Source organism: Brienomyrus brachyistius, chromosome 14 (assembly GCF_023856365.1).
Source record: "Brienomyrus brachyistius isolate T26 chromosome 14, BBRACH_0.4, whole genome shotgun sequence".
Taxonomy (NCBI): Eukaryota; Metazoa; Chordata; class Actinopteri; order Osteoglossiformes; family Mormyridae; genus Brienomyrus; species Brienomyrus brachyistius.
In genome coordinates, this window is record NC_064546.1 from 22,933,237 (window position 1) to 23,004,234 (window position 70,998).

Sequence of the window (70,998 nt, forward strand, 5' to 3'; positions counted from 1 at the left end):
AGGTGTGCCATTAATATAGTTACTGCTTTCTAAGCTGACACTTTTTGGCAGAGATGTCTGGCAGTTGGCAGGGTGGGGCCCAGCTGTCTACAGTGTTCCAAGTGCCCTGAGGGGGTGCAACAAAAGAGCACATTTAACGTGAGAGAGCCTTGTGGGAAGACGCAAATGCCGTTTAGGCAAACCTCCAGGCCAGCAGAAGGCGCTGTCTGGTTGGAGGAAGAACTGAATCTGCACCACAGGTGTTATGGCTCATTTAAGAATTCTCATGTATATGTATGTATGATTATCCATATACATCTAATTATGGCTGCAACTGTAATATTTTCTGGATATCTCCATACCTGCTGTCTGACCAAACAAATCCCCCCCCCAAGAGGATTGATAAAGTCAAGTCTGAAAGGCAGGTATATGCTGTGGAATTGTTGGCTGCCCCAGACAAAAGATCATCAACACGAAAGAATCATTACGATATCTTTGGTCGAGGCTCCAAAACGCTGGTCTGCGAGTGAAGGTTCAGAGATCAACGTTGTCATGGTCTTCTGACTAAAGACAGGCTGGGAGAAATTTCTGACAATGCCAGGAAATTTAGTATGACCATCTGACAATGTGACTGCTGCTATAACCTACATCTACTAACCAACCAACACCGATGTCCTTTCATTCCTGCATATCGACTTGCGTTGTGCGTACATCAGGGTGTGGCGTTAACCTATTGCTGAAATCACAGAGTCTGAGGGAGGCTTAAGTCTACTTCTGTGTCTGTGTCTAAAAGCTTCAACCCCCATTGATTATGTAAGGTACAAATGCACAAATGCAATTCTGTATTAAATAAGAATGTCTCATGTGAGCTCTACTTCAAAATAAATGTTTTAGTTATAAGACGTATTGCAGACCATGGTCATGGTGAAGTTATGCGTAATAAAATAATGTGCAGCTTCCATTACAGAAACATCTCACCTGAGACTAGCGCTAATTTAATTTCCTCTCCAGCACGAGGGCAGCACACAGGTGCTTTTAAATACTGCATTCTTGATTTTATTGACCATCTTGTTCCACATAAACTTGCACTACAGGCATTTTTGGAGTCCTTCGGGTGCGTCTGTTTAGCTTAGATGTTACTAGGCGAGTCGGCCGCCCAAACCTTCTGAGTGTGTGGGGATGTGTAAGGTGAGGCCAGGATCGGCTGGGATTTGGATGCAGATGCTGCTGATTGCAGAGTCATTACCAAAAACCAGGATTGAGATCCCAGTTCCATCCTACACATGAGCCCATTACAGCGCTCTCCCCGAAATGCACAGCCCCATGTAAAATGCGACAGGTCCAAGTGCCTCACCCCGCTGTCCCCACAGCCATGGCCACCTGCCCCTCTCACGTCTGACTCTAGGCTGACGTTCTACCGCTGATTTCTCAGAGGAGCGGCCCGACTGCGAAACATACAGCACTCCCATTAAACCTTATGGCTACTTTGATTTTGATGTGGGCAATTTAACAAGCTCCCCATAAACATGTCTTTTTGCTTTCACTCAGCTCAGAGCTTGTACTTAATCATTTCTTTTAATTACTTGGAAAGTACTTAAAGCAAAACTCCAGGAACACATGGGAAGCAGCTGCCAGGAGTCGCAGGGAACCATTCGCTTTGGGTCCTTGACGGCATGATGACGAACAATCAAGCGCTTTAACGTGGACGTGTGGATGCACAGCTCGGGGTCCATTAACGGGGGGGGGTGGGGGAACACAACACACATGTAACACGCTCCCGGTTCAACTGTCTTACTGAAAACCTACGACTAGGCAGAGATTTACGCTATCAAATGCAATATTAGCAAATCCGTAATGGCCACCTGATTTTCACGTGCAGATTCCTGTGTGTCTGTCACATAATTGCGGTGGTGGGTGAACATCCATCAAAATCATCACCTGAAATGATGGTTTCCCAAAGTGCTGTGTTACGTATCAGAAGGCGTCTTGCCACTAGGTGACAGAAATGTCTGGGGGTCTCTCCTCACAACCAGCGAGTGTTCACATCTGTGGGAGGTACCTGCCGCGCCAAGCTGCTGCGGTTGGGTCTGCGAGACAGACACCGCATTCTTCGTCTCTTTAACCCCTGGGGGTTTACGAATCACCTTCGAGCAGTAAACCATGTTTTTGTTTATTCCTGCTTTTGTTGTTCTCCCTGGATCTCGGCCTCTAAAATATTAATTGCCGTTTTGATCACAAACACAGTGTGGGCTTTTGTCCAAGCTGGAGTGTGGACCACCACATGCTGTCTGAGAGAAGCAGGGCCTGAGGAACAGACAGGGCCAACAGCAAGTATAAAATATATAGCTAGCAGGACATATGGTTTTATTCAGGCTAATGGAAATAGTTTCAGTGATCAAATCAATTACACCATTTCAAAGCCCTGGCCAAGAAGTTAAGAGGCAAACAGGCTGCTGTGAATCATGAAGGAGGCCAGTAACTATTCAGCCTGCACTGGGGACAGAGAGAGACTGATCAGGACAATACTGACCTGAGCTCCTTACATTCACACAGCCCCAAGGCACTCATTCTCCCTGCATTTGTAAACAAGACAGAAATTGGACACTGGGGTCAGAAAAGGGAGATATAAAGAACATTTCCACAGCCTTTTTCCAATGTCCAATGACTTAAATCTTACTCAAATTAAAACCGACTCTAAATACTGGTTTGCGATTGTTGCTTTATAGGGGAAGTGTCTCGGCTCACTACAGTTACAAAGCACTGCCATGAAAACAACGTAACATTTCACAGCCTAAACCAACATCCCACATGGCTCCTAAAAGGTGACTGAACACACATTTTAGAAAAGTTAACTGGTCTTCCAAGACTACCGAAGTTAGGACTGTGTCAAATATATAAAACAAACGACTTTATGCGTCACTGAAGATGACACTCTTTAAACAGATCAACTCCAGACCCCATTCAGTTAATAACGAGTTGAGTTTCATGCGTTTTCAAATGGAAATGTTCATAAAGACTGAATTAAAAGGCATGCAAGCCTCAGATCTCAACACTATAATAGGATATCATCGCCGGCCAAAGAACATAAGCAACTTCACCACAAGAACGTGGACTTTTACCCCTGTTTACTACTAGCAGTTGTGTGCAGTTTTGCGCCCAATTTAATTAACTGACAAATATAAAAGCATGTATATATCACTGGGTAAGCCGCCATACTATTAGAGGTGCATACAGATGTCTGTGAAATCTACTGGACAAGAAATGACAGATTTGCTGTATTAACTAATTTTGATACCATGTGAACGATATGACATTATTTCCCAAGAATCTTCAAAACACAGCAAAATAAAATTTCCAAGAGAGACAAAAAATAATTTCTTCTTTCAACTGTAACAAATGCACCACGTTTTCTAGCAGGTCATCATGAAGGTAACCTGGTAGCGTGTCATGGTAAATGTCTACAACGAAGCATTTTAATCTAGAAGGGCGGCTTATTTTCTACAATGCTGATACTTATGGATCAAATCGACAAAGAACACAAATGTCGTATAGTCATACACCCCATTTACTTCCCATTTTAAAATGCTGAGAAACAGGAGACAATGTACGCTAGTAATTAAGTTATTACTGCCACGGTTATACATATAATGGCGACATACAGAGAAAATAACAAACAGAGCTGGATATGACGTGGGGTTAAATGCTTGGGCAAAGTAATTAGCCCAAACCTGGGCTGCGCACCACACCAGCTGCGCATTGCTCAGCTACGCATTGCTCAGCTACGCGTTTCCTACTTTGTTTGCTTAATATAACTAGTGTGTTACCGCAATAACTAACATCCGACGCGGTTTTTTTCCCTGACAAATTAGCCAGGTCCTCGAGGGATCCAACTTTTTGGTCCTTCATTTTTAAAAGGTGATTCACGTAAACGCTAAATTCGGGGCAAAGCTTTATTTAAAATATAGTGCGATAATAATGAAAATGACACCTCACGTCTATACTCCTGAAACCTTAGCACGTAAATGTTACATATTTTAAAAAGGTGATTATAAACCACCGCGGTAATCAATATAAAACTTGTATGTAGCTCGTTTTCCATGCGCATGGAGTCTCCCCGGAGAGCAAAGGGGGAACCCCAAGGCACAACCCCTCTACTTTCTTTACGAGTACCCCCTGCCCTGCACAGAACCTCCCAGACACCTATTTTCTTACTGGCTCGTTTCTTTTCTTGCTACATTTCAAGGCCCCTGGCACAGGGAGGGCCTTCTAGTCCTATTCCTCCTCTGTAAGGGTGCCTCATTCCATAGGGTTAAAAACTGATATTTTTATGTCAGTCTAAGAGATTATACGTCATCTTACAAAAAGTACTGATCGCTATTGCGATACCTACATGATTTTGCAGGCTCACATATTATATTATATGAGCATGGAGGGAAACTAGTTAAGTGAAACAAAGGTTAAACCCATATTGGGCCTCTCCACACGGCCGCTCAAAGTTCACATTTTCGACCCCTCCCAGCCGGGAGAGCAGTTCTGTGCTGTCTGCTCACATACTAGGAGTGATTCCCTTTACCTCAAAACACTGCAAATTCACCGCGCATTGACAACTATCCCTAATTCCACGGGGGTACCGGACTTTCCTAAACTTCGCCTCTACACCTCTCAATAAAGCTGTTATGAACCAACAAAAACAAATGTAGTGCTTTGCTTATTTGTCGATCAGCAGTTATTCGTGTCCTTTTCTGGACGTTTTTGTCACATGCACGCAAATATATGGCATAAATATAAATTTAAATATATATATATTTATCAGTCGAATTGTTTGTAAGACTCCAACCCTAACAGTCTACCTTCCATAAAGCTCTACTAACAGAGACTTCCGCGTTGTCGCTTAAATATGACGTAGGACGGAATCTTGATTATTATTGGTCAACATCACAACAGATTCCGGTACCGCGTCCCATGCTGTTGCACGTGTGGATTTGTTGTAAAGATGGGGAAGAGACGGAAAAACCAGGCTTTCCATAATTTAACCAAAAAGCAGAAAAAGCATCTGAAGGAATTTGGAGAGCAGCACCCTTTTGATGACACGTAAATATACGAATACTGTCCGTATAGTACAAAACTGCATATGGTTTATGACAAAATATTAAACATAGCTATTTTACCTATGTTTTACAGTATCCAGGAACGTGAAGAGAAAACACAGATACTGAACCTGGTAAGTGTTAAATACATGTAGCATGCTTGTTAACGATCACTCTCCTTAACTAGTTAGCAGTGTGACTATGTGCATATTCCTGGGAGTCGCTTTTCTGAGCGTTTTTTTAGCGCATCAGAACGTGGTGTTGGGCTACCAAGTTCGCGTCGTCTTTGTTTAATATGTTGTACTTCGTTTGTGAAATAGCAACCAGACAGTCCGGAACATCACGCGGCAAGGAGTGACGATGAGAGTGAGACGGATCCCGAACCGGAATCCGCCTATCAAAAACTGCTATCGACCCTGAGTCAACCTGCTGATGAGGAGGAGGAGAGTCAGGATGAAGAATCGGAGAGTGAAAACGACGAAGAGGAGGAAGACCAGTGTGATGATGGTGCGCTAAATGTCGGGGTGTTTCTGATTATCTAGACAGTTAAGTGCTTGATGTACTTCGTGCTTGTGTGTTTAGAAAAAATTAGGTCTTGACAGGGAATGTTTATGCAGTGATTGAGGACGCCGTCATTATATAAAGCTGTACATCTGTGTCCTGTGCCTTACCTGCAGACATAGATCCTGGTGATGGGAATGAGGAAGACGTGAAAGAAGATAAAGATGAGGAGGGTGATGAAGGTCAGGAATGTCCAAGTGAGGAAGAGGAGAGTGCCCTCGGTGAGGAGGCAGCAACGGGTGAGGAGTTTACAGACAAGGAGCATGAGTCCCAGTTCAGCCTGGAGACTAACTTCCTCGGGGAAGGAGATGGAGAGTCGCAGGAGGACCGTGACGGTAGGTGGGGCAGCCATTTCCAACACGCTCAGGAGAACATGGTTATTGTCCCTCGCATGTATCGGTTACTTAAAAGTGGTACTGCTTGCTCTGTGCAGAGCCATTGATGCAGCACCTGGACACTGAGCTCAGTGAAGAGAAAGTGCAGAAGATCGCATCCGGCAGCAGGAACAAGACCCTGATGAAGGTGCTTGTGAGGATGCTGGCCTAAAGAGGCTGAGCTGCACTACCAGAGGGCAGCCTTTGTATTTGAGGAGATCAGTAGCTATGTGAAGCTGCTCTGACTTGAAGGTCTCAATGTTGCTGTAACTATGGCCCTTGCTATCTGGCTTGCAGTGGCCAAGACTGGGGACCCTGCTTTACAACTCCGCCTTGGAGGAATTCATCTCCATCAGTCCAGAGATGAGCACCAGAACACCCCATCTCCACAAGGTCCTAGAGGCCAATTGGGTGTCCGTGAACCAGGCTGTCCTCCCCCAGGGGCCGGCCCAGGACACCAGCCCACTGCAGCAGGAGCTGCTGGGCCTCATGAGCTCCTACTGTGATGTCTACTTCCCCGAGAGCTTGCCCCTGGTGGATGCTCGTCAGGTGCGCAGTGCTTACTGCCTGCATGTGCTCAACCACGTGCTGAAGGCCAATGCACGCGTCCTGGCCAACAACGCCCTGCTTAGAGAGCGCAAGCCTCGGGACGAACCCCTGGACGAGCCTCGGGATCAGGCCCTGACCAGGCCCAAGGTGAACCAAAGCTGCCCATATTTTGAGTAGGCCCTGCCCTATACATCTTAAACCGCACAACCTTTAAGAGCCAAGGTTGGGTGCATCGTGTCAATCAGGAATAGGCCCTGAGTACCTCAGTTTTTGAACTTATGTACCCTGGACCCCTTTCCTGTTCTAGGTTCTGATTCTGGTGCCCTTCCGGGACTACGCACTGCAAGTGGTCCAGACCATCATCAGCCTACTGGAACCCAAGGGGAAGAAGATGGACGTCAGCCACAAGAAGAGGTTCAAAGATGAATTTGGGGAAGACCCCGGAGACAGACCACCCAGCCTATCCCGGCCTGAGGACTACCTGGCCGTGTTCTCCGGCAATATCGACGACCACTTCCGGATTGGTATGGTCGGTCTTCTCACTTTACTCTTTTGAGTTTTATGGAACCGTAGACATTTAACCACATTTGCTTGTCCCATGGAGGCCTGTCCATCCTGCGCCGCAGCCTGCGCCTCTACGCCCCCTTTTACTCCTCTGACATCATCATTGCATCCCCTTTGGGCCTGCGAACCATCCTGGGAGTGGAGGGCGAGTCCAAGCGGGATTTTGACTTCCTATCTTCCATCGAGGTCCTCGTGGTGGACCAGGCTGATGTTTTCCTCATGCAGAACTGGGAGCATGTGCTGGTAGGATCTGGTCTCGTGTCTATGCTTGTCCATCGTTGTCCTAAAGATCTAAACTTCTGATGAACATAGGTTGGACTTCATGGACAGATTTTCATCCAGTGGCAGTTCTTGTGACGTGAGAGCATTGTACAGGCCTTTCTCAATACCCACAATCCCCCTCACCTCCCAAAACACGTTTATTTCAGCACGTGATGAAACATCTAAACCTGCAGCCGCTGGATTCCCACGGCGTTGACTTCTCAAGGGTGCGCATGTGGAACCTGAATAACTGGGCCCAGTATTACCGCCAGACGCTGGTCTTCAGTGCTGTCCAGGACCCCCAGATCAACAGTATCATGTCCAAGCATTGCTTCAACTACCGGGGCCAGGTGGGTTTGTGTGCGGCAACAATGGGTTGTGTGGGTCACGGAGAAGAGAAGCCGCTATGGAATCCTGATTGATGTCGCATCTTCCATAAAAATGCCTTTTTTAGGTTTCTGTGAAGAATTTACCGAAAACCGGCTCGATCTGTCAGGTTCTGGTGCAGCTGCCCCACGTCTTCCAGAGATTTACCTCGGACAGTCACATGGACCAGGACAACAGGTCTGGGTGTTATACTCGGAATTGGGCACCAGAGGGTGCCATTGACTCGAATTTGTTAAGCTGTGCAAAAAACATGTAGTGGGCCACTTTTTTAATTGTGTTGCCCTGACTCTCTCACTAATGTTCATTGGGCTTTAACACTTAACTGCCAGTCACTATGAAGATCAGCACAGCATACCTGTGGATGGCTGTGGGCGGGGTTTGCATCCAGCCAATTGGGTGGCAACGTAAGCTCTCCTTCCTCCAGGTTCCAGTTCTTTGTGGACCAAGTTCTGCCCCAGTACCGGGATGCGGTCATGTCGCACACCCTCATCTATCTGCCCTCATACTTCGACTACGTCCGCCTGCGTAACTACATGAAGAAGGAGGAGATGAAGTTCGCCAGCATCTGCGAGTACTCATCCAGGTCGGAGGTGTCCCGCGCACGCCACTATTTCCAGAAGGGCGACATTCACTTCCTGCTCTTCACTGAACGCTTCCATTTCTACAAGAGGTGAGGGGAAAATGGCCGCCACGAAACACCAGTATCTGATAGGTGGCATAGTGGCTAAGGACGTGCGTGAATTTCACACAGGTTAGCATGCTGTGGAGATAAGACATAAATAAGATATGAATCTACACCAAATGAAGCATTTTCCTGTATCATTACAGAGGCTGTTTAATCGACCATCTGCATGTTTTCCTATTTCCAAAGAAAAAAATAATTGTCCCTCTTGTGAGTTTAACGTTGGGTATAATTTAACGCCTTCTGCCATGTATGATTTGTACAGACTGAGCATTCTGGGAAGAGATCTATGAAAATGTGCCTGATTAAAATGAATAATGAATTAAAGTATAAATCATTCTGTTCTCAGATACACTATCAAGGGGATCCACAACCTGATCTTCTACGCGCTGCCCACCTACGCGCACTTCTACAGCGAGCTGTGCAACGCACTGCGGGCAGGCGGCGACGAGGGGGCAGCCAGCTGGACCTGTACGACCCTTTACTCCCGCTTTGACCTGCAGCGGCTGGCCGCGGTGACAGGCGCTGAGCGCGCCGGACAGATGCTGCGCTCCCAGAAGTCCGTGCACCTGTTTGTGACGGGGGAGGAGTCCCTCTCAGTGTAGCCTCGGGAAGGGGGGGGGGTGTACAGGCTTATAAACTTGGGGTGTCATTACCTCATATCAGGGCGTTTTCCCATGACATCATTTTTCTGTTTGGCATTTGTCAGTTCTCTTAATTGCTGTACATTCAGATTCATTCTGTCATGTTATATATAACATAAATAAAGGGTAACTTCTGTGTGTTCATGAGAACAGTCCCCCTTTTCACACGACTAGATCAGGGACCGGACATTTTTCAGCATCCCTGAATGTGGCAGTTTCCCATAATGCCAAGCCAGTGTGGCTTTACATAAAGCCCTTGCCTTGCTTTAAATATTCTAATCAATGTAAGAACAAGCTGCGTTTTAACAGAGGCGTCTGGCACAGTGGTCTGTTCACAGGTACGTGTGGCGCGGCCAGATTTCCCCGTTAGTCTCAGATTTGAGCTGAGCCGCCTATTTGCGGTTGGTCCTCCTTGCCTCTATTCACTTCCCATAATGCATTTGGTCAGATTACTCACTGGAACTGCATCCATTCGCCGTCTTTCTACAAGCTCCAGGCCTCGTCATGTTCCCAGTCCCACTGAGAGCAAGTTTCAGAGTCTTTGTGAGAGCAGGAAGAACGTAAACGTAACATTCTCAGGTCAAGTTCTAAAGAAACCGCCTTCCTTTTCGAGACTCATCTTGATGGGAAGGTGACAGTAATTGGTCTCTGTAAATCGCTGTTGTGGTTGGGTACTGACTCTGAAGTCCCCTTAGCCCTCTCAGGAACATACCATTCTGACAGTGGGGGGGGTATGACAGACCAAGGAAATAGCAGTCACACTTTATAGTGGATGTGGCTGGGATTCAGGCCGAGGAGCGATATGGAGCCCAGTTTGAACAGGCCAGGTTTTTAGGAGGCACCTGTCACTAGCTGCCCCTGACAGAACCACAAAGTTGAAGTCTGAAATGCTCAACACGGCAGGTATAAGGTGCGAAGCACCTCCAAGCTGATTTCCGGGCCTCTGTTCGGTTGGGAAAGCTTGCATTCAGCAGCCATGTCCAGACATGTCACATGATTCCATCCAGATTTGTCAACAGCGGCGGGGAGTATTTTGCTTCAGCAGTACCTCTGGTTGCCTAGAAACGCAATGCATGTTGTAGACAGCCTCGTGGTGAAGCTGCAGTGTGCCTGTGTTTTCCTCCGACTGCATCGTTCATGGCTTCCTAACGGGCTTTTCCGTCGGCCCGGTCAGACCCGTCATCATGCCGCTCCGCAGCAATCACCGTCACCAGTGTGGATCACAACCTGCTTTTCAGGTCTGGTTTTTACACCCATGCGAGCCCAGGACTGCACCTCCAGTCCTAATCCCTTCCTTTGTTTGGACTGATGCCCCCCCCAGACTCACATCACGCAATGGTCTGGAAATGTCTGTTCTGCCTGCTTGTAACAGTCAATAATTCCACTCATATTACATAAACATTTTATCCGCCGTTAAATGGCACCTCTTGCTGTAGTTGAAGGAACAAACCCGTGTAAATATAGAACAAGGTTTTTGACTCCTTGACACTCGCTGTTAGCTCCCCTCTGGCTGAGAGGTGACAGGTGTCGGTATCTGTCATTACGGGCTATTTTAAGAGCAGAGCTGAGGCTCTTTGCTGCTCGTGGAAGTGTCCTACAAGTGTGCGTGCGAGGGAGGCTGTTCCAAGGAAGCTGAAGATGAAGCACAGCTCCGCGTTTGAGGAACGCCTCAGCCGTGACTCTGAGGGGAATGACATTAGGCAGGCCCTCAGACAGCTGCTCGTCCATCCCGACATCCCGAAGCGAGAGTTTCGGGAAGAATGCCGTGCAACCCCCTGGGAAACACTCAGAGTAAGACGGATCTGCAGCTCACGCGGAGAGCGCAGCCCACAAAATTCAAGGCCTTCGCAGTTTAGCGATGTGTAGGAGACAGTTGCCGTGGCAACCCCTCTGATGCCTACACACAGAACGACGGCCGCAGAGCTGTGGAGAGACTCTCATCCCACCTGCGGTGGCCCAGTGCCACGTGCTGATTGGTCCTCTTTGCCGTCCATTACCCTTAGGGCTCTTAACACAGGTCAAGGCCTGCCTATTGTCGGGGAATCTGAAAAGAGACTCGCTGAACAATTCCTGGTGGATCCATTCTGGGCTGGTTTCCCTTTAACCCTACAGTGTGCCCGGTTATTTAATATGCATGCCGCTCTTCCTCGTTGTAGAGAAACAGCAAACAAATGGAATATAATATAAAACTAGACAGGAAGTGGCCAAGGAACTTCAGAAACAAATACCTTGTTTTCACAGGCTTTTGTGTTGCTACAGGGTTTAAATACATCATTCGGAGTCTCCACAGAAAACTACATGAACGTCTCAAGTGTTTGCTTGGAAACAGCATCCCGGAAAATGCAGCTGACGATGTTCCCTAAAACTGGCGTCTCTTTAGCAACTGACTAAACCTGCCGGTTAATGGCCACTCAGTGCATCACTATGGAAACTGGGCCCATCTTTTAAATGGTAGGGTTAGCAATAACCAGAAACCAGAGTACTTAACAGGCAAAGGGAGATTCAGCTTTGCGCCATTTGCAACACAGCACCCCCTACAGCAGGGGCAGGAAAGAACAGGTAGATGCCTCCCTGACAAAAGCCCAACTAAATATTGTACTAGATTATAGTTTAAATTATTTAATGCCCTCAAATAGAAAACTATCAGATATCTCTGTACCCTCTCAGCCGATCCTCCAAATATCCGTAGCCTGATGTTTAAATTAACAAGGGCCAGCTGGGTGTCATTAAATGGGTCACCTGTGAGTCCAGGACAGGCGATCACTCTCTAGCAACACAAGGGATCCCAAACCCCCACCAGTCCTCTGTCCCCTGACCCCACAACCTCATTTTCTGTGTCAAAGAAGGAGGCTGCATTTATCAAAATGATGAGATAGACGCCAGTTCTACTGGCCACACCTGGACGGCCTGAATGCATTAAGCTTTAGAAGACTCTTCATCAGTGATTTATAAGGAAGAGAAAAATAAAGACATTCTGCAGATGTAAGGACTTGGTTACAGGCAGGTTAGGCGTCTGTGCCTGAGATCAGAAGGTTGCCAGTTCTATTCCCATCCTTGGCACATTAGCCACATCTCTAATGGGTTTCTGTGCAAAGTCTATAGCCCCCTGTAAAATGCCCCAGGGGTCCTGGGTGGATGGCGGCTCCTGTGCTCAGACCCCAAGTTGGATTTTCACCTTTATATTTGTGCATGTCTGAACAAAAGAGAACGAAATGGGATATGAGAAAAACCACACTGCGATGTACCTGCACTTGTACAAACGGTAAATAAATCTTCATTTCACCTGCAATTTATTTAGGTCTCTTCCTTTCAGTAAAAACCAGGCCATGTTCACCAGTGCCCAGCAGTACTGGGGCGTCTCGACCCAGTAGAGCCCAGCCAGGTGGACGGCATTCTCTGGGGACAGACCAGGCCGGCCTGGGAGAGCGGTAAAATCCTCCCAGGGACCCGGCAGAGCCACTGAGCGTCAGGCACATGTGAGCTGGAGGAGCTGCTGTTCCTGCAGATTTGGCGTCAATCCCCTCGGAGGGGGGGGGGGTGTTAAAATGGGATGGAGGGCAGTGTGACGGGCCGGCGCCGCAGTGTGTCCTGGGGCAGGGAGGGCAGTGTGACGGGCCGGCGCCGCAGTGTGTCCTGGGGCAGGGAGTGCGGCGTAAGCTGGGCCGCCCTGCAGGCAGCAGCTCCAGCTGGATGGCCTGAGGAGCCTCCAAAAGGCATTCAGGCCTGAGAGCATCAGGACAGCGACGAGACCCAGGGAGTCTCTAACACCCTCCTCTGAGAATAAAGGGAACTCTCATGTCCCCCCCTCCTACAGGAAGTGCATGCACCATCAGAACCTGTCACCCTCCCCATCGTCTCAAGGTTACTGCGTCTCTCACCATGAAATAAAAGATAAACGATTTATATCGCCACAGCATGTATAAATACCTGCGGTAGTTATTCATTTATTCTTTTCTACTTGTTTCTCCCAGGTCGGGTGCTCATGCTGAAGGGTGCTGCTCCATAAAGCGTCACAGCCAATCAGAGACGTTTGCTCCCGTCAGCCGCTGACTGACCACAGCATTGTTTGATGGAGCGAATGGAAGAACCCATGCAGACATAGCAATAGCGCATCCCGTGTCGTCATCCAGTGTGGGTTAATCGCATTACATGACCCGAGTCATCCACTCAGGTTAGCTGAATGCCATCTCCATGCTCCATGCTTCATGCTGCCTTCTGGCACTTCAACTTGGGACTGATCGGCCTCCTGCAGATCCCATTCCAGAAAGTGGAGTGTTTTATTTACACAAACAGCATCATTAAATCGATCTATACCCCTGTTGTAAGTCATAGCCCAAAAAAAATCATTGTCAGCACAAAAGCCTGAACCTGAGTAAGAGGAAGATCAGGCTGTGGCTTGTTCACCGGGAGTGTCAATTGTGGGTGTGTCTACCACAGGTTTGTCCTTTGTGGGTGTGTCCACTGCGGGGTTTGTCCTTTGTTTGTGTGTCCACTGTGGAGTTTGTCCTTTGTGGGTGTGTCCACTGTGGAGTTTGTCCTTTGTGGGTGTGTCCACTACCGGGTTTGTCCTTTGTGGGTGTGTCCAACATGCTTTGTCCTTTGTGGGTGTGTCCAACATGCTTTGTCCTTTGTGGGTGTGTCCACTGCGGGTTTGTCATTTGTGGGTGTGTCCATCGTAGGATTGTCATTTGTGGGTGTGTCCACTGTCAGGTTTGGCCTTTGTGGGTGTGTCCAACATGGTTTGTCCTTTGTGGGTGTGTCCACTGCGGGGTTGTCATTTGTGGGTGTGTCCATCGTAGGATTGTCATTTGTGGATGTGTCCACTACGGGTTTGTCCTTTGTGGGTGTGTCCAACATGCTTTGTCCTTTGTGGGTGTCCACTGCGGATTTTAACTTAATGGTCACCACTTTGCTTGAATTTTAACTTCATGGTCACCAATATTGCAGCTGCTACATTCTATATATAGTGTGTGTGACCCAGGAAGCCACAGCACTGCTTTGGGTACCAAGGCGATGGTATAATATCTCCTGCCAAACGTGTGATATTGGTTTCGGCATCAGATGCTGGCTTTTATCTACTGCTGTTTGACCCCCTGCTTACTGACAGCCTTAGGAAATCTGAGGGTGCTGATAGGGAATTTTTATTATTATTATTATTATTATTATTATTATTATTATTGCTGTTGCTTATTGTATTACACTGAAAGTTTCCCTGTTTTCCTGGATATCAAACCAAATCTCTGAAATCATAAAACACAGTTGTATGCTATGGACAACATTGCCTTAAAAACTTGGTAAAACAGAGCTGATTTAAACTCTTTATCTGCTGAAAATCTGTACTTTCTGATTAAATAAAAGGAGCCGCGGGCTTTATATTGATTAAATGTTGCTTCGGAACCCAATGAAGAAAAGTCCTCATTACAAAATAAATGCATCTATTTTTCACACTGTGCTCTTTGCGAAACAAATTACGTAGATACGCCTTCTGTCCCTGCTTTTCCACGCGTGCTTACACAGACTAAATATACATATATATTAATTTAATTATACTGTGTCATTAGGAAATGTATAATCGCGAAAACGTGCCGAGGCTCATGAGAAATGCGATTATCTTCTCTCGTTTATGATTAACATATTTCGCGTTGTCTTGGGTAACGACTGTTACGAGGATTCAGCTCCTGATCTCATGATCTTTGTTTTGTTTATGTCCATGCTGGGTATTTGAGTAATTTTTAATTTCCGTGTTGGCTGTTGCTTAAACGAATCTCTGCTAGTGATTTGTGGGGGGGGGGGCGGTTGAGGGGAATGAAAAGAAAAGAAAGGGAATAAATCTGAAGGAGTCCCGCGGGTGCTTTTAGGTGCCTGTATGATTATTGCGGCGGAGAGCAGGTGAGTAGAAAGGGGAGGTTTCATAACGGACTGTACCATATGGCACAGCCCCCTCCGCCGGCTCACACCTCCGCCCGCCCGCCTGCCTCTCCCTGCCTTCAGCGCTCGGCTTGGTTAAACCCAAACAGAGCATCATGGCGATTGATGGTAAGTAGGCCAATAACGCGCTCCTGTTCTGCTTATTAACTTTTATCGAAAACGGCGAAATAAACACAGGGGGCTGTGCGTGGGGACGGCCGGCGTTTGCGGGATGCCGTGCGGGGCTGCGGATGGGGACGCTCCGGGAGCGGCGGCGGTGCCCGTGGTGCTGAAAGGATAGCTCCCGCGCTGCGCGTCCCCCTGCGCGTTCCCGGCGCACACGCCCCGATCCCGACGCCTTTCACCTGATGCGCCGGAGTCGCTGGTGCCGAAAAGCGGAGGGATGCTGTAGAAGTTCAGCGGGAAATGGGGGAGCGATCAAAGTGCCGGAAGAAGGGAGCATGTTAGGGGGCTGCGCTTCGCCGTTTAAAGCGTAAAAAACGCGTTGCTGGCAAACTTTATGCAGGTCCGTTTAAAGGAAGGTGCAGGTGAGGTAGTGTAGCGGCACCGAGGATCTGTCCGGTTTAACCGCGAGGTTGATGCTTAAGGATAAAGTTAGTTGTGGTGACTGTCATGCTGGGATAAGGAGGGATCACGATGGCTCCTGCTGTGGCTCCTATTCTCAGATATTCCTGGGATATTGCGAGAGATATCGTGATCTTGCGAAATATTGTATTATTGCGAGCACACGGACCCCCCGCCCCCAGTTCCCTGCATCGTTTGGAGAACTAATAATTATTTGTTTTATGAAATAGTTAAATAAATTCTTAAGCAATAAACACATAACGTATCGGATTCGTTTGTATGTGACTTACTGACAGTTCATTTGATGTCAGAGAAATGACTGATAAGTTAAATACTTTGCCTGTTCTGAATAAGTCATGGGGGTCCGACAGGAAAACACCACGACTAGCGCTTCCCTGAAATATTCATACGGCACCCGCACATTGTGAGGATGACAGAGAAAACGACGCTACCCCCCCCCTCCCCCCAGCAAATGTGTAAAAATAAACGCATTTTCCCGACACGTGCATGACTGTGTACGCTGGGGGGAAAGTGTGTGTTTTACTGTCTTTTCTTTGAAAAGAGCAGCTAGGTTCTTTCTGCGTGAAAAAAACGTTATCAACAAACGGGTCACATATTTTTCTTTTGTTTGCTGTGTTATATAATGTCTTCATTTTTTGTATGGTCGAGAGTAATAATTAATTAACTGGAGTTTGATATATGAGAATTGTGTGTGATGAATATTAGTTTATAAAATCGCACTGTACTGAATAGGGTGGTTTTTACTCACTGCATCAGCGCCAAAAGCATAAACAGACGCTTGGCTGGTTACTGCCTTTGCTACTGAGGCAGAAATTGTGGGAGCTCCGAGAATCACAGCGTTCACGTTTCAGATCGTCCACCTGGGGCTGACTGGCTTTCAGAGGCACTTTTAGGGCACTGCTGAGCACTGCTGTGTTCCCTCTCTCTCTCATAGTCCCCGTTATTGTAATCCTGTTAGTGAACGGGGAGTGGGGGGTCAGCCTTCTCGGTTTGACTTTAGTATCTGTGGGCTTGTTATTTGCCAAGTGGGGGGTTGGGATTATCGTCCCGGTGAAGGTGTGGGTGGGAGGCATGTAGCCTCGGTAATTGCAGACACCTGTCAATCGAGTCTTGACCCCGCCTCCGGATGCTTCCCCCTCCCGGCAGTGTGTGACTGGCAGCCTGAAGAGGGTTTGCTGTATTTACCATCCCTGGCACTGACAGTCTCCCTCACGCTGAAGGATGCTATGGAGGCCCTACCTCCCTATTACCTCTGAGGGCAGCTGAGGCAGAACGTTAAAGGCGCTGAACTCTCTCTGCATGTATGACAACGGCCCTGCGACCTGCGACAGGCTGCTCGGTCACCATCAACATTTTCTGGGCCTGCTCTCTGCACTTGGCTTGTTCCTGTTAAAGTTTCGGCGTGTATTTCTGCCCTTGTCCGTTTGTTTCAGTGATTATGTCAGAACAGAAATTCTCTTTCCTGCGCACAGCTTGTAGCTGAGGAGTTTCACGTCCCTCCGCAGCTGGGCTGCCCCCCCACACGGATCGGTGCGTGATCGCCTTTCCCACAGCACACATCGGGCCCTCCCTCCTGACCTGTAGTGCCAAAGAGACGACCAATCAGAAACGTGTCACAGCGAAAGGGAGGCGGGGTTTACGGGGGTCAGATGCTGGCTGATTGGTTTCCCTGGCCACGCATAGTCTGAATGTGGGAAATTCCTGTCAAACATGCCATGACTGCAGACACCAAACAATATTCAGATTAAACTGGACTTAAAAAGCACTTGAAATCCTGAGGCTCAGTTTCTCTCTAGCTGCCAGGTGGCACATTTATGCTTCACCTCGTCTGATCCACAGCTCCGGGCCCTTACGCATGTCACTGCTTGCTGCTCTGCTTTGCGGGGACCCGAACCCCACAGCGACACTGGCTGTGGCAGACGGGTGATGAATATGTTATATGTCAGCGGTGTAAAGACACACACTCGCACAGCATCGCAGCGTGGAGTGGCAGCTGTACGTGCATTTCCTGCGCCATGCCCGTGGGTCCACCTTCCTCCTGGACCAACCAGCTGCATCTTCTGATGAAGACTCAGTAACCATGGAGAGCTCTAAAGCCGCTGAGCAGCATCCCACAGCCGCGACGCTTCTGGGCATCTGATGCATCGAGCCGCGCTGGAGAAGAAGCCTAGCGAACGGCCCAGGCTGCTCTCTCCATGAAGGCAGCAGCGCTGCCCGAAGTCTTGCTCCCTCCGGAGTTTCAGGAGACGGAGCTGACGGTCCTGAGAGTCTTCTCTCCACTCACTGGAGCGGGAGACGACACTGAGCCACACAGCAGCCTGCCAGTGCTTCTGGCATGTCCACAGTCCATGTGTTTTGGATGGAAGAGCAACCTCAAAGGCTCCATTTTTCTTGGACAGGAAATCATCTTCAGCAATCCACCCTGTATGCATGTCTTATGTAGCCACAATCTCCCAGATTGCACCGAGGTATGAAGGACCATTCCGGTGTCTGTGTGTGTGCAGCATGTGTAAGGAGGGTAGGGAATGATAGCTGCAGCTCTACCCTCCCCCAGGCCCTTACCTCCCCCCCCCAATCTAGCCCCTGACCTGTGCTGCTGCACTCCAGCTGTGACTCTCCTTACTGGGGCCGAGGAGAGGGTGACCCTCATTAAACCTCTCTCTCTGCTATATATACATCCTTCTAGGTCTTATGGCAAAGCCTATTGGTTCAGAGGTTGTGTTCAGCCAATGGCTCTTTACCTGTGCAGCTGGGAGATGCTCTGTGATTGGCTGACAGGAGCTTTAAACGTGCAGTGAGGTGTGTTTGTGTGGATTCATGACCTGAGTCGCCCTCGGCTTATTCCGTTGCCTCGGGTGTGCGTTTGGTCATGTGACCAGTCGAAACGTCGGTGAGGGGGTTATATGTAGTGGAGTCGCGGTGAATATCAGAGCACGCTGCCGGCTTGACGCTTCCTCTCATTATAGCTAAGATTCTTGCTGACCCTCCGATGAGACACAGCTTCTGAGAAATGGCTGAAATAACCAGCTATGGCGCTATGGACCAGACAGATAATGAGGCATAATTTGGGGGGAAGGGGCTGAGATGGGCAGAGGGAGCCCCCCCCTGCCCCCCCCGCCTGCCATTCTCAGCTCTGTCACTCTCGGACTCGCTCTCTCGCTCCTCAGGAGCCTTAATTTCAGACATTTCAGTGCCCCAGTGTGTAGCCCAGTCTCCCCCCCCCCCCCCACTTAAAGAGCACCAGCTGACGCCGTTTCATTTCAGATCGGGCTGAACATCTCTTCCCGTTACCCTTCTGTTCGTTTCCCGTCCTCTAATTATCCATCATGATTAATTTCCGTATGATTTATTTATTTAATTCCATTCCATAATTTGCTCTCCAATTGAGACCCCGGGGCCCGCCGGCTGTCAGCCGTGGTATCTCTGTGGTACCACATGGTCCCGTCCGCCATCGGTGGGCACTATCCCCGCTAGCTCCATTACAGGGGTCAGAGAGACGCAAAGACCACGGGATTACCGCCACCATACGGAGCGGCTGGCCCTAACCTCACAGAGCAGGAAGAGGCTTTGTGCGTCAGCATGGCAGGTCCCCTTACAACAATCGCCGTAAAGAATTCGGGCCTCCAAACGCTCGTTTGACTGAATATTCTTTTAAAGGAGAGAACAAAGATGGTGGCACTTCCTGAGCACTGAGTGTCATTATTTTCACCCCTTTGCGTACGTCTAGGTTGGAGACGTGAACGGTCTCGGATCTCGGAGCTGCCATTCTTTTGGAGGGGGGGGGGGAGTGAGGTGTGACTCCCCCACACACGCGCGGAGGACAGAGGGAACCATTAGAAGAATTCATCTTCTTTAAAATTCACAGCAAGCTATGTGACGACCATTAAACTTTTATTTATGGTCTATTCTATCCCACAAACTGGCTCATTTCCCTTCCTGTGGTAATGACACACAAATTGCTGTTGTTTATCGGTTTCAATTACCAGCCAATCTGCCTCCCATTGGGCACCAGAAGGCAATGCTAATGCTAACACTGGGTTCAGTCATTGCTGGGCAACTGGTCCCTCCCAAATGGTAAGTGCAGCCAACCGGGGCAAATTGTGGTGGACCGGATGTGTGGTGATTGGCTGGCGTGTCCACTGTCTGTACTGTGATTGGTGTAAACGGTTATCAGGGTCTGATGCCAGCATGAAGGTCCCACTTACTACGGGAGGCGCTGTGAGGGAGTGCAAAGCTGCGTGAAGCAGAACCAAAATTCTGCTCCACAGATCTGAGAAAATGCCCGTCCTCAGCAAGTAAGCAGATGACTCCAGATGTTCTGGAAGTCGTGATAACCTGCTTTGTCTGCCTGAGAAGCAGCTTCCAAAAAGAGGGTCTCTTGTAGGTAACAGAACTGATGGCAGGCTTTGGCTTTCTAGGTGGGGTGGGGGCCGGTTTGGATGGGTAGACTGTTTTCCCTTAACCTCTGCCTTTGTGGAACCTTCCGCAATGAATCTTGCTGCAGACACTGCAGAAGCAGGGCTCCTGGAGCTCGTGCCGGTTCTGCCTGACCCTGCGCTCCTTCCCACGTGGCCCCAATGCCGCATATCGGATCCCCGCCAGTCCAAGGTGGCGGAACAGCAGCTCCTGACACATCTGGGCCTCGTGTTGAGTTTGCACTTCGCTTTTCCGCCATCCCTGGGGCAGCGCAGGGGGCCGTGGGGAATGCGTTCGTTTATGTGGAGCGAGCCGAGCTCACAGACGGCCTGGGAACTTGGCGGACCAGGTACCAGGAACTAGGAAAGCCAAAACGGAATGTTTCATTCTTGTATTTAATTACACCTGTCACCCACACAGTTGCCTCTGTTGTCCCTGAAGGCCACACAATTGTTCCTCGTGTCCCTGCGGTCACATGCTGCGGTCCTGTGATCTCCCAGCGTAATTGTAGCTCTATGGCCTCAGCAGGTGCTGAAGTTACAGATCCACAGACATCGAATTAATCAAATGAATATTGAATAAGTAATTCATTCAGTTAGATTTCCGACCTTCCTAAAGTTTCAGATGTTTCATGCTTAACCAGAGAGGAATCCAGCTGAAAAGATCAGCTGAATTGAATCATGGCATGACATCAGGCAAACCCCCCCCCCCCCCGATCACCAGAAAGCTGTGTGTCGTGTGAATTTCCCTTTTCAGAGATTAAAGAGCCACGCAGCCCAGGCCTAGCTTACAAACCCCTGCCTTTCGCTATGACAATATTTCATATAACAAGCCCAAGTGTCAGGTGTTTTGTCTTAACAGAAACTGCGACGTCGACCTTTTACGTCTGTCGCCCCCCCCCCCCCACCCCGCGCCCGGCCCCCCCCCCCTCCCCCGTCACATGGGGTGGCGGCTTCATCCACTAATTGGGCCCTTTGGTCTCCAGGCCCACTGAAGTCCTAATGAATCAGTGCTTAAAAGAGCAGGTGAAGGAAGCAGCCCCTCCCCCATTTTTCCCCCCTGCCCCCCGCCCCACACAGAAATGCACATGCTGGGCTCAGCCGCTTGGTGATTGGAGGACCTTAGGTCCAATGAAAAAGAGATTTCAAAAGCAAATGGTGGAAGAGGAGCACGTTGATTTCAAGCCCCCAGCGGTATTGATCACACCAGAGTGCCGGTTTTTGGTATGGAAGCATGATGCATCTTGGGGTAAAAATAGCAACCGCCCAGAAGCTTAATATTTAAATGAAGCTTAATAAAACCAAACATTTTTCAGAAGTGGCCTTCTGTATTCTTGGTAGCGCTGATATACATTTGCTCCCATTTTTCCGTAAGTGCATATCGTGATGAATGTAATTGTGTAATCCTGAAGTGCCCTGTTCGCACAACTAATATGCTGCGCCTTAAATTGGTCTGTGACCACTTTGCATTTCCGCTTGTGAGCTTGTTCGTCCCATGGGAGTAAGTCATATTACGGAAGGTTATCCTATCTATACAGATACTAGGTGTTCTGGATACAGCCTAAGACAGAACTAAACAAGCTTGAGAATCCTGTATAATGCTGAAAACGAGCTGCAAAAATGAAGATTATGAAGGAGAAGCACTGATTGGCTGATTTATAAGAGCTGATTTGACCATCTCTAGGTTTCAGGAATTATGCACCACCAGTGAAGAACAGTCTTCTTTAGTCTTAGGGTGTCTGATTCCTGGGAATTACGCCCAGTACAGCTTACAGTCTTCTGCATCTCTGGCAGTGACTTTTGGCCAAAGTAAGCAGACAATTTTCTTTACAGATGCAAACTGGTAGTGCTTCTTAAAGTTTTTTTTAACACCTGCAATCTAAAAAATGCAGTGTTTAGTGTTGCGAGATGTGAAACAGTGAAACTGAGCTGCAGAAAGAGGACCCGATGAGAGACCAAGCGGAGGCCGGAGACAGCCAGGTCCCTGAGGAGACAAACAGAAATCTGAGACAGCCGACTGCTTGAGAAGAGACCAAATGGAGAAGAGACAGCCGACTCTCTAAGGAAAGACTTAACGGAGACTGGAAACAGCCGAGTCCCTTAGTAGAGACCAAACGGAGACCTGAGACAGCCGACTCTCCGAGGAGAGACCAAACAGAGATTGTAGACAGCTGACTCCCCAAGGGAAAACCAAACAGAGACCTGAGACAGCCATATCTTTAGAGAGAGACCAAATGAAGACCGGAGAGAGGAAACAGAGACCTAAGGCAGCCGACTCCCCAAGGATAGTCCAGACAAAGACCAGAGATAGCCGACTCCCTGAGGAGAGACCAAACGGAGACCAGAGACAACTGACTCTCAAAGGAAAGACTAAACAGAGAATGGAAACAGCCGACTCCTTGAGGACAGACAGACCAAATGGAGATCAGATACAGCTAACTCCCTGAAGCAAGCATGAGCCACCCCCCCCCCCCACAGATCCATTTAACAAGGATATGTTTTCTCATAAATATCATAAAAACCAGCCTGCCACATTTCCTCATCTCCCTGTTACAAATGCGGTCTTAATGTGTGTGAGATCATTCCGGTCAGTGAAAGACAAAGCCCGAGTGAAAAGGAGGAAAATCGCGGAGATGGGAAGGTTGGACAATGGGAGGGAGACAGACAAGGCAATGCAAACATAGGAGAGAAACAATGGATGAGTATAGGACCGGAGGTTTCCATATTTTCTGCTCACACAGATGTGGATGTCCGTTTTTTCGTACGACTCAAGGCCAGCTGTGTGCCTCTCTGAAATGATACAGTCTAGTTTCTGGCTGAAGGGGTAACAGAGATTCCTTTGAGAAAATTGGCACTGGTAAAACATACGAGAGTGTAGTGACTGTTTGTGACTAACAGGGGGCGCTAAACCTTGGCAAACCATGCAAACCCAGGGTTCAGATCAGCACCCTGGCGTAAACTTCACATTAAAAGTCCAGATCTGGTCCTTGGAAGCAGCCCCTAATGACTCCAGCATAGCCTTGAGTGTTGACCTCCTCAAACCCTCACAAACATAGCCTGAGCTGATTTACCTTGATGAGAGGACTGGGAACAGAATTTGGAGAAGCTCTTCTAATCTACTGACCCAAATCCCACCTCAAAGGTCACCTCAATCGCGTGACCCTGACTGTAAGGTATAGTCCCGGCCAGCATCGCATACCATGGGACCAGTCACCGTGAATTGCCAAGGCACTTGGCCTTCCCTCGTCTCCCTTCCCATGAGTCACTGGGAAACTCAGGCCATACCAGGTGCTGTAAAACATCGATCACTGCAATGTCTGGTCGCTATGGGTCTCCCTGGGGCTGGACGGGCAGTGGCCAACACCCATAGCTGTCAGAATTCCTTTCACATTGGACATTTGAGCTTGTTCAAGCTCCCACTCTTACTCTGGTAAGATGCGTGAATGTCCCCCATGGTAGATTTGGGTAACCTCTAGGCAGGCTAAGTGGAAAATTCCATCAGCGCCTGTGAAGACCTGGCTATCCATTTCAGCCCCTGGAGATGTTGAGGGAAGTTACAGCTACCAAAGATTAGTACGTCTAATACAAGTTAAGAGTAAATCGAACTGCCCATCTTTTCATCAACGTGGACAAGCAGGCTTGGCACCGACTGTCAGAAACGGATCTTGAGTGGATCTTGGCGTTGGCCCGCGATTTACATCTGGGGCTCGTTTCTCAAAAGGGGGCCCCGTGCCACGTACGAGCACCAAGCTGCATGCTCTACCAATTATGTGGAGGAACATATCTGACTGCAACAAGATCCACAGACACACAGCACCCAGAGAAACTGGGTCGTCCAGAACACTTGCCAGCATGTTGCATAATTAAACAGAGTTTAAGAGTGCTTAGTAACACGAGAACATTGATTTCTGAGAGTTGAGACAAGGGGGGGGACGTTGTGTGGGTGATATTAACAATGATTTTGGATGGAGAAGAAATGCCTTCAGTCCACAACCTTATTTATGATTTATGTTCTCTGAGAAGTTGTGCTTTGTATGTTTAAATGAAACACGGGGTGTCTTCATTGCTGTCGATTATGCTCATTCATCATACGTAAAGTATTTTTCCAATTGTTGTTGCCATGTGTCCCATTCCATTGTCCTTGTCATTAAAAGATGCACTTTCTCCGCAGGTGGTGAACGCAATTGTGGAGTACATGAGCTCATCTGCGTCAGAAAAGGTAAGATGGCTAGACAGAGCTGTGATTGGCTATCACCACCCACCCCTTAACCTTTGACCCTCACCATCCATCATTCGCTTCAGGTTTGGCCGGTACCTGCACCCCATCTAGCACACAATACTTCTAGCACTGATTTACCGTGGTATCTGTGCCCAGTATCATGCAAGGTGTGCTTGTCCCCCCGCATTCCCTGCCCCTTTAAATCTGTCTTCACCAGTAGCAACATGGAGGGGGGAGGGGTGGGAGGACTGGAATTAATGAGAGTGAGCTTCTGAAAACTGCTGCCACTTTACGGCCACATGACATCCTCTGCGCTCGAGTGAGACACTTTCCGAGGTGATGCCAGGCAGCGATGCCAGCCGTGCTCCTGGGCCTGGCAGAGGGATGCGAGGCTTCTTCTCGCAGACTGCGGAGGCTGGCCAGGAAGGGCACCATCGTCTGCAGCAGCCCTGCTACCGTCGGTCGATCGCTCAAAATTAAAACCTGAAGGACATGTATCTGTTCTTAAATTAAAATTAGATATAGATTAATAGAATCCATAACTTGTCGGCACTGACAGAATGTCAGCACGTTTGAATTTCATGTAGAAAACGATGAATGGAGTCACCTTAAGAATGCATGTCTTTTACCAGACCTCTTGCATGTAGGTGTCTGAAACCTTTAGCAGAATTCAAAATAATTAATGGATCTCCTTCGGTAATCCCCTCCCCGGTGACATTTGTCCAAGCAGTTGTTCTCAAACCAGACACCTGTTGCTGCAACCTGCTAGAACCAGAGAACCAAGGGTCCGTTGATGTCAGGGCCTTGGTCACCATGTACATCCCTCTGTTTCTAGTATTTCACAGGCCTGAATATAGACAATTGTGACTGTCCCCACTCTTCTTCAGATACGGTCTCAAATGAGTCCTTATTAGCCAGTACCTCTTCCTGTGGCACTATTTAGGCAAATTTCATTAGCAAGCTCCGTAGCAATGCTAACAGCAGTTAGCTTTGATGAGCACCCTGGTGTGGAGAGGTAATTATGCCCAGTGAGCCCCGAATGTGACGCCAGTAGCTGTGATAGAGGCAGTTGCAGCCAGCCGAGCGCAGATGAGTCAGCCTCGGGGTGCCACCAGCTGGCTTGGCTGTGAACGCACCCACGTGTGGGCTTCTAAGTGGGCCGACGCGAGTCCACAAGAGGGCTTTTGTAGCACCTGTGTGGGAGGAGGCCATTGTGCTCAACTTGTCGTTGAATAAGGTTAGTGCTTTTTTGACACCCTGGCAACTGTCTCCATGCCAACTAAACTATAATTTGACAGGAGCCGATCGGAACAAAAGACAAAATCCATGGTTATAATTACACTAATATATAACATTATTATATAATTATAACAAAAAGTTTCATCAGTAAGGGTTAGCACAGTAGCACAGTGTTTAGCACTGTTGCTTCACACCTCTGGGACCAGGGATTAAATCTCCGTGTGTGTGGAGTTTGCAGGCTCTCCCTCTGTCGTTATGGGGTTTCACTAGTGATGGTTGGGTTATGGGTGATGGAGTGTGTTAACCTGGCGGTCCATCATCACCCCAGACATGTGACTCATTACACAGCTCGGTCTCCGGTGGTAAAACTTTGAGTCCAGGGATGTGACCCCAACCAAATCACCTCAGCTCATTACCCTGAAAGTAAGTAGAACCGTCCCGAATCGACTCACTGCAAAGGATCAGCCCATAGCTAAGGAATACTCCAGTGAAGATCTAATTTAATTCCAGTTCCGATTGTTTGATCATCCCCAATGATGGCGACGTTTCCTCCACTGTGTCCTGATTACAGCATAAACTTGATACAGCACCTGTTTGCCTCTCACTGTCCCAGAAAGCACTATGCACCTTCCGGGCTGGCTGACCCAGATCCCTCCTGGGTACTGACCCAGCTCTCATTTCCTGACAGAGGAGCCACACCATTCAGCCTCAGGCCTGGTTAGGGACCCAGACCCACTGAAACCTTCTTTATAACCTCAAGCACAGCTGCCATCCCATGGGTACCTGTGCTGCCGTTTCGGTTCAGATAAAGTTCTGTGCTACTCGTGGAGGTGATCCAGTCCAGCCTGGATGGACCACAGGTAGACATGTCAAGAGACCAGTAAGGTAAACTCTAGACCACAGATACCACCAAGTTGACAGAGATGTGGAAGAAATGAGTCAGATGAAAACCAAATGAACAAAACTCTTAAGAGTGAAACATAGAAGCTTTATGGCCCCTACAACTTCCTGTAGTCTGAAACAACATTTCTTCTCTGGAAACCATTTGGTTTCAGGTTTTCAGTGTTTTATGCAGTCAGGCTGGATAAGAACAGATGCAATAAAGCACTAAACCTGGCGTGAAGTTCATAGATCAAGGATGCAGAAACAGAGGGAACAAGGTAGGACTGAGCTATATCGGTGGATGGTTGGACCTGCTGAATTCTGGGATCATTTTGATCATGTCCATAAGACATGTCCTTCCCAGCCGAGGCCTGGAAGACCTTCTGTAGGATTTCTGAAAAGTGTGTATTAGGCCTCTAGAAAGACTGGTGGACCTTATAGGAGGTTCTAAGAGAAAACCGACTGGGAAGTTCCCCAGCATAGCGTGTCTGCATCGTGATGGTGATTCCGTTCAGTGAAGATGTGAACTGGGGGAAATGACTGTCAGCCCGGCGACGTGAACCTTTCAGACCCTGGACCAGAAGGTGAAGGTAGTTCTCCCACCTCCATTAGGGTATTCAGTACTGACATCTTCGTATTGAAGAACAAAATAATTCAACAGCAACACAAAGTGGTAACCCTAAAGTAAGACTGTGTTAGCAAGTCTGCCTGTTCCCAAGCATGCCTTTATTACTCTGATACATCGTTTGTATGTGTAATCAAAGCTCTGCTCATATTTAATAGCGCTTACAAGGTACTGAACTCCACCTAGTCACCCCCTGGGTTTTATTTCGGCCTGTCGCAAAATTTGGGCATCTTAATAAGAGCATCTCATGCCTGATTCCCCTGGAGCTCCACTTATTGTCAATTATCACAGCTGTGAGCTCCATCTAATTAGCTGTGCTAGCAAAACAACACCACTAACTGAAAGCTACACTCACGCCGTGACGGGACATCAAAATCCCCTCCTTCTGTTTCCCGTTTTCAATGTGCTAATGTAGCGCGTGATATTAGTGTGTGTTACGCGGTTGGGGTTTATGGCTCCGTCAGAGATCCACGTGGTTTCCTCGCGCACTGTGTCGCCTCATGCGGAACGCGCCGTAGAGGCTCGCCGGGTCACATGCCACAGAGCTTTGCTGTGACGTCCCACTTCCATCCGCCCCCCCCAACCATGCCTCACGCTGGGAGGAGGCCTAGCGCCAGGTGGAGCCCCCCCCCACCCTCCCATTTGCATCAGTTATCTGTTTCCTTGCAGAAGCATGGCCACCTGCCTACTCAGCAGGTCATTACGGTGTCGTAACCAGGGCCAGGTGACCAGGTGTCCTCAGGCTAAGGGACGGGATAACAGGCAGGGTGACCGTCACAGACGGAGGTGCCATTAGCACTGAGCGGCTACACAGCTATAGCATGAGGAACAGGAACGAAGTCTGCTGTTTGTTCTGGAAATATAGTTGAACCAAAGTAACCATTCTTACCAGGAGCTTCCCTTCGGCTGTTCAGCTCTGTGCCATGGCTGCTCAACGGATTGTGGCGGAAATCAATGCCTGACTTGCCGTCTGTGATTCTACTCAGGTCTCCCGGTCCGTCATTCTGTCTGTCTGTCTGTTTACTTCAGCAAGTCTAAGCGTGAGCTCAGGACGATATATCGTTCTGCTGTATCGCTATGTCTTCTGCGTCTTTCTTTATTTATAAGAAATGGAGACTGACGAAAGCGTTCTGTCCGTGACCCCATGCCGGGCAAAAAAAAAAAAAAAACTATTTTGTCGAGAATAGAAAGAAACCTAACAACAGGTCCCACGCTGCTGGAGATGGTTGCTAGGATACAGAAGGGACAGGGTGTGTTGGAAACCACAGCTGTTTGCCATGTGGAATCGACACAATGCGTGTGAATCACACTCTTTTCTGGTCCTGGTGTTATAATGGGCCAAACCCTAGAAAAACTTCACTTAGCCTCTTATGTAGCCATTTTTAGAATCTCTCCCCCCCCCAAAAGCCAATTACAGCATAATACTGATAATAATCCCCAGCTTGATCAAGGCAAATGCATTTCCAGCAGAAGTAAAGCTGAACGTGGACAGTATTGCCGTGCCGAGTTTGTCAGACCGAAACGCAGCTCTTACATTTAATATCCTGACAGAACTGCTTCTGATTAGGAGTCCGTTAGGTGGAAAAATGTTTAATTACATCTGATACTTGCATACAGATGGATAAAACGAGCGGCGCAGGCCACAGACAAACAGCTGATGCTTTCTGTAGCTACGTGAATGTGCTGTGAGGTACACTGTCTGAGGCCTGTTCTGACTGTAGGCTCTCTGTCATGGGGAAGAGGTCCTGCGTTCTGCTGAACACCCCAATACCGCGAAAAAACCTGCAGGACCCACAAGCTGTTCAGCTTCATGAACATTCTCAAGGGTGGATATATACACTGCCCATGTAGGGGTGGCTCATTGAATTTGCCAGCTATAAGTAGTGCTTGTTCTGTCATTTTTAGCACCTTCATTGTCCTCGGGGATTTCCTACCTTAACCTAAAGCCCCAGGAGATCTGAAATATTTCCAGAGCTTTCTGCGACAGAAATGGAAAGGACCGGAAGGTCTCCAGTTCTGTAAGTTTGGCTGACTCACCCCGCTGGCAGTAGACCAGGCTGGGGATGAGCTTCAGCATTCCACCTGAATCTGTCAAGGGACGCGGTGGCAGGGGGCAGTGATGCCCTCGCTGTGCCTCTCACAGCTGATTAGCAGAAACGGGGTCACAGATCCAGCCTGTTTGCCCAGCTGGATATACATGGGCAGTAACGATCTGGAAAACGACATGGGCGTGATCTAGCGATCCGCTGGCAGGCACTGGTGGGTCCAGTGTCGAATGGTACCTCCACTCTGTGTGCTCCCGACCTAACTTGTCAGTTTTCATTTACAGTTAATAATTAATATTTCTATACATTTTTACATTCTAGACCCTGGTCTGTTTGCAGTGATGGTAGTTAAATAAGGATGATGTTTTTAAAAATTACTCTGACATCACTGAGATCACATTATGACAAACACCAAAGGCCTCTTTCGGTAGTCTGAAAGAATGAGATGTGTGTTGGCTGTTTCCTTGCAGACAGGAGAAGCCCAGAAGGACCAATGAATAAATACTCAATGCCCAAAAAATTGTTATCACCCCTCCATCCTTCAGATGAGTCCCAGGGGTGATATGCTGCTTCACTGCAACGTGCCTGCTCCCAGGGAGAGGATAGCACACTGCTTCACTGCGATGCACCTGCTCCCAAGGAATGGATAACACACTGCTTTACTGCAACGTGCCTGCTCCCAGGGAGAGGATAACACACTGCTTCACTGAAATGCACCTGCTCCCAGGGAGAGGATAACACACTGCTTCACTGCAAAGCACCTGCTCCCAGGGAGAGGATAACACACTGCTTCACTGCAAAGCACCTGCTCCCAGGGAGAGGATAACACACTGCTTCACTGCAAAGCACCTGCTCCCAGGGAGAGGATAACACACTGCTTCACTACAATACATTTGCTTCTCACATCTATGAGTTGGTCTTCTTTAAAAGTGCATCACCTTTACGACTAAACAAACCCCAGGCTGAGGGTAACCCAGGCTGTGGACATGTGCGTCATCTTCTGCCTGGGGTGGCTTGTCTGGTGACACTGAGGTTTACACTGCCCCCCCCATGTGCTGTACCTACAGATTAGTGTCACCTCTTACAGCCATAAGCCATAAAACATGAATTACCTTGCTTTAGCGTACTCTGTACTCCACCAGCAAAGTTTTTCTGGATCTAAGAATAACTTCAGCTCTCTCAGCTGCTAAAGCACCTCCCTGTTCTTGAGAAATATACTGCTAGCCTAGTAATGGATATTTTGTCATGTCTTACATAATAGCTAAAGACAAATGGTGCAAATGTGTAATTTGTCTGTGTGATTGTGTACAGAACATTATCTAGGGCATGCAGTCTTAAGCCATCTGAATTTGAGGTGTAAGTAGCTTTGAGGTGGGGCAGACTGCTTGCTTTTCAGGGTGGGGGGTTATTAAAGGGACGTGCATGATGCCAGACCGAAACGCAGCAGTCTCATCGCTTATACTGATTTTCTCCTCAGAAAAGTGGAAGCATATCGACTTTCTATTAGATAATAATTTCATGCAAATTGATGAGTTCTTGTTTAATAAACGGTTGCGACATTTGGGAACTATCCTGGAAGAAGTCAATATGACCTCCTCACCTGCCCCGGCGCACAGAGTCCACGAGCAGGTTCTCTGCATTGCTGATGCTGCTTCTAACATGGAGCAGCTGTACTTTCGTGCAGGAAACACAGGCCTCCAGCTCATAGAGAGATTATATATCTGCACAGGGCAGGGAAATTAGTGCAGTGTGGAAACCTTCCTCGATAGATAGATAGATAGATAGATAGATAGATAGATAGATAGATAGATAGATAGATAGATAGATAGATAGATAGGACTGATTGATTGATTGATTCCGAGGGAAATTGCGTATGTTCTGTTAATGTGACATGTGCCTAAACAATTGTGACCCATTCAGTGCTGATCATGTCATGCTTACTCCGTTGAATAATGCGGAAGGGTGTCCGGGTCACGCATGACGCTCCCTCTGCAGTGAGCCCGATCACCTTAGGACGCTTAATCCTATAGGGAGGCTGGAAATGGGATCTAATTCAGTGCTTCATCTACAGTAAGTCACAGAAGTAAAGAGATGGCAGAAAGAAGTAATTAAACCTCATGTCCCACCGGTTCCGCATACCCAGCGGGTCGCTGCCGACAGCGGTCATAAAACAGCAGCAGTACGGCCCCCCCCCCCGTGGCCTGGGAAGGCTATGATGTAACAGGCATCCTAGGTGGGCACATTCAAACACTGCCGAAGCCCCAAAGACTACCCACCCCCATCAGAATTTGTACCCCTCCTGCCGCGTATCCCATTGTTTCTTGCTTGCACGTCCTGTATGCTTTAGTGGGGGCCGTCATTTATCTGTCCATGTCTGCGTCTGACTGCGAGGCTGGATGCTCTGGGTCTCTGGGGGGGGGCAACCTTCGGCCGTCTTTATAGGTGCAGAGTGTGTTATTCACTTCTCATTGCATGTTATGCTTATAAATAATGCAAACTGTTATTTCAACCTGGCCCATCACTCACCATTACCCCCTCCCCCACCCATGCAGACAGGCAGTCAAATTTGGAAAGGGCATCTCACCCCCCCAAGGGCGCCTGCAGGCTCACTTACGCTAGTGCCCTTCCCCATTCGCCCTGCCTCATCCCGCCAGCATCCATTCTCCAAAGTATACCTTCTTTTGCCGTCCCAAGCGTTTTCCACAACTGGGGGGGGGGGGGGGGGGCATTGGGTGGAGTGGTGACAGTGCAGTCAAGCATATCTGTTTGCCGGGATGGACGGCTTTGCGATCGCCCAGCCCAAGAGGAAAAGTTTGTCACCTACACCCACAGGGGTCACTCTCTCTCCCCAGCAGGAATGGCCTTGCACCATCAGAGCGTATTCATAGGTGAGATCTGCGGACTGAAGCCTGGGGTGTTGATTTACAGGGTGGGTGTTAGGATGCAGCTTTTTTACATCACAGAAGCACTTCACACTGCACACTGCTCCTCCCCACCACGCAGCCCCAATCCAACGCAGGCCGTAGCTCTGTTTTTTTCCAATAAATGTATTATCTTTGGTGTCTGTAATCATCTAATAATTTCCTGATCATAATTATTGTATCCTAAGGCCTCCCATGTCACCAGACCTCTGAACATTTACTAATTTACGTCCGAAGTTGTAGGCAGTTGCTCAAACGTTGCATGACAAAAGAGGGACCTGCCGGCACATGTGGGAACGGATCGCGTCCCATCTGCCCGCTGAATTATTCAGATAGTGCCGACATATAGCCTACTGCGGCAGGCCTGGTGACAGCGTGCTTTCGGCAGGGGACAGCACAGCGCTCGCACGTCGCAGCACTGATAGGACGGGCTGATAATCGGGGACTTGGGATCGCGGACTGCTTCTTCTTTAAAGCGGGCAGCGGAAACGTAAGCTCATCTCTTTTTCTCTGTCGTTAAGTCTTTCACTTTCAGCTCAAGGACATTAAATCCTGTAAGTAACGTTCTGCTCGGGACTGGATTTCACCCCCTGCCCCCCCGTGTGGGATAGTCCAGGAGACCTCGTTTGAGCAGAACCATATGGCAGAAGCTTCTCCATCCTGTCTGTCTGTACGTGGCTTTGTCATTCTGTCCTCCACCTAAAGATCTTTGGTTATGGTCTCCAAAGCGACGGTTGTGTAGAAACTGTAAGCGATGAACTCAGAGAGGAGCATCTGTATATGAGCGCAGAGGTTTGCTTCAGTATTAGATCTTTTGTCCAGTTGTGTTTATCGTTGAGAATCAGAGTGTCAATAAACAATGACAGGGACTGTCCAGAGCCAACCTGCCTGCCTGTTGGGTTTGCCGTTGACGATCAACAGCCTCCCTCTGCTAAACTCTCCTGAAGGAAGCCACAGCAGAGCTTACCTTGCGGAATATTCCGGAGACAGTGAAGTAAATCCTGTTAGTGCAGTTTAAGAAGGGGAGGGGGGACAGAGCTAATGAGGCCATTGCAGGTTGTATCAGATGGTAAAGGGTTTTATAAACCACCATAAACTACATTCACATTGGTCTCTCCGTCTGCTATTTGTTCAGAGCCCTTTGCTGTGTCCCCCCCCCCCCCCGGGCAGCTTTGACAAATCCAGGTTCCGGTCGGTGAATTCACACACGCTAATTGATTCTCTAATGGCGTTTTGGGTGATGATTCTGGTTCATCTCAGCAACTCGCGCCATCCAGGCATGCAGAATATGGGAGAAGGTGGTTGTGGTACTGAGAGTTATGTCCGGTGGGCCATGGCAGCTACATCTCCTTCCGACGGCTATGCGACGCTTAAGTTGTCACGGCAATGAGACAAGACATCAGAATCGCACGTTGAGATTTGGATTTCTGTCTCTCCATTGGGTCAGTCTACCAAGCAACGTCTCCGGAAGCCCAATTGACGTGTCGACACTGTTTGGAAAGGCTGTCAACAGCGGAGGGTCCAGTTTCGCCCCATTTTATGTTGAATTCTGTAGATCCGCAACCGTGGTCTCACACACACTCACACACAGACTGAGACGTGCTGTATTCATATTCCACTTCTTTGCACTAACAGGTTCTCATATTAAAAACAGATTTGAAAGACTATGAATGCCAGGAGTGACAGCGGGTGTTCCCTGTATGTTTTCCACATCAGTGCCTTCACAGCCGAGCTCCTGCATTAGTCATCCTGCAGCCCTCGTACACCTTTCACATGGGGCAAAGGTGCCATCCAGCTACTCCAGGCCGTGTCATACAAATCACTGAGGGGCAGGACAAGGAAACCGGGCCTGATTGAATGACCAGATGCCACCAGGTTAAGCCGCTGGGACAGAGTACTTTGGCAGGAGAATCTGATTCATCGGATTACCCAAAGAGACACATCAGTTATGCTGCGAGAAGCTTAGACACTTGCTGTGACTGTGTAGTTCCTGGGCCGAATTCCAGCACCCAGAAATCTAGGTGTTTCTATGTTGGATTATTGTTATTGATTGTATTTTTAACTGCTGAATGTTAGCATTGTTATTACATATTACTTGGTTTATTAAATGCCACGTTTACAAGAAGCCCGTCATGTTTCCCTGCTATTCACAGTGGGATGCTTTAAAATAAGAGGGTCACGTCCCGGGACATGAACCAAAAACTGTCTGGTTAATGAGGCTGCGCCTTACACCCTGCGAAAGACTGCAGCACATCTTCCATCATGTGCACATCTGCTCTGGGGTCGTGGGGGGGGGGGGGGGGGGATGGTGGCTTGTTTGGGGTTAAGAGAGGTTGAAGGAATCTGGGGGTCATGACTGGGCCCCCGGGCATGAGAGGGTGGAAAGCTTGATTTTCCACGTTCTTCCATGTTTGCTGTACGTTTCTGAGCCAGATAAGGTCACAGAGTTATTCCCTGAAGCTGTCCTATGTGCACATTCGTCCCTCATGAGAAGACAAAGCGATAGAAACACCTGGAATGGTGATCCCCCCCATTTCGGATGCAACCATAACCTTAAGCAGATAGAATGTTGTGTCCCTGCTAGGTAGAAGGATGGCGAACAGAGCCCAGGGTGAAATCCGACACCTGATGGCTGAACAGACAGCCGCCATGGCGACAGCCGCCATGGCAACCACCGCGACAGCCTCACGGGTGCCCTATCCTTATGCCTTCCAGCGGGGTCTCCTGTGACGGTAGCGGGAGGGTCCTGTGACTCCAGCTCAGGAGAGTTTATAAATATTTAATAAGCTCCGGAGGCCTGTTAACTCAGCCCCTTTCCCATCCGGAGTCACTGGATCTGTCGGGGCCAGATAGCACTCCCAGTTTCTCCTAGAGTCATCTAGGGTAATCCAAGTCCTCTGGAGTGAGAGCAGGAGTGAGCATTTCTTGCTCCCCAAGAGATCACATGGGTCGGACAGGGGGCACAACTAAACATTCAGACCTTCTTGTGAACCCCTCTCTCCAACATAAGCACTTGTCGGTTGAGATGTTGAAAAAAACTCCTTCTTCCAAATCAATGCATCTTTAGATGCCTCTGAAGCTAAATGTTTCAATACAGGCCATTGGCTGTATGTGTGAGCAACCTGCACGTCTGGCTGGTTGAAAACCTTGCTTGGGCATATACTGAAATTGACCAAGTTTTAGTCACATGTCATTAGATTTGAGTCATATGACAAACCTGGGTGAACAGCTTCATTTCAGCGCATTTCATCTTAGCTAATACTCTGCAGGTTGAAGAGTATTCTTTCTGAGTATTGGCTGGTCATGGAGGTTCTTCTGGACAGGAGTAGCGGGATGCACACTCGCCCTCAGCTCTCCACCTTCTCTCCACAGTGTCCCCAGAGGCCCTGGGCTTCCTCACCGCCATAGCCATCTTCATCCTGTTGATGGCTCTCCTCTTTTTATACCTCAACAACAAGCTGTCTTTAGAGACGCGGGGGAGCCTGTCCTGCCTGGACGAGTACAGGAAAAACAAGGATCTGCAAGGTAAAAATATGCGTGTGTGTATATGTGTGCATGTGTGCGCGTGTGTGTGTGCGTGTGTGTGTGCGCGTGTGTGTGCGCGTGTGTGTGTGCGTGTGTGTGTGCGTGTGTGTGTGCGCGTGTGTGTGTGCGTGCGAGTTTCATACACCAGAACTGTCTGCCACCCCATGACCCCCCCCGCCCTTCCGCCCCCATGTTCATGGACCATCCTCGCTCTCCTTATATCTCAACAAGAACTGAAGCACCTGCCACAGCAGGGATGCGCGACACACACACACACACACACACACACACACACACACACCAAGATTAGGTCAGCAAAACCCAGGCAGTGCAGGTGAAGCAGTGCAGCTGTCAGGCACGCCTGGTTCCAATTAGGATGGTGCTGTAAGGCTGCGTTTGTGTGTTTGTGGGGACCGGGGGGGGGGGGGGGCTGGGTGCAGAAAGTTTGTCAGAGATGCTAATCACTGTCAGAACTGATGCCACTCAGGACTGAAAAGAGAATCCCGTCGTGTCGTCGCACAGACAGCGTTACTTACGGGGAGCTTCAGGCAGCTTCCGAAAGATGGAGGCGAACAGAAGAGATAAAAATAGCATTTGTGGGCCTTGCAGTGTCGTGTGTGTCTTCAGTTCGGTAAGTGCAGTGCAGGCTGACAGCTTTCTGACCAACATCCCCTTTTCATTTTCGATTAGAAAGATGGACAGGGCCTCTCAGACAGTTATTCTGCTAATGGTAACGATTTCCAGAATGTGTGTTGGACCGTCATCTCAAGACCATCACAGATGTTTCCTTTGTGTAGCTCCTCCTCCACGCCCCAAATGTACAGCACTTTGTGTCAGCTATGGTTGTTTTAAAGTGCTTTTATAAATAAAGATGGTATGGTATGGTATGGTATGGTATGGTATGGTACGCAGCCTGTTGTGTTAGGTGCGCGATCGGAGGAGTTCAGCCACCTTGACACAGACATGTCCGTTGCACTGTCAGGCTGCAGGATCAGCAGCATCTTCAGAAAGATAGAAACTCTGACCCTTGAGATGCCAGGATTGGACAGTGTCTAGTTTTCATGGTCAGGTTCTGGTCCACGGTATCATTTACGATTTCGTTAAGCGTCCACTGGGATTTCAAGGGAAATTTCAGACTAAAAGAGGTTGGAGATATTGGCATGAGGTATGAGGAACATGATATTCAGCCTCCACAACCTTCTAGGCAGACACACTGGTCTAAAGACTAGAACTTGGCATGTAGTTGACAGTGGAGGATTATCTGTTCGGCCTGAACAATGCCCCAGCAGCGCGTAGCTTTGCATGCTAATAAGCGATCGAATTTCAAATAGAAAGCAGGTGGCAGTGATCACTCAGGCCTTAGTCTGACACGCTCCGGGACACACGGCCCCCCCCACCGGGCTCCTACATCTCTATTCCTCTCCCTTTATTCAGGGCTGTGTGAATAGCTCAGACAGGTATCAGCTTTTCTCTGCTTTCAAAACAGACACGCGTTCGCTGACAGCAAAGCCACCAGTGTGAAAGCTGAGCAGCCCCCCCCCCCCTTCTCGTTGTTTATCCGCACATTGGCGGAGGATGTGCTTTAGTGTCTTTATGGGAGGCTGATGGCTCTAACCTGGGACGGGAGGGGGGGGGTCATTACTGACTAACAAAAAAATAATATGCATTGTCTTGCAGAAGTGTTTCAGCGACACAAAGATATTCACAGCAAAAGAACAAGGAGGAAGATCAAACAGGATCTTTGAGACTTTGAATCAAGTCCCTTAAAGCCCAAACTGTTTACCATCATCACCAGGGCAGATATTTGTCAATAAAGCAGAAAAGCAGAGGATTAGCAGCTGACGTTCAGCACCTTGCTCCTGTGATGCTCATATGCTACTACCCAGCTGTGTGCTTCCTCCCGCCTCCCTAGTCATTGTCTTGTACAGAATTCTCTGTTAAAAGCCAGTAAAAACATAGCAACCAGGGCTGAGAAGAGCTTGAAAACTTGCATCCACCCCCAGAAGCACAGCCATCATACCCCTATAACTACAACTTATGGAGAATATCACTGCATAATTAGATCACATTTTGGGTTGGGCACTAATTTCTCGGGCTGCATCTCTCTCCAGTCTCGTTAGTAATACGTTAGTGATAGTGATATTGCGCGTGAGCCTGCAACTGTCCTGACAGCCCTGACAGCAGAGCCACCCATGCTGAGGCCTGGCCCGCTGAAGAATTAGCACTCAGAAAAGCAGCAGGACGGCCTGGAGGGCTTCAAGAGGCCGGCATGGCATTCTTCAAGAGTTTCCAGCAGAGTATGTCATCCGTCTCCTCGATCCTGGATTCAGTTACCAATGTTGTGGACGACCTTGCCTTTGCTGTGGGCGATGTCACCTACACGGTTAGTGATCAGCTGGCCGGACAGGTCTCTACCATCATCCAGCGGGTCCAGGCAGAGGAGCTGGAGAGACAGTGCAAGATGGAGGCCAACGAGAAGACCACACACGACCTGGAGCTGGCCCAGGCAAGGGACTCGGATGCAACCAAACATAATGGCCAGTGCCAGAAACCTGGGATCGAAAGCACAGAGGTGTGTACAGGGGCTCAGAAGGGGCTGCAAAATGGTACCCAAGGAGAAGGGAGGAGTGATACGTGTTTCAGGGAGAACAGGTCAAACTCCACTCCCACCATCAAGAATACAGAAAGAAACCGTAGAGGGCCCATCTCAGAGGGTTCACCCAGCACGGGGGAGACTAGGGACACCACGGACGGTCAAATCAAGGACTTGGCTCACCAGTCAAACACTTATAGAGCTGACAAAGTCCACAGTGGTAGGAGGTCAAAGAGACATAGCCGGTCGTCTATACAGCGAAGGGGCGATGGCGCCAGGAATGAAAGGAACGGCTCAAGAGAGGGTCAAGGTGAGAAGTGAAGGCGCTGCAGGGTGCCCTATTCTGTCCTGTTCCTCTGCCCTCTGGTTCCTCTCCTCACCTGCCTGTCCTGCTTTGGGCACAGCTCTCCTTCCAACACATGTGACTATTTCCTCCTGGACCTTTTCAATTTTTGATCACATCCTCTTTTCTCTCATAAAGGCATGGATCGCCGAGGTCTGACAGGTGCACATTTTTCTTGAATAGTACTGGCCCAGACGTCACCTGACCAAACGAGGAGGAGAATATGTCCACCAAAATAATTTGTCTAATTAAGATTCAATGCTAGTTAGTTTTGTTTACTTTGGAGTATTAGACTCCAAAAATCAAAAGAGAACACTGGTAAATAAACAGAAGAAAAAAGTAGTCATTTGCGAAGAGATTCCGGTTTAAAATGCCTGAAAACAATCACGAAAGACTACACACATAAACTGTAAAAACTGTTACACTCAATGTAAAACCAGCCATTCAATTTGAATTGACTAATATTCTTCGGTTTGATCTTTAGCAAGCAATGAATGGATGGTGCAAGTCGATGCTGTTTAATTTCAGCTATGTCAGCTGTGGTCTACCTGAACGAAACACCAGCAAAAAAGTGTCACAGAAATGTCATATTTCGTAAAAAAATACCCAGAAAGCAATTACAAATCTGTTCTGGGGGAGGAATCTGCAGAAACACTTCCCACATGGAGGATGAAGGTGTCGAGTTCAGTTTTGGGGGTGGACGCTGGCTGTTGAGGGGCTCTTTAGATACAAGGGAGTCCCACAGAGCTCTCCGGAACGTTCCCTGCTGAGCTACGGAGCGGAGTAGTTTTAGTGGCCAAGCTTGGTGCCATCAGACCTGCTGCCGGGGACTTGAGACAGCGAGGACCATGTCTTTCATAACCACAGTGCGTCTTTATAGACAAGTATGGATGTAATTACCTCAGAGCCGTGCTGAAGGAATTGGACTCGTGAACAATAAGTGCCAGGGGTTGATCTGTAGGCATTAATTTACTTGGACATCAATGTGACTTGACATTTACCTTTATCCCTATGAGCCGGTCTGCCCTCAAGGGCATCTGCTGCTGAATTTTCTCATAAACGGTTTCTGTGACAGAGACTGAGCACCCGGCACTGAGGCACTTTAGCCCCCGACTGTCTTACACTGCTCCCATCCAGCCTCACCTGCTCAGTAGATTGTATGCTTGCTTCCATCTAGTGGTGTGTAGTTTTAACTGCGCAATTCGTCACAGTAAGCAGTTCAGCTTTATTTGGTTTGCAAAGTATTTGTCCGTCGATAGAGAACATCTTTAATAAGGCCAATCACGCTCACAGGCATTTTATGATCCTTGTTCAAAGTAAGATGTAGTTTTCAGCTTGAATGTTCGCTTACAGGATTTATAATGTTCTTCTGCTCATACACACATTGCATTTCAGGAGACTATCCTTCCCATTTAATCAACACATTTGGCCCGTTATTGATGTCTGCTGCCTCTTTGTTTGCCCCTCTGATTTCTTCCCAGTGACATCATTGTATCACCGTATTGTATCCCTGTGATCAGAGTCACGGCTGAAGGCGGCTGGCCTTCCGCACTGACACCATTTCCCTGCCCCTTGTCCGCAGATAAGAGCTATCCCGATGTGGATCCTCGGGGCTCATCCTCAGAGAGCGAGGATGAGATCATGGGGAAGTACCAGGAGGCCGTGTCGCGCTCACAGGGCATGAGGGCAGCAGACACTCGCAACCCAAAGGGCTATGGCTGGGAGACCAGGCAGAAATACAGCCCCCTTTCGGCAGAGTACGATGGGTACAGCAGTGAAGCCTCCACCGAAGAGGGTAGGTGTCTCTGTCCTGCTGCCTGCCGAATCATCTAAAAAAATACACCCTAACTGGATACAGGATAAATTAAGGTAGGAATGATTTTATGAGCTCCAAACTCCCCCTGGTGGTCAGATTGGTTTCTGCAGTTTTTTTTTTCTTCATGAGCATATTTATGGAAACCCGTTTCTGCCAGCGTGGTAAAAAAAATATATAATTTACGTCGAAATAACGACTTAGTATCTCAAAATAACGACAATATCTCGAAATTTTTACTATCTCGAAATTTCAACTTAGTATATCAAAATAATGACTTGGTTAACGGGGCGGTATGGTGGTGCATTGGTTAGCACTGTTGCCTCACACCTCTGGGACGCGGGTTCGAGTTTCCGCCTAGGTCACATGTGTGCGGAGTTTGCATGTTCTCCCTCGTCGTCATGGGGTTTCCTCCAGGTACTCCGGTTTCCCCCCATAGTCCAAAAACATGCTAAGGCTAATGGGAGTTGCTAAATTGCCCATAGGTGTGCATGTGTGAGTGAATGGTGTGTGAGTGTGCCCTGCGATGGGCTGGCCCCCCATCATGGGTTCTTCCCTGCCTCGTGCCCATTGCATCCGGGATAGGCTCCGGACCCCCCGCGACCCAGTAGGATAAGCGGTTTGGAAAAAGGATGGATGGACTTGGTTATCTCGAAATTTCGAGTATCTCAAAATAACGACTTGTCATCTCAAAATTTCGACTTAGTAGCCCAAAATAACATCTCGAAATTTTTACTCTCTCGAAATTTCAACATCTCAAAATAATGACTTGGTTATTTCGAAATTTCAACTTAGTATCTCAAAATAACTTATCTTGAAATTTTTACTATCTCAAAATTTCAACTTAGTATCTCAAAATAACGACTTGGTCATCTCGAAATTTCGACTTAGTAGCCCAAAATAACATCTCGAAATTTCGACTTGGTATCTCAAAATAACATCTCGGTCATCTCGAAATTTCGACTTAGTAGCCCAAAATAACATCTCGAAATTTCGACTTGGTATCTCAAAGTAACATCTCGAAATTTCAACTTAGTATCTCAAAATAACGACTTATCTTGAAATTTTTACTATCTCGAAATTTCAACTTAGCATCTCAAAATAATGACTTGGTCATCTCGAAATTTCGACTTAGTAGCCCAAAATAACATCTCGAAATTTTTACTCTCGAAATTTTGACATCTCAAAATAATGACTTGGTTATCTCGAAATTTCGACTTAGTATCTCAAAGTAACATCTCGAAATTTCAACTTAGTATCTCAAAATAACGACTTATCTTGAAATTTTTACCATCTCGAAATTTCAACTTAGTATCTCAAAATAACGACTTGGTCATCTCGAAATTTCGACTTAGTAGCCCAAAATAACATCTCGAAAATTTTACTCTCTCGAAATTTCGACATCTCAAAATAATGACGGTTATCTCGAAATTTCGACTTAGTATCTCAAAGTAACATCTCGAAATTTCAACTTAGTATCTCAAAATAACGACTTATCTTGAAATTTTTACTATCTCAAAATTTCAACTTAGTATCTCAAAATAACGACTTCTCGAAATTTTTACTCTTGAAATTTTGACTTAGTAAAAATTTCGAGATATTTTGAGATACTATCTTGATATTTCAACTTGGTATCTCAAAATAATGACAATATCTCAAAATTTCGACTTAGTATCTCAAAATAATGACTTGGTTATCTCGAAATTTCGACTTAGTATCTCAAAAAAACGACTTAATATCTCGAAATTTCGACTTAGTATCTCAAAAGAATGACAATATCTCGAAATTTCAACTTGGTATCTCAAAATAATGACCTAGTTATCTCAAAATTTTGACTTAGTATCTCAAAATATCTCGAAATTTTTACTATCTTGATATTTCAACTTGGTATCTCAAAAAAATGACAATATCTCAAAATTTCGACTTAGTATCTCAAAATAATGACTTGGTTATCTCGAAATTTCGACTTAGTATCTCAAAAAAACCACTTAATATCTCGAAATTTTTACTATCTCAATATTTCGACTTAGTATCTCAAAATGACAATATCTTGAAATTTTGACTTAGTATCTGAAAATAATGACATCTCGAAATTTCGACTTAGTATCTCAAGATGACAATATCTTGAAATTTTGACCTAGTATCTGAAAATGACAATATCTCGAAATTTCGACTTAGTGTCTCAAAATAACGACAATATCTTGAAATTTTGACCTAGTATCTGAAAATAATGACAATATCTCAAAATTTCGACTTGGTTATCTCAAAATAATGAGGAACTCGCAGCCACGTGCGCATGCATTAAGCAGCTTTCCCCGAAAAGACTGATTAGGAGTACTGATTTAAGATAGCTTAATAGTTTGATGAATAGTTGTGATATACCAAGGACTGTTGTGCGTCGCTCTGGATAAGAGCATCTGGTAAATCTGTAAAAGTAAATTGTGCTGAGTACTGGCTGATGGAATGAATTACTGAATAAAGCTGTGTCCAGTTTTTCAGTGGTTGGGTGACGTCTATTTTTCCTGGGGTTCATTATATTTACTAGTATTTGAACAAAATGAATATAAGTAAATATGTAATTCCAGTTTGTATGTACAATAAACACGTTAGGTCATATTTGCTTAGTATTGTGACTCAAACTGATGCTGCAATATAACTAAGTGTAATAAAACTAGTTTGAAATTGAGATAAGTCGTTATTTTGAGAAAAATTATAAATATTTTACCATGCTGTGGAAATGGGCTTCGATACAAATGCAACCTTGGTCAATCTATAAATAATAAACATTTTTACATTTTATCCAAGCTCTTATTTTTTTATTTGAAAGATAGTTATATGTTTTCTTATAATGGTAATGACATACATATACATAATTATATGTTGTAAAATATTTTGTGTAAAGCCTATCATTAGACTGCTGGATAGAAATAGTGCAGTTTGTCATGATTGATGGGGCAAAGGACTCGGGGGTCGGTATGGTGGGGAAACAAAAGGAGCTAAGGCAGGAAATAAATGGGATCACGAGGGATCAAATTGAGGGACCTGGAGCGAGGTAGGGCATGGGCGACAAAGATACAACATCGGTGACTGGACTGGGGAACCCGAGACTGAGAAGCATGTATATACAGAACAAACAAGGGAGGTAACGAGCGGCAGCCGGGAGTAATGAACACGAGAGGTAAGACAAAAAAATTGTAGGTGTGACTTGTCAGGGTCACGCTAGGGAGGAGACAGGAGGGTCAGGATGGGACAGTAGCTACAATAAAATTCTACAATACATTAAAAATTGAACTTTCAAGTGAGATCAACTTCATATCCTGGTCAGGATGACAAAGGGCCAGGAGACCACGGCGCACAGTGATGGGTTCAGGCTGCACACGCACACTAAGGATATCAGTGCACCCCAGGCCAGACTGGCCATCCAGCATACCGGGCATTTTCCCAGCAAGCCAATGGGTTTGTGGGCAGGCAAAAAATTTCTTAGGGAACGAATTTTGCCCCCCACTCCCGGTCAGCAAAATTCAGTGTGGTGCCCTGGGAGAACCCAACATCTAAGGCTGGATGGAGTTCCAGCCCAGTGCTGAGTCTGCCTGCATGTCTCCGAATTGCCGGAGAAAAGCCCCGGCAGCAGCAGAACCCCAAGCTCTAGGAGTGCCGCACGCTGGCTGACCCGTTGCTGTGCCCCCCAAGCTATGGAGAGCAAGATGGGGTCAGTGAACAGAATAATTCCAATGTACCTGCATTTGTGCACATGGCAAATAAAGGGTTTGTCATTGTCATTATTACAGATGCAACAATTGCAATTTTCTTGGCCGATTCCGATTTTCTTTCTTAGAACTATAATTGACAGCATATACATGCAAAAAACTACTTTCCTTCAATGATAAATTGTTTTTTTTCATAATAAAAGAAATTGTTAAACTTTACAATTTACCCTGAACTGCACTAATTTACAGGATCTTCTCTCACTTAAACGAGTCTCAAAATAAAGTGCTCTGTGACTGGAAAGAGGTACAAATAATTAACTGAAAATGACTCTCTGTACATCCAGCCTTATCCGACATATTTTACTTAATCAAACAGCAGCAGGTGCATAAGATTTAATTAACAAAGCAAATGTCCAGTTACTTGTATCGTTTTCAAGTTTGTTTAAATTCGCCAGATAACACGGACACTGACCCTTTTCTCGTTTTTACTCGTCTTAAAAAGTCCAGATGTTACAAACCTCCAAATAAAACTGAGTGTACGACACTCTTCCAAATAATAATAGGTACAGCGTAATATTATTAAAACAAACATTGCATGTTATGCGCACACACTTCTTAATCTCTAGTAAACTAGATTAAGATCAGGCTTTTTCATACCTGCGTACTGCCCGGACATTATAGCGCAGGGAGTAATGTTTCGCTAAAACGTTATAGGAGAAATCTTTAGCTAGCTTTGCAATTTCAATGATTATTCCTTTCAAGATTATCCAGAATACGTTTAATAATCCGATTAAAGTTCACCTCCGATGTTTCACTACATTTTCATGGTAGTTTACTTTGGTTTTACTTGTATTTCAAACTGTAGTCCTCACTCACAGCGAGGAAGTTCCACGCGGACTGGCTGCGAGTGTGTACGCGGCTGCGCGTGTGACGTGTGGCGCATGCGTAAACCTGACCGGTCCGGTATCGGAAATACGTGGGACTGACCAGCCTAATCGTAATCCAAAGCAGCGGACCCATCTCAGAGCCGCACAGGGCAACATGGGAACTCCTCACATACAGAGCGAAGGCGGGATTTCAGCCAGCTCTGGGGGTGTGAGGCCACCTCTGTGTGATAACATTCGTTTTAAGAACTCTAAAAAAGATTATGTTAATACTGATTAATGAACTTCCTGACAGATTTTACTAAATTCATCAACATGCCAGGCTTATGCAACACAGGAGTAGTGTGGTTCTGTGGGCGAAGCCTCTGCGCCTCTCATCAGAAGGTTGCAGGTTTAAGTCTTGGCCTCAGCAGAATAGTCACATATCCAGGGGCCCCAGAGCCACCCTCTGGCTGACCCTGCGCTGTGACCTCCAGCCTTCACTCTCACCTGTATATGTGTCTGTGTGATTTATGGAGAGATGATAGGGAAGGTGAAGAGAGAATATCCCCTGGGGGAGGGTTAATGAAATATCACTTCTATTCTACGAAGTGAGTCGTAGTCGATCTTGGAGTGACTATTTTCCATTCTGGCCACAAGGTGGAGGCCTTACTCCTTTTTTTACATTCTACATGTCACAGCATAAGCCTGTAGCTTAAACGGCATATCTGCAGGGACCAGTGCAGTGCAGCTAGCTGGTGGTATTTTACACCACAGCAACCTCTACAATTGTACGTTTTTGTTCTAAGCTTCTAAAAGGTAAAGATGCAGGAATCACATAGTGCCGAGTCCATTCGCATAAATCTGAAAAGGCGGTGTGATTATTCCTGATTTGACTGTGCCTTTAAGACATCTTAGAGGATGACATAAATCCTATTATTTACGCCTTGCTCTGCTGTGTTTAAATCAGTTGTACAGACCAACTGTCACAAGCTTCCTGAACATTTCAGTGTTTCTTATTAGAAAAAAAAAAACACATTAAATCATAAACAGGTCCCTAATTTCATCCCTCCCTTTGCCCTGGGTGAAGTGGTTGCCCTCACTGAATGTAACCCTCTTTTATTTGCACTTGTGTCTGTTAACATACATCTCAGATTATGGGATCATGTATTCCTACAATGTGCTGCTCTTGCTAGGGGTGGCACAGTCTGGGCAGGGGGCCCGGCCACCTGCTTTACTTCCCCGGGAACTACCTCTCTGGGGCAGGAGGGGAATATCAGGCCAGACATGGCAAACAGTGGAGGCTGGGGCAGCACAGACCCCGGAAGCATCCCGGTTCCAAAGCAGAAGCCATGGTTTCTGTAAAGTACCACAAGGTGATCGCTGTTCGGGGAGGGGGGGGCACACCCCTCAGCTGAGATTTGGAGGCTAACTGGAGGCCAGAGTGAGTCTGTTTGGTGACAGTTGATCCAAGTCGTGGCACCTTCAGGTCATGTTACAGCTCTGTCTTCAGCGCCCCCCGCAGGTCTCATCTGAAGGCCATGAAAGCCAGCATCTTGTCACTGGGGACCTTGCAGGGTTCCTTTGCCGCCAGGTGAATCTGAGGTTTATCAATGTGTGTGTCCTCACCCCCGCCATTTCTAGGGAGACCCTGCTTAACATTTCCCGTTGGTCAGAAACGCGCCACTTTAGAACAGAAAGCATCTGATGTGATAAGAGCTGTGATCTAAGTACTGTGTGACGTGGCACTGATCTCAGGTCAGGTGAGGCCAGTGTTAATTAGAATGACATGGGGAGTTCCAACTGCTTTACAGAACATTGGCCCATAAATTAGTCAAGTGCTTTTCTGTTGCCTGACAAAACAGGATGAACTGGGCCGAACGAGCTTCAGCCTGACTTTGGCTGGATGCATCCGGCTAAGTGCAGTGGGTGTTTTACCACCGCAGGCTGTTAATTTCATTATGTATTTCACACTCATCCACACCAGCATAGAAAAACATGTTTATGAAGAACATGTGTCCCATTTTTTCCACACACCCAAGCCAATGCTATAAAATTCAGAATAAGTTCACAGTTAAAAGTATATACAAGTAACTAATTTTACGGATGCATGTTATCATGATTTCCACAGGACATTTGGGCATATTTTAAGCAGCAAATTACAAAATAGATTCATTGCAACACTACTATAACCTCTGGGATAGGCTGCGGACACCCCCCCATGACCCTGAATAGGATAAGAGGGTACAGAAAATGGATGGATGGATGGATGGATGCAGCACTACCTAGTTAAACTTATAGTCATGTGCTAATTAGCGGAGGGAATTACACAGAACCTGAAATGTCTGCTTACAATTCAAAGAGAGAGACTGTTTAGATTTGCATGGGGATCCTTAAGTAGGAAGCTGCATGCAAGGTGCTGTGGAAGGGCAGGGATGGACAGAATAGTTTGCGACGTTCTCCAGTTTTGTCCTCTTCCTTCCTGTAGCTGCCTGTGGTTTCATGGCCGGCCCAGTGATCTGCTCTGGTCGCTGTGTTGCCGTTCAGGCGGACGCCCAGGTACCTGTGGCACTGCACCAGCTCCGCTGGTATCCCGAGTTCCTTGGCACTCCAGAACCCACCCCCAGCTCTTTGCCATGCTGAAGTTGATTGGCAGAATTGTGACTAAATAATGGATGACTGCGCTCCTCCAGAAACGTGTCATTTAATCTGACAGGACAAACTGAATGGTGGCTCACTAAGAAAGGGCGTGGGCGCCCCCTGCTGCTTGCTTTACATATAATCTTCCAGATGTGTCGGGCGACCTGGAGCGAAGTCCTTTTTTGCACGATGAGTGAAGCTGAGTGCTTCTCATTATTTAAAAAAATGGCTCATTGGCGACTGTCTCCTCGTGATCTCCCAGCATGCATTGCTTCGCCGCCGGTGGGCCGCTAACAGGACGGTAGTGGCGGCGGGCCCCGGTGGAGCCGAGCTGGCCATAATCCGGCCTTTGTAAGCGCTGCTTGTGAGTCATAGTGAAGGCAGGCCATCCTTATATAAAGTTCAGCAGTAATGAGTGCCAGTGGAACCCTAATGGAGGCCAGATGAAGGAGTTGGGGTGAGATCATTCAGACGTGTCCTCTCATGACCAGCGGCGCATTCCTGCGGCTGTGGGAGCGCTGGCATCTAACCGTGAAATGCGTGCCACAGCCACTAATGCGGGGGGGGTGGAAGAGGGGGCGTGAAGACCATTCTGTGCCAGGTGCTCCATTGTTTCCTTGATGGTGGGGGGGGGGAGGTCATGAAATGGGGAGGGCTAGCTTCTTTGGGCATCCTTCCTAACCACTAAAACGTCAACAGCAACTGTCTGTGTTTTTGCAAGGCTCCAGGGCGACGGGATCGTGCAGTACATTCAGAGAAAGTGTCGGGGGAGCAGGGGCGACTAAAGGGTCTTTTAAGGTGGGAGGGGGCCACAAGAAAGACCAACCTTATCATTAGCCAATGATATGCTTTGAATCGGTGAGTGACAGGGGAATGCGCATGGGGGCCAATCAGCTTTCAGCTGGCGCCAGTGCCCCTGTGGCTCCGCCCCTGTACATACCCCTAAAGATAAGGATTTAAAAAACTGCCATTCTTTTTAAATAAGTCTTCTTATGCAGCTTCCAGGACTCTCGAGGCTATGTACCTATCAGGACAAGACAGGCAGAGACCCTGGGACACCTTCGCTTAGAATCAGGCTTTAACAATAGGAGCCCTCAGTGCGGAATCCCCCCCTCCCACCTAGTGTATCAGCCATATCCCTCAGAGCTGCAGGCTGCAATTTCACCCAGCACATCCACAGCAGCCAGATGGATTGTTACTCATCCTGTTGCTGGAGGAGTGACTCCAATCTGGCATGCGCAGATCCCTCAGGAGCCCCAGGGGTGTCACCACTCACCATACCGTAATGCGACATCCCGCGAGTTTCGGCACACGGTGCCATGCCGGGCCACATCACACCACCCGCACTCCCAGAAGGCCATGATAAAAACCCAAAGTCAAACGTGATTGGCTAAGTGATGGGGCTGGAAACAGCAGTCAGTGATGGAGAAGATGGGATGACATGACTGTTCTGGGTATGCGAATTCCGCCAAGGCTCAAAAATGTCACCGTAGACCAGCGCCTGCACCTCACTTGGGGGGTGATTCTGGGGTTTTTCCACAGTGAACTACATTCAGAGAATGAGGCGCACACCCCCTCTGGACGAGCTGCAACCCCCACCCTACCAGGACGAGGATGGCTCCCCACGCATGTCCTGCACGCCTTCCGACGCCGGCGATGCCAAATGCGGCCTGTCCCACTGCAGCGACAGCCCGCGCCACTCGTACGGCAAGTGCCCGAGTGAAACCAGCGGCGGCCACGAGACCGAGAGCTACCTCAACAAGGGCTACGAGGAGGACGTGCCCAGCGACAGCACCGCCGTGCTCAGCCCCGAGGTGAGCACCCCCATGAGGCTCCCGCAGGGATTTAGCGTGCCCTCGTACGGATTAGACAGTATCGGGAAACTTGTCAGCACTTGCTTACCGGGAGTCAGCACTTAACCCGAGAACGATTAAAAACGGTAGTCTGAGAACGAGTCATGATTGGGCCAAGTGCAGTACGTTGTATTGTGGGGGGGCAGAGATTGCTGGCAGCCCCCAGTTCCCAGGCGAACCTTGGGTGGCTAACGAGGGGACGCCCCCCCCCCCCTTCGGCATAGCTCCTGACCAGCACCCCCACCCTGCAGGCCTCCACAAGGCCGCACCGAGTCTTACCGACAAACAGAGGCGACGGTAATGCGCAGCGGGAGAGACTCAACATCGCGGGAAACCATGGCAACTGCACCAAGAAACAGACTGTGCTATGGAAACTCAGGGGGACCCTTTTATTTCTGCGGTACATTTGTGGCCTGGACTGCTTTCATTTTTTTTTTTACCCCTCCCCCAAGCCCCCCCCCCGCCACCCCTCTGAACTGCCACTGACAACCCATTAATCTCCCACTGCCACGCTGGGGCGTGAGGAGCTCAAGATAAGATGGTTATTAAAAAGCCATTTGATCTCATTCAGCCATATGGTCTCGGGTTAGGGGAAATGCAAGTGCCTCAATTCGCAGCGCGCTCTGTAGTCCAGGCTTGCGCGGGGCAAGAGGGGCCGATAGGAGGGGCCCCGTTCAGCACGAACACGCCGCAGCGAGTTCAACTCATACCAGATGTTTGGAGAGCACTCTGTCATCATGATGGTCCTCCACCCCTTAGCTGCGGGACTGCAGCTGTACACGCGATTCTTCCAGCGTTCCTCCATAAAAATGCATTTCTAAGCTCGTTGCGGGCTTATTGTGAGGCAGGAAGCATATAGGATGCTCCGCTGGATACAGCTTCTGTGGGCAATCACCATGGATGGAATTGGTGAAGAAGAAGCAGGGATGGGGCGGGGGGTGGCGCGTGACCCCGTAGTTAATGTCTCTCTCCCGCACTCTGTCAGGAAATGTCAGCTCGGGGCTCAGCGGCACAGCTGCCCAAGGGGTACGAGCCTGAGCCCTTGGCCAAATACGGCACTCTGGACGTGGTGTTCGACTACGACTCGGAGGAACGCCGGCTCATGGTGACAGTGACCGCCGTGACGGATCTCCCGGCCCTGAAACGCACGGGCAACATCTCCTGGCAGGTCCACCTGCTGCTGCTTCCCACCAAGAAGCAGCGTGCTAAGACAGGAGTACAGAAGGGGCCCTGCCCGGTCTTCACCGAGACCTTCAAGTTCAACCACATCGAGTCGGAGATGATCGGCAACTACTCCATTCGGTTCCGCCTCTACAGCGTGAAGCGGATGAAGAAGGAGAAGTTGCTGGGGGAGAAGGTGTTCTACCTCACCAAGCTCAACCTGCAGGGCAAGATGCACATTCCCGTCATCCTGGAGCCCTGCTGCACCCTTCCAGTGAGTAGGCGGCTGGTAGGAGTCTCGGGGTTTCTGTGCATGGGGGAGGAGTGAAGGTGGGTCACCGAAACCCCCTGTCAATGAGTCTCCTTGCACACTTAGGGTTTCATGCAAGATTCATGTGACAGAGACAACTGTCACATCATCATAGTCTAAACTATAGTCTGAATTAGGTGCAGGCAGTCTTATCCAGAAAAGGCTGTTGTGTATGCAGGTTTTCACTGCAACTCCCTTAGATTAGTAATTAGAGGACTGAGTGGCTAAAGAGTTCTGGCACCTGGGTGTGAACAGCTGACCTAAAGTTTATCCCAGAAACCTGCAGACACACTGGCCTCTTTGCGCATAAGGTCACTGTCCCCTGGTCTAAATCGTACTCAGTGTTTGCTTATGCTGTGTTAATATCCTGCTGTGTAAGTGGGGAATTCAGAGGGTAACATGTCAGACACGGGCGACTCGTGGGCACCAGCGATGTCCCGCCTCCCCTTCCGCCTGCCAGCAGGGCTGCGAGTCCCAGGTCAGCATTTCGGAGATGTCCTGCAGCGAGAGCACATCGTCCTTCCAGTCATCAGGCCAGGGCTCCAGCCCGGAGATACTGGTGGGCCTCGTTTACAACGCCACCACGGGTCGGCTCTCAGTGGAGGTCATCAAGGGCAGCCACTTCAAGAACCTGGCAGCCAATAAGCCACCCAGTAAGTACGGAGCTCCGGGCCTCTTCCGGAAGCCACCCTGGACGTTGTGACTTTAGGGTATTAGTACATTACTGAGTATCTGAAAAGCTTTTGTGACATCGATACATTTCAGCAACAGCATACATAAGGTTAAAGGTCAAGAGAACCGACCGAAGTTTAATTTCTGTATTGACACTGACATTCCAACTCTAATTTTTAATAGCAGAAAAACATTACAGAACTAGGTTTTAAAATAAAATATAACAGCGTAACGTATATAATCCCTGTCAAATATAGACTGACAGCTTGGTAAAAGACGTCACACCACCTGAATTTCAGATGCATGTTTATGCATTTCGAAGGTCATTTAGTAGTAGCTTAATGTCTGAACATGCAGGATCAGTCAGCGTGACGGGCAGCTGCTGAGACGTGGGGCATCGGGAGTCGGGAGCAGAGACCTGCTCAGGTCGACTGCTGCCATCCGTTGCTCCTGTTCTGACTTAGAGCAGAATCTCCGGCAGCAATGCACTCGCATCACTTTCGTCGACCTTTGACCCTGCCTCTCTCTCACTCTCCTGTCATGCTGCCTGTGTGCCCTTCACCTATGATTGACATCTCGGTCGTTCTCTCTCTTACTGCTTCCCAACCCCTGTTGTCAGATGGCCTATTCTGTTGTCTGAAACACCTGATAGGTGGACAGGTTTATATAATCAGAGGTGAGTCTTTGCCGGCAGGACCAGCAATCCTGCTCATCACCCTTCCCTCTGCCTCCGTCCCCCTATGGACACTCGACTCGCTCTGTCTGTTTCTTGCTTGACTCGCGCTGTCTGTCTGTCTTTATCTCGTTATGCTTGGTTCATACTAGAGAGCAGCCTAATTTCCTCACGGATATTGGTTACACAAATTCCGTCCAGCAACGAGAACATCAAAGACAGGCTGTATCGATTGTTTACAGCCATCAGAAGATACGGCAAACTGGGTGTAGTAGGAAGAGGAAGTAAAACATGCTGCGAGGTCATCAAGCGTTTAAGCTACATTAATAGATATAAGCTATAAACACATTGACCTTTTAGCCGCTGAGCAGATAATGAACTATACGTAAATTGTATTTCATTTATAGATCAATTATTTCTTGGTCATAAAAAATTCAGCCTGGTATGATGTTCTGATTCTTCTTTACGTTTTCCATGAAAGACCACATCTGTGATGAGACAGGTTGACTCTGTAGTGCACACATCACCCCATGCTCCAAGCCCCATCCATCCACTACCTCACTGCATACCTTGCTCCTGGTTTCCTCCATCCCTCTTTCGATCACTCCATCTGCTCCTCCACGGACAGCCGGTGCCTTGCTGCCTTGCATTCCATGTGCTCTATGCTCTGGGGGGGACCTTCGCAGTCGGCACTGGGGAGGAAGAAGAGCTCTGAGTTTGTAGAGTACTCACACAGCCTAAACGGTCACCCATTCAACTGAAAAACACCCAATGTGTAAATCTGCTCAAAAAGGTACAGCAATAAAATAAATCAACAGCAGCATAGCTCATGGCCATGGTGAAGGTTGTTTTACAGTACTCTGGATGACAGGAAGCGGCAGGAGGTCCCCTGGTAACAGCCCTGTCCCAGTAACCGCAGTATTCAGCACCGATGCCGCTGCTGACACCGAGGAAGCATAGCCTGTCTTCAGTAAGATGTTACCAAGTTTTAGGAGAGAGGGTAAAATGCCCTGGGTTCCATCACTGAAAAAAAAACGAGAGCTACAGCAAGGGCCACCAGCAGCGGGGGTTTGCGATTCCAACAGGCCGTGCAGATTTGTTTTGGAAAGTAGCGTCTAGCATCACAAGATGCCTGTCTGTGATAGATTTTTGTCCAGCTGCAGTCACAGGGATTCAGGTGTCACGCGTAAAGCAGGAAGCGTACCTCTCAGCTCCGTAAAAGCTCAGGAAAGGATGCAGATAGAGGGGTGCGCTGGGACCCCCCCCCCAGGGGCCTCAGAGAGGAGAGTGGGACTGAACTGAGGTGGAGGTTCAGACCTTATGAAGATGATAATGGAATACAGCAAACCAAAAAAAAAAAACAAAACAGGTTGCACAGCTGCGTTTTGGATGTCAGATTAATCGACAGCGGCAGTCCCCGGCTTTCAGCGACAATGCCGGGCGAAGGCTTCCTCTGAAACTGCCCACTTACATCTGTGACAGCTCTATAGAGCATCTGATTCATAGCCAGGAGAATGGAAATCAAGGCTGTTTCACCCTGGCCTTTATGCCCCTGAAATCTGGAGGCTCTTTTATTCCTAGCTGTGCGACACAGCTTCAATTGCATCTGGCTCTCCGCTGCATGAAAGCATTCGGTCGTGCATTCCTGTCGTGGTGGGGGGGAGGTGGCACGCTTATTCAGGGGGGTGTTATTATTAAGTGACGGCAGAGAGGAGACAGTCCTGAAAAGACGTGCGTGCCGTTCGCTTTGGGCTTTTATGAAGGAGCTGCCGTTCCTTTAGCACGTACCATTTGGCAGAGTGGCGGTGGATCGTACCACCACACATTCGCCACAGCTTCTGCACAAACACAAAAACAAGGAAAATAAATATGGAGTGATTGGAGAAAATAATTAAACACTCAACTAATAGAATCCTGAGCTGATTCTTCCTTCACCACAAAGGCAACTAATTAAAACTCATATTCTGTTTATTTGAATAAATCATCAGGCTTTTTCTTTCAAAATGTGACATACACCACGACACTAAAAGTAAAGCCAGAAAAGGAAAACGCTCGGAAATAAAGGGCTCCTTAAAAACATGAGCCAAAATGGCCGACTGAAGGATTTTTCTTTGCTTGGATTATTTTCTCTGAGCTCCTCATGCCTGCCAGGCTCTGACTTCCAGGGGTCTTTGTGAAGATTCAAGATCAAAACCCAACCCTTAGAGAAAGACCCTGAAGCGTGATCATGAATTGAATAATCACATTAAAGTGATGACTATAGGGATACATGGTTTATCGCCAATAAAGTTGTTGTAATCCGCTTCAATGAATAAATCACAGTAGTAATTTTAGAAGGGTACCTGCAATGATTGAATGGCTCAAAATTAGATGAATAATTAAGGTATATAAATCCCCAAAAATTGTTTGATATAATCCAGCAGAGGCAGGGTTATATGGTTAACAAAGCAGGCAGGCAAAAAGCCAGCAAAGTGGAAACATTAAATATGAATTCGGCAAAGCAAGTCATGGATGCGATGAATATGGATTACTGATAATTAGCGGAGCGTTACTTTTATAATAAAGCAAACTGACGTACGCCATTTCGAAGAGTCAGCTAGAGAAGTGAAGAAGGGCAAACAAGAGCAAAATGGACTCAGCTTACCGTGGAAGTTTGGGACGGCAGCCAATGAAATCTGACGACTCCAGTCAGTCATGTGTGACCGGTCTTTTTGGAAGCTTCTAGAACATGTTTCTGTGATAGTCTGCTGAGTTTCTCCAACAGTCCTAGCTCTTAATAGCTCTCTCCTGTCTTCCCTCTGCTCCCTGGTTGGTTTCGCCCTGCTCAGACACGTACGTTAAGCTGACACTGTTGAACTCCATGGGCCAGGAGATGTCCAAGTGCAAGACGTCGATCTGCCGGGGGCAACCCAACCCCACCTACAAGGAGACGTTCGTCTTCCAGGTGGCACTCTTTCAGCTGTCGGACGTGACGCTCATCCTCTCGGTGTACAACAAGCGCAGCATGAAGCGCAAGGAGATGATCGGCTGGATCTCCCTGGGCCTCAACAGCTCAGGGGAAGAGGAGCTGACTCACTGGACTCAGATGAAGGAGTCAAAGGGACAGCAGGTGTGCCGCTGGCACAGCCTGCTAGAGTCCTAGGGGGGCGAGTGAAGGACCAGAGTCAGTGGGGAAGGAGGGAGAGAAGGAAGGGGGAGCATGATGATCAAAATACCCCATGATTTCAACCTGGGGGTATAATGAGAAGGTTGATAAAGTTTTAACCGAACCTAAAACATCAGGCCAGGTTAGGTCGGACCAAGGCTGTTTGACAAACATCTTCCGTCTGTGGTTGAAGCTAAAGTTGCCAGTTTGATCTTTGAGGAGGGTGATGCTAGCAAGCACGGGGGTGGAGACTGTGCTTTCAGTCTGTGGAGCTAAATCCTTTTACCCCTTAATCTTTGAAGCATCAGTAAATTCCTTGGCAAGGTGCAGGATTAGAATTATGGACTATCAGACTGAGGCTGGTTTGCGGGGGTCATTCTCGGCCACCATGGACAGTATTTTCCCCACTTCAGGTCTGCTGGACAGAGTCAATATAAATGAAAGAGGCTCAGAGGCATTCCCACCCAGCCTTGGTTTGATTACTCGCAGCAACCGACCCTCGTTACAACGAGGAAGGCAGGTAGAGGCCGTGGACATTTTCATAAGTTGAACCCAGCACAAAAAAGATGGCTGTAGACAAGGCGGCTTTCTGTGCACCAACCGCGTGCCATCAAGGCGACGTTTTCGTGTCACATGACTCCACATGGCTCCGTTCGCCCTCCCCGTTTTAATTGTCTGTTTCGCACGTGCGGTTTGAGCCGAGCTCTCGGGAAGGGAGGACTGTGCAAGGACAAAGAAAAGCAGGAGCGGGAAGGTCGCAAAACTTCCGGTTGTCGCTGGAATTATCTGTGCTAGATTATAATCCTAGAGGAACAGCCAAACATGATCAAACATCATGATGACACCAGAGGTCAGGTAGACGCTACAGAAATAACTAAACATCTGCTATCAGAATGAATATAGTTTTCCCAGCCCTTTAGAAGTTCAGCCATTCAGATGACAAGCTGCATTCTTATCCTGAAACACAAATTTCACAAAAAGCCTTCATAGTAACTGGTGCTAAATTTCCTCAAAACAGAAACAGTATTTTCCACTTCAGCTGTAAGCACAAATATGGCATTTTTGCTTTGTTTTTGCTGCCGGTGGGGACAGCAAACGCATGAAGGCATCTGTGGACATGAGCATGTGATAATTATAGGCCTGTATGTAGTACAAGCTCATCACATCGAAGGTCCTCCTGTCTAATCACATTTTCGCTCCCTGATTTTCATTCTCCAGTCACTGCTATACCAGGCTGAGGTATCAAATCTTTAACAGCATGCTAATTAGTGAATTTCTTCTAAGCGTAATCAGTCAGTAGGTGCTCTTTGCCAGCTGTGGACGGCGCTTCGCTTTCCTAGACCTTTCATGTTAAAAGGACACGCGCCTCTACTTCCGCAGGAGATGCTGTAGGCATCACTGCGAACATCTTCATCCTTTGAAGTCTGCATCAGCTTGCTGGTCACCTCGAGTTTTTTTTTTTTTACTTCATCTATGTGGAGGGACAGAAAAATGATTTTAAAAATGACCAAAAATTTGATAGATCTGCTTGTTTATGACAAAACGATGCACATTCCACTGGATCTGAATCAGAGGAGCCAAAAACACAGCATGTACATGAAACTTGTAGCTATCACATGTAAACAAAAACAGTGTTTCCGCAGTGGACAGCAGTCTGCAGAGGGGGCTCTCTATCCATTCTGAACATCTTTCTTGGCTTTTTCTGGCTGCTTTTTAAATATGTGAAGGGTAGTCATGATTTTTACATACACACCGAGATCATGGGCCAGTGGCTCTGTTTGAAATCACTGCACAGTCACACTGGATGGTACTTGTTTCCAGGGTTCTCATGCCAACAGGGGGCACTGGTGCTGTGCCTTTAAGCCTCAAGCCGTCTTAGATCTGGGGTAGCAGTTCACCGTCAGCGAGAGAGAATGGGCACCATAAATGTGTTAAGATAGGTGTGTTCACAATGAAACAGCCTCGTACAAGCTGAGACTGCAGCGGGCTGTTACTGATTAATGCGAGGAATCTTATTATTACCGTTGCTCAACTGTGTAGTGTGGCTGCTTCTCAAGGCATGATGCCTTCGTTCAGGACCAGGTGCATACGATGAGTGAGGTTCAAAATGTTGGCCGCTTCGTACGCAGTCCTTCAAAACAGCTGACGAGTGCAGTTCCCAAGTTATCAGAAGTACATCAGTGCATTGAAGCTCGAAACAGAAAGGAAAATAAACAGGAAAGAGAGAGAGTTTGACAGGAAACTGAGAGTCACCACCGTGCGTGGTGAGCAGGCTGTTTAAACATTCCAGCTGGGCCTGAAACCACACCCACCAGTCCAGCACACCCTGACCTGCGTTAGGATACCCAGAATTCCCACTCTTCTCAACCAGCCAAAACATGTCGAGTGAAGCACAGTAGTCTCCATGCTGTGTCGAGCACAGCCAGTGGCAGATCAGCTCAGGGCCGCCACCCTGGGGGTTCAAGGGCGACAAGGCCGGGGCAGCTTGACTATTAGCCATGACCTTTAACGGTCATCCTTCACCAGATGCTCGACAGCTGAGAGACCCCCCACCCCCCCCCCAAAAAAAAAAAGCTGAGGCAGCCTGGTCAGCAGGCACTGACCTACAGGCTTCTCCACGGTGCATTTTTGGGCAACGGTTTGACAGAACCCGGGTGCCGGCCCACCCCCCATGGTACTGTTCGGCTCTGGCAGGCCAGGCCCAGCGGGGGCTAACCCCACTCCCTGGCACTGTGCCGCAGCATCTCGGAACCCACTGACAGTGAGTATGCCCTTTCCTCCTGATTATAGTTTACAAGAAAAACAGCGAACATCACCTCATTCAGGTGGAGAGGGCAAGGGAGCGGTGGCCATAGAGCTGCTTAATTTGCATGCCGTTAAAAAGGTGGCGATCTGCCTGGGGGGGGGGCGTGGCATCTCGCTATCAGGGTCAGATCCCCGGGGCTGCGTGACACAGAAGGCTCTGCTGCACCGGCCAGCGGGCGGACCTGATAGCTGTCCGACACTTATTTTCCCAGGTTTTCCTACCCCCTGGAGGGGAAGGGGGGTGGATGGGTTCTTGTTCTTTAGAGACAATGCCAATGATGGATCATTTTAAGATGTTGGTAGGGTCCTGGTGGGGCCTGTTACGGCAGTACTAACAGGGCAGCATGCTAACAGCGGCTACAGGGCCAGGCAGACCGCGGGTACACTGACACACAGATCCGCATGGCTCATCAAGCCAGGACCCAGCAGAAGCCGTGAGGTCCACACAGTTCACCCCTGCCCCCGCCCCCCCCACCCGGCTCGCTGATGATGACCTCCTCCGTCATCTGCAACATTCACAACCTCTGCGTGATCTTTTTCAAATTAGCGTTTTGATCAAGGTACATCTAGCCTACTGATTGTTAAATACTGTAAGCTTTATAAAGATTTTTTCCTATCTATTTTTGTATTAATAGTAAGGAGACTCTAGACTGCGTGTTTGGGTTTGAAGCTCTGTGAGCAGTATGAGTTTGGACATGGTGTGTTCACTCTTTTTTAAATTTATCGATTAATGATTGTGTCATTTTTACTGTAAGTGTCTCACAAAATGTTTGCTCCCCTTCATGCTCTGCTTTTTCCCAACTAAAAAGTGAAAAATCATAAATATATGGGGGATGTTTTTGCTCGTGGCGATGTCGTTTCTTGGCTCTGCAGATGTCAGTGCTGTAATCCTGGTACTCAGCCGCCTCCGGTCACACAGTCACCCAGCAGAAAACCAACCACGAGTCGACTTGCAAAACTGGTCGGCTTTGTGATGGCAAAACGCACAGACTAACATACCTTGTGAAAGCCGAGTCGGATACTTGGGGGTCTGAGGCCCGTCAACCTGCCATTCCTACCTAACAAAACAGGGCTGTTTCTAGAGAAACTACATTTCCCATCATGCATATCAAAATAGACCCCATCCCTGATGGGTCAACTACTTATTTCTCTGTAAATTCATAGAAACGTAAGAGTGACGGTTTTCTGCCCAGGCCTGGGTATCAGAGCATAGCAGGGCAAAGTGAAATATACCAAGAACTCAAGATTGCACAGTCAATAAAGCTAGGAACTCATTAAATCGACCTGCAATTAAGGTATTCATTTTTTACATTTTTTTTTTTAAAACCTAGCTAGTTTCTTACAGTTTCTCCCATGCATGAATGCTCAAAAAATGCACATTAAATATTAATTTTGCAAGGCATAAAGATACGAGGTTGACAAAGCTCTTGGGGATTTCGCTCTCTGCCATGACACGCTACGTTACGGATTTTTATCGCCCTGTCCTCTCCCGCCTGAATGTTTATGACAGAGCAGCAGGCCCAGAGTCTGTCTGCCTGGATCGAACCCAGGGCTCCAAAAACACTGAATGAAAAGTTTCAGGCACTAAATGAGAAGGACGCCTTTGACTGAAGGCTCACTGTGTGGCAGCTCCCTCGCTCTCTACCTTCCCATGGCGCTGTTCCCAATTTAGTCCACGGAAAGCATAATTATCCGGAAAGTCTGTCAGCTGTGAGATGTAAGACGGCGAAGTTTGGGAGACAGATCCGAAAAAGGGCATGAAATCAGACCGAGCTGCTGCATTAATGCAAAATTCGACCAAAGAGGCGTTACGATGTCGAAAGCAGCCAGTCTATCAAAAGGTCAAAGGTCAAGCATGTCACATGACACGAGCATCACATGAGAAACATCTGGTAGGAGCCCTCATTGTGAGCACACGAGATAAGGCCTTTGTGCTGTGTGCATATTGTCATTCAGCACTAGAACCCTCACAGACTTTTAATAAGACTTTCACAAGGTATGTTTATTCCCATGGTTTAGAGTCAGTAACATTCTGTATACTTGTTATACACTCTACTGATTTATTTTACCTCTTTATTCACTGATTGTTAAAATCAATACTCTTTTTGTCTACCACGACCACCGATTCTGTCAGTGACTTACTGAAATCTTCTTGTTTTTTTTAGCTGAGAGCTTTACTCTCCAGACAATGTTATGGCACTCTGTGTAAACATACTTCTTTGGATGTGAATTAATTTGTAACAAATCATCTTTCACGATGGTTTCTGGAAAAAAAAAAAAAGAAAAGAAAAAAAGAAGATTTGTATGTGACGTTGTTGTTTTAAAAAACGCTTCTGCTCTGGGCTTTTGTGTCCGCTGTGTGTCTCTACCTCTGAGCCAGCTGATACTACACCATTTCATCTCACATGACCCTCAAACTAAAACACATACAATCCCTTATAATGGCTTCCTGGTTAAGGGACTCAAACCCACATCCACCCAGCAGGGCAGAGAAACACCTCCATGTAGGTGGGCAAAGCCATTAAACTCCACTTCCTCAAAGAGAGACAGTGACGCCCTCTAAAGTTCAGGACACACGACGCCCCGCTTCACCCTCACCAGAGCCTCTTTTGCTGCATGCTAACCCTGTCTCTCGACAGACTTCTTATTAATCCAAACACAGTTTTAAAGTTGCTCCCATTAAGCACCCAAGGGTAACGCAGATTCAGACCTGAGGTCAAATCCAACGCAGGCTGACTCTGAAAGGTCCGGTCCCCAAATGGTCAGCATGACCACAAAGCAGACTGCCAAATCCAACGCAGGCTGACTCTGAAAGGTCCGGTCCCCAAATGGTCAACATGACCACAAAGCAGACTGCCTTAACCAGGTCGAGGCTTTTCTCAGACTCGCCTTTTTGCACAGGTATGAAAACCTCAGTTATGCAGAGTAAGGAAATTGTCATATTTCGTGACTCCCAGCTGCCCATCCGACGCCAGTGGGAAGCGTGAGCAGTGCTCCGGTGCCGACCACCGACATGCCAGTTGGCCATCCTGTTTCCCAGGTCAGAAGCCAATGTGCGCCCTCTGCAGTCTGTCGTGAGTCTGACAGTCTCACATGTGCAGGCGCACGCGAAGGATAATCTCTCCCTCATGTCAGTCAGCCCGAGCAAGCCGGACCCGGAATGGGAATCCCCGGTGGGCAAAACACGAAGTGTGGTGGAGTCCGGAACGATAGCCACCAGGAAAGTCACTATCCCCCTGCCCCCCCACTCCCCTCCTGATTTATTCCTCTATTCTCATTTGAATGGAATTTCCTTGTACATTTTTTTATTTTTTTTTTATCCTCACTTCATGTTTGACTTCTGCAATAGCCGGAGCACATCCGTGTGGTGCGCCATCTGGCCAAGTCAGCGAGGTCATCCCAGTTCAGCCCGTCCCAGTTCAGCCCGTCCCAGCGCCTCCTGTCTCAGTGCAGCCCATCCCAGTGTAGCCTGTCCCAGTGCAGCCCGTCCCACTGCAGTATCCCAGCGCAGTCCATCCCAGTGCAGCCTGTCCCAGTGGGCCTCAAATATATTTTTTTTGAAGGGGAAAAAAACAGGAATGAAAGTGAGCCCTGCAGGAATTATCCCGTGACAAAACAAGCCGCCTCCTTCCCGCTATAATCCCTCAGACACGGATGAAAGTTTTCAAGGGATGCATTGTTCACTCAGGAGCCTCTGGAGCACCGATAAAAGCCACGTAGGCCGGCAGCAGCCGCCCAGGGGAAACCTAAAACACCGGCAGCGGAAATGAAAAAACTGCCGCTGTAAAAACGAAGTGGCAGGCGGGGTGTGAGACCCCCGCCACCAGCACCACTTCCATACATTCCAGAGCAGCACCCTTGACTGAGCAGCGCGGGGGACGCAGGTGCGGGTTCTGTGCCCAATCTGTCACAGGACGCCTTTGGGAGCTCCGACGTGACAGCACCCCCCCGCGGCTGGCTTGGGATGTTGCCGAGACATTTCTAACTGTAACTATGTTCCCATCACCCCACTGGATTCGCCCAAGGGCAGCAGTGATGGGGGATGGTGGCTGGGGGTGGTAGCTGGATTAAATATGAGTGTGGTGTCCCTGCAACATCAAGCTTATTGAGGATCATGGTGTAAGATCCCAGCTTCCGCCACAGACAGGCATACCCCCCAGGGATAATTACAATGGGGAGAGGGGGGCTTTATTCCGCTCACTTTCCTGCTGATCATAAAGCAGAACAAAACATACGATGTTGGGTTTTTACAGCCAGTAACTTAAGAGGCCTTCATCTATCACTAGTGAGATGGGTTGGCATAGCAGAAGCTCACCAGACCGCCCTTATAGAGTAAGTGTAGCTCCACACACACACACACACACACACACACACACACAGAAAAGAGCAGTGTCAATGCCCAGGCTTAGCCTGAGCCCCTCCCCAGCACAGCGAAAACACAGACAGGGTTTGGCATCGCCGCACCCCCAGCACCTCTCACCCCGAAGCTGTACATCCACATTAAGCGCATGCCAGCGTTTGATGTTAACTGCGCGGTTTTTCCACCTCAGAGAAAAATCTTATCAGGCATTTGCAGCGGATCAGGTACAGAATTCCAGTCTTCCAACATGCTAGTGACTACAGTATAAGCAGCTGCAGCTATACAGAAACATAATGTAAAGCTAGACAGACCAACCGCTGTGTGAAAACCAGACGGTTATGGGTTTAGAGCCCATTCAGTGACGGCTGATGACTCCAGAATAACCCCAACCTACATGCCAGTGGAGATGGTAATTTGCACCCTAGAACAACTTAGATGCATCATAAGACTGTCAGTACTGTTTCTGAATAATTATCCTCGGGAACCAAACAAAACAAAAAAGCTGACACTCTGTAATTACGCATCGGACTGAAGCAGATGCGCGCGGACGGACACCCATCAACAAGAACAACGGAGCATTAGCTCATCCATACACAAGCCCCACCAGGCTGTATATATGTGCACAAGCGCGTTAAAGACAACAGATGGCGCCAGAGCTGCGCCCTATAGCTGTGAAATCCCGCTAACCTGACGAAAAACAGACATATCCCTCCATAGAGAGGCAAGATGTCATATAGCTATTACATATAAGAGAATGTGGACAAAGGCAGTCATATCCAACAGCATTTCTGCAGTTTATGCAGTACTTAAACATATCAAAACGTTTGAAATCATATATTCCTTTAACAGATTATTGCTTGTCATAAACAATTAGTTCATTGATCGTCACAACTATTCCTCTTGTACAGTGAAACTTTCTCTTAAATAATAGTTTTTTTACTAAAGACTCAGTGTCACTAATATTGTCAGTTATTGTAGCCAATCTGAAAAGCGAGGATGCGTTTGAAAATGATTTTGCACCTTTGCTTTCGTACCTCTCCAAAGCTAAGCAGAGTTATTTAAACCCCATTTTCCAATGGTCAGTCCTCTCCGCCATCTGGAAAAGTAATAGGAGAGGGAGGAGATCAGTGAAAGGAAGGGGGGGGGATCTATGGTTTTGGCCCAGATGTGTGAAGGTCTGTCTTCGAGCCCTACAGGGCTGTGTTTTTTTGGATCTTGCAGCCAATGCGAAAAAAAGGTAATAATGAGCGGGGCCAGCGAGCACGAATTGGCAGCGCTCCCGAAGCTGCTCTGAATAGGAAGCGAAGAGCAGCATGCACGCCGGAGAAAGGCTGGAAAAAGCGAGTCGACGTCGGATCAAAGGGGGAAATGCATAACAGATGCCCGAGTGCGCTCCCTCCCCTCGCCTCCGTGTCGGTCACACGTAAAATCCGTCCCCAGCCTGAAAGCGGTCCAGCGGGGGACTACCAGCGGAGGGGATGGGACGCGGCTCGCCTCCCCTCCTAACGTGCACGGCTGTCACTGCGAGCGGCGGACCCGCGGCATCGTACCACCTTTTTTATCTTTTTTTTTTTTTTTGCGGATTGCCCGTGGAGTCTCTCCGTCTCCAGAGGGGTTGGGGGAAGCGGCTGGATGGACGCAAGCAAACACGGCTTTGTTTGAGCTGTAACGCACGGTGAGCCGCTCTCCGGAGCCCGTGCTGTCCGTTGCGTTGCAGGATCGGGGTCTCCGACCAGCCCCCCGTCGCTCTGCGCGGACACCGCGCACATTAAACCGAGTGGATGCGGAGCGGAGCGCAGCGCTGCGCACCAATGATCGCCTTCGCTGCGTGAAGGGGAACCAAGGCGCTATATCCACACCATTCAAGGTAAGGCGCTTTTGTGCCTAAGGGACATACCCTTATCTCCTATGTTATCCTATTGTCGTATTTGTGGACTTTGTCTTACCTGCAATGATTTGATGCTTTGTGCCTATTTACATGATATATAGTATATAAAAATGCAACCAATTTGGTTCTCATTAAAAGAAAAAAATCAACCTCATCATAAAGACAAAATTAAAAGGGATACTTAAACCGGAGATTATTTATTGTCTGTTGGTTTGTGGCGTTATTTTGAACTGAAATCCACGCTTCGGTGTAAATGCGGGCGAGAACGGCTTCTGCTACCTGAATCAAAAGAAACTGTTCCGAAGATTTCCCTCCAAGACCATTTGTGATTAAAAGCTACGGTAAATTACGCCTTCCACTGCTTTCTTTGATTCCGGAGACAAAATGTCGCATATTGACTGATAATTTAAATAGTTTTTAAGTTTTTAGTGCGCGTTTCGTTTGAGATTTTTTAAAGCGATTAATGTGCGCAAAACTAATAAAACGCAGCTTCTCTCCCTGTTTGTGATGTAGAAAGACAGGTGATATAATAATGGCTGTTAGTGCCACGGGGGGGTGGGGGGTCACAGGTGTGGTAGGCAAGGGGAAACGTCCCATCATCTGCCCAGAACGTGAAGACGTGACCGCTGCGGAGCCGGGAGATCAGCATTCAGGGCGGAAACTTCGGGGCACCTTCTAACAACTTCTGCGCAAATGTTGGCGCTTTAAGTTCAATAGGGTGACGTCGCCTTCTGACATTATGCACAATGCCAACCTGCAGCACCAAAACTATTCATCTCACCCCAGTGTATCGCCATTCCCCTGTAGGGCTGCCATTAATCACCCTGCGTCGGGCTCTTTTTTCCCCCATTACCGCGTCTTCCTTCCAATTTCAGAGGTGATATTTTGCGGGCGACTCCTCCCCAGCTTCTAATCAAACCCGGAGGCTCCTGAGATGTGCTCACACACCCTAATGACCTCTTAGACTTGCGGCGGAGGTGCGTGTCGGAGGGGCGAGGCAGCGCAGGCGGATCCTGGCGTCGGCTAACAGCTCCAGGTCCTCTCACATGTCCAAGCAGATAGAGCAATCTGCTCTTGTTTAAACACTGGCAGCTTTTCAACGGGACTTTCGGGGCGGAGGAAGAAAGAGCTTCCCTTTACTCCCATGTCTCTCTGTCACACGCACACACTCTGGGGTCTTTTTGTGGAATAGCGTGCATTAGCCCTGCAGACCTGTATTATGGCTGGACGCGGATCGACAGTGTTTCCCTGCCAGGAACATCTGGAGTCGCTCGCCAGGAATTCCAACCTTGGTCGTGCGTTTCCCTTAGAAGGAGAACAGCGAGAGGCGGAACCGCAAGAGTCCGGCAGGGCCGGGGGGGGGGGAATGGGGGTGGGACCGGGAACATGCCAAAGAGCTGTTGTGGGTTGTCCTTTGGGGATGGGATATGTTTGGATGCCGTGGTCCAACGAGGATGTGTTCTCTAGTGTTTATTTGTCCATGGTAACCCCCCCCCCCCAATTTTCTACTTTCTGTGGTGGATTGAAACATGACGCATCCAAAGATGCGTCCCTGGGAAAGGCAGCCCTCCCCCAGAAGCAGCAAAGGGGTTGTCACTACACTGCCACCAAGGTGTGTGTGGGGGGCGAGTATGTTCATTCATACTTTAGAAATTCCTACTCATAGATACTTGCCACCCCGGATGGAGGGGGGGTCCACCACAGCTAGCTGTTTGACAGGAATCCATCACGCTCTGAGTCATTAGCAGTCACACTGGAAGAGACTGATGCAATGCAGGCGTGACGTCATCTCACCCCCATTGGATTCCACCAAGCATCCCGTGGAAATTCTGGACCCGCGGAGCACCAACCATGACCTTGGGGGGGGGGGGGGGGGGGGGGGGGTCTGGGAGAGAATGGGAAGCATTCAGCAGCCTCATGCTGGGTCAGGCTAGTGTCCCCCCTCATCTCACATTCAGCAGCCTCATGCTGGGTCAGGCTAGTGTCCCCCCTCATCTCACATTCAGCAGCCTCATGCTGGGTCAGGCTAGTGTCCCCCCTCATCTCACATTCAGCAGCATCCTCCCCCCCCCAAGTCTGTCGAGGCTCAGATTCCGTTTTCCAGAATGATCCACTGCTTACAACGTTCCAACACAATATACATGCCCCATCCCCGCCCACCAGCACCCACGATGCACGTTACCGACACAGTGTCCAATTCACAGTCCGCAGCTCACGAGTGTCTGGGCTCATTACTTCAGGTTCCTGCCGCAGCATGTAGAGCCACCCAACCGGATCATGGCACCAGCCTGAGCCTGAGCCTGAGCCTGAGCCTGAGCCTGAGCCTGAGCCTGGCACTGAGCTGCGCTATCAGACACAGCAGGGGTCACGTGACCAGCTACAGGATCTACTGGGAGTGTCACCATCTCACCGAAATATTTAACCAGCTAACCAAATCCCAAATCTGCAACTCTGCTGCCAGCACTGTGTTCCAAGGTTAAGGGTCAAAGAGGAGTTTTGGAATCCAGTCATTCCTCCCCACCCAGTGCTAACAAGTAAAGCCCCGGGCGTCTCCATTTACTAGCAAACTCAAGTTCCCCAGAGGTTTCAGCCAGCAGAGAGCTAAAAAAAATATCAAAACCGACCCGCAGATACATTTTTCATGGCACGCACTTAAATTAGCGCTTGCTGGAGTGCCTTTGTGAGGCCGAATTAGCCCGGCTGCTAAATCGGAAACGAGGTGAAGGCGGGGCAATTAGAAAATAATGCCTCGTTAGTGCTTTTATTGGAGAGGTCATAAAAGTCAGCGGTCTTTAACGAGACGGTGACAGCTGGTAGAAAGAGCGGCCTCTTTGCACGGGGTTCGATGTGCGTTTGGATGCACGCTCCGTTACTGGGGAAGCTGACAGAGCGGGTCGTCATCGAGAGTTACGAGCAGGAAGCTAATTGTTTGCCATTTTTTTCCCTTCGACTCTTGGCGTATGTGCTGAGCAGTACCAGCCCTGTTTTACAGTCCTGGCTTTGGCCCCTCATTCACCCCCCACCCTGCCCTGCCTCCCCCCCCCCCCCCCCCCCCCCCAGCCCCACAAGAACCAATGGGTGGCGCTGTTTGTTACATGATTCAGACGAACGCAAGCAAGGCCTTAAACACTGACAGTATGTTGGAGCAGAACAAGTTTGTCAAGCAGAGTGAGGTCATTCAGCAGGTGAGGCTAAAACAGTGAGAAAATTGCAATCGTAAAATCTGCCAGGTGAGCTTAAGTCATTTAATACAATGAATCATTATCGCACGTGTTTGTTTTCTGGTCAAAGTACTTTTTCCTTTTGTGATAGGCGATGCAGACTGCTTAGCGTTGAGGGCCACGGGGACCAGTAAGGCATTGTGGAAATTCTGGAACTATCGGGGAGCGGGAGAAACTTTGTGGCGGATTGCGAAGCGGATCGCTGTCTCTGCGGAGCCGGTGATTCCTGCGAGGCTGTGTTGTGATGTCTGCTAACGAGGCAGCCGGGGTTCCCTGCTGCTGACAGGAATACTGGGACGCCTTCATCGGCTTCCCGCGTAATGAAGCTGCTGCCTCCGCACTCACCGCCGACAGTCTCCCAGAGGCTCCGGCACGTTCCGCCGGGGCGGCCGCACACGGGGGGCGGGGGCGAGAGGGGGCTGGCGTCCCTTCTGGCAAAATCTCGACGTTGATGAATCGGGGGGCAGGAAGGGGGGTGTACTCTTTCATGTGTCGCTGCCTGAGTACAAGTACGGTGAGCGTTGACTGGGGGTGGAAGCGGGGGGGCTCCCCTAGAATTCAAAGTGTACCCCCCCACATGTACCTGAAGTAGAGTAAGGTGCCGCAGGGCTATGGAGTATCACCCATCAATCAAACCAAAGGCACGTTTGGCAGAGGTACGCCCACCCCCCTTCCTGAGAAGGCCCCCCCTCCCAGTCCCATCCGGCTCTCCGGCTGCTGAAACAGACAAGGCGGTGGGCAGGGTTTTCCAATATGGCCACCGTTGGCTTTGCCGCATAGAAATGATGCCTGGCCTCACTGCAGCATGCAGTCATGCTGGAGCAGGTGCTGCCCGGAAAAGCCCAGAGCGGGGTCCCTGTGCGACCTAGCAGCCCCCACCCTGGTTGTGATTTGCGACCCACAGACCGACAGATTGTTCCAGAAGGACTCGGTGTGTCGGGAAAAGCATTTGGCTAAGACATACAAGCTACAAGTTGGAGTTAAGAGCCCAGAGGGACAGTTCTGAAAAGCGAGGTCGTTGTAATTCTGTCATAGGTGTGTTTGCGTTTTACCACACGTGTGAAGCGATTTCACCACGTTGTTTGGGCGATTTTTTCTTTCCTACAACTTCATTAAATTACCGGTTTATGTGCTTTAAGTGGCTTGGGGTTGGGGATTCAGTCAGCGGTACCTGACCTGCGTGTGTGTGGCCTGACCCTAGAGGGTCCCCCCTACCCACCGCCTGGAGGAGCCCCCCAGCATAAAGGTTAAGTGCTGTTAGTGTCAGTCAAAGCCACATGAATCAGGTTGCTGTTTATTAACGGGCCAAAGCAGCAGGGTGTGGCTTGTGTGTATATTACATTTTGGGGACCATTATTTCAGTCCCCACAAAGGGATACTCAATTTAATAAAAATCTGTGACTGCAATGAAAAAAACTCAGAATTCCAAACTCTTGCATTTTGTTTGGTTACTTATGGTTAAGGTTAGGGCTGGGTAGGCATTAAGGTTGCCATTGTAGATTTTGTCCATAGAAATGAATGGACGGTTCCCACAAATGTATAGATACAAACACTTGTGTGTGTGTGTTTGTGTGTGCGTATGTGTGTGCATACGTGTGTATGTGTGTGTGTGTTGGGGGGGATGTTTACATTCTCCCTTCTCTCCAAAGGTGTTCTGCATTTTCTCCAGACTACGTTCAGTCATTCTTATTAAAACACAGATAAGAGCCCCACCTCCTGAACACGGACCCGGGCCGCATGCTAAGCGTGTCCCTTGCGGTGGCCCAGGGAACAGGGACGGCTTTGCCTGACGACTATAGAGAGGGAGTTCAGCCCAATCCACCGTTAGCCAAAACACGGTGATATAGTTCAGCCCTTCTTGCTATGGTGTACAATTCACTGAGTGACTGTATCAGTGCCATGTTTAACCGCGCTCCATGCTGGGTACAGTGATGGAAGTTTCCGGACTCCGCCACACGCAGGGTGTTAAAAGGTGACTTGGCTTGAATCAGTTGTGTGGTTTGCTTGCCATACCAGTAAGGCATCTACGTCTGTGTACTGCAGACCCTGGGTCACAGGCTCTGTGTGTGTGTTTGTGTCCCTCAGATGTGCAACTCCCACCCTAAAATCATGGTCTTAGACGCCTAATTCGGATCACAACCAGTCCCAGGACCGGAGCACCTCAGAGTGTCACAGAGGCGCGAGACAGATCCTTCACCTGCAGGAGAACACAGGTTTACTTTTGGGAAGGTGACCTTTGGTTCAAGAATGCCCCCCCAGCACCCCCTCCTGCCACAGCTAAGCGTAACAGTGTGTTTGTGTGTGTGGGTGTGAGAGAGACAGTGTGTGGTCTGAATACAGCGTAGGGCCCCCACCTTCAATCAGAGCAGCTCGCTTCCCACGCACTGCACCTTGCCTCAGGCCCAGACAGCAGCGCCCCCTGGTGGGTTCGTGCCTCCACACCACAATTAACTCCTTGCCATCAAAGAGAATGGGAAAGTGGGAGACCGGCAGCTCCTGGGAGGGAGCTAGGGAGATGAGAGGAGCAGGAGGAGCGGGTGGGGCTGCACCCCCCACCCCCAGCCCACTCACCGACAGAGGCGTTCTGCCACGGAGAGCGTGTGCTCTCCACTGGGACCGAGACGGAGAGAATGAGACAGTGAAGCCCTCGGGGAGACCCCCCCCTTTCATTCTTCTCTCTCCTTGCCCCCCCTCCTCACTCCGCCACCCCCACTCTCTGAAGAACAAGAAGTTTTGCTCTACATGTAGGGAAGCGAGCAGATATTTCATTATTTTTTTTCTCCCCCAACTGCGAGCTGTCTGCTGTGGCGTCACATTTAATAGCCTGGGAAGGATGTCAGCATCTCAGGGAGAAGGCGGATAAAAGCGGAGCGGAGAGGAGAGGGGCACACTGCGGGGGGGGGGGGGGGGGCGTCCTCGGGGACGAGGCGGGATGACGCGGAGACAGCCAGCCGCGAGAGGACAGGGACTTTATATAATTATCTGCTGGCGCTCCTGCAGTTTGGTGAGACGAAAGTTAATTAGGGTGGGATGGCCCTCCAAGGCGGGGGGGGGGGGGGGGAGATGGGGGGGGCAGGGGGAGTGTGTAAACCTTTCCGGACGAGTAGTTATCCAGGCAGGTTGGGCAGATTGACAGCTGCTCTCTCTCCCTCTCTCTCCAACTCCGATGTAATGCCTTTCCCTCTGGCATTCCGGCGTCCGGATCATCTTCATTCGACACCACATGTGGGAACCTCCCCCCCCCCCCCCCCCCCCCCCAAAAAAGAAAAGGCTGGGGTTAAACCCTCAGCAGAGGGAGGGGATGAGCAGCTGGCAGAGGGACCTGGGGGGGCACTGAAATGCTATGGCCTGCTGGTGCTAACATTAAATGGGGCAGAGGACAGCACGACCAGCATGTTGTGGGCTCCGGTCCCTGTGTCACCGCGCCCTTGGGAGTCGCTTCTGCAGACATTAGCATGGCATGACATTAGCTGAAACGG

At 48.6% G+C, this 70,998-nt stretch overlaps 3 protein-coding genes across 12 annotated transcripts in view; all 3 read left to right on the forward strand.

Moving 5' to 3' along the window:
• The first annotated feature begins 4,918 nt into the window (after positions 1-4,918).
• Positions 4,919-9,238, forward strand: utp25 (UTP25 small subunit processor component). The gene is made up of 12 exons (XM_048975477.1): positions 4,919-5,070; positions 5,161-5,200; positions 5,387-5,573; positions 5,744-5,962; positions 6,061-6,149; positions 6,299-6,697; positions 6,858-7,074; positions 7,155-7,357; positions 7,543-7,725; positions 7,830-7,939; positions 8,187-8,432; positions 8,794-9,238. Exons 1-12 carry the CDS (start codon positions 4,973-4,975, stop codon positions 9,047-9,049), a joined length of 2,247 nt encoding a protein of 748 aa, XP_048831434.1. The 5' UTR covers positions 4,919-4,972; the 3' UTR covers positions 9,050-9,238.
• Positions 9,239-15,030: 5,792 nt separating this feature from the next.
• On the forward strand, positions 15,031-60,393 carry syt14a (synaptotagmin XIVa). 10 transcript variants are annotated; one of them, XM_048974426.1, is made up of 9 exons: positions 15,031-15,124; positions 24,188-24,235; positions 35,320-35,472; positions 39,991-40,203; positions 48,974-49,245; positions 50,270-50,719; positions 51,216-51,408; positions 52,026-52,103; positions 54,929-60,393. In XM_048974426.1, exons 1-9 carry the CDS (start codon positions 15,112-15,114, stop codon positions 55,240-55,242), a joined length of 1,734 nt encoding a protein of 577 aa, XP_048830383.1. In that variant the 5' UTR covers positions 15,031-15,111; the 3' UTR covers positions 55,243-60,393. The 10 variants fall into 10 exon arrangements, with proteins under 10 accessions (XP_048830383.1, XP_048830384.1, XP_048830387.1 ...); XM_048974428.1 differs by lacking the exon at positions 15,031-15,124 and adding an exon at positions 19,107-19,675; XM_048974427.1 differs by lacking the exon at positions 52,026-52,103 and having other exon boundaries at positions 51,219-51,408.
• A 3,194-nt stretch (positions 60,394-63,587) lies between these two features.
• sertad4 (SERTA domain containing 4) overlaps positions 63,588-70,998 on the forward strand; it is a 10,463-nt gene continuing 3,052 nt past the window's right edge. Inside the window, exon 1 of the mRNA XM_048974431.1 lies at positions 63,588-64,277. The gene's annotated coding sequence lies outside the window, so the exon portion shown is untranslated. The remainder of the gene's footprint in view (positions 64,278-70,998) is intronic.

Coding starts and splice junctions, on each gene's coding strand:
- utp25 (XM_048975477.1), top strand. CDS start 4,973: ATGGGGAAGAGACGGAAAAACCAGGCTTTCCATAATTTAACCAAAAAG. Junction 5,963..6,060: donor GTCGCAGGAGGACCGTGACG/GTAGGTGGGGCA, acceptor TGCTCTGTGCAG/AGCCATTGATGCAGCACCTG. Junction 7,940..8,186: donor CACATGGACCAGGACAACAG/GTCTGGGTGTTA, acceptor TCCTTCCTCCAG/GTTCCAGTTCTTTGTGGACC.
- syt14a (XM_048974421.1), top strand. CDS start 37,742: ATGGCATTCTTCAAGAGTTTCCAGCAGAGTATGTCATCCGTCTCCTCG. Junction 38,376..39,990: donor CGGCTCAAGAGAGGGTCAAG/GTGAGAAGTGAA, acceptor CCTTGTCCGCAG/ATAAGAGCTATCCCGATGTG. Junction 50,720..51,215: donor AGCCCTGCTGCACCCTTCCA/GTGAGTAGGCGG, acceptor TCCGCCTGCCAG/CAGGGCTGCGAGTCCCAGGT.